General features: G+C 38.2%; 1 protein-coding gene across 2 annotated transcripts; it reads left to right on the forward strand.

Annotated features, from left to right (window-relative positions):
* Window positions 1-12,327: 12,327 nt before the first annotated feature.
* Window positions 12,328-37,135, forward strand: OPRK1 (opioid receptor kappa 1). Of its 2 annotated transcripts, none has more exons than XM_066372467.1 (3): window positions 12,328-12,584; window positions 32,718-33,070; window positions 36,603-37,135. In XM_066372467.1, the coding sequence occupies exons 1-3, from the start codon at window positions 12,328-12,330 to the stop codon at window positions 37,133-37,135; spliced, it is 1,143 nt and encodes a 380-aa protein (XP_066228564.1). The 2 variants fall into 2 exon arrangements, with proteins under 2 accessions (XP_066228564.1, XP_066228565.1); XM_066372468.1 differs by lacking the exon at window positions 12,328-12,584 and adding an exon at window positions 31,223-31,244 and having other exon boundaries at window positions 32,720-33,070.
* Window positions 37,136-72,089: the final 34,954 nt, after the last annotated feature.

Here is a 72,089-nt window from a genome sequence, read left to right on the forward strand (position 1 = left end):
CAGGAATTGTCTGACTCCATCAGAAAGAATAACATAAGAATAATAGGTATATCAGAGGGAGAAGAGAAAGAAAATGGAATGGAGAATATACTCAAACAAATAATAGACGAGAACTTCCCAAGCCTGTGGAAAGAACTAAAGCCTCAAATTCAAGAAGCAAACAGAACACCGAGTTTTCTTAACCCCAACAAACCCACTTCAAGGTACATCATAATAAAGATTACACAAACCACAATGACAAAGAAAAAATTCTCAAGGCAACCAGGGAAAAGAAGAGTACAACATATAAAGGAAGGCCTATTAGATTATCATCAGATTTCTCAGCAGAAACTCTACAAGCTAGAAGAGAGTGGACCCCAATATTTAAAGCCCTGAAAGAGAGGAACTTTCAGCCAAGAATACTATACCCATCAAAGCTATCCTTCAAGTAAGAAGGAGATATAAAAACATTCACAAATACAGAAAAGATGAGAGAATTTATCAGCAGAAAGCCCCCACTCCAGGAAATACTAAAGGGGTATTCCAACCAGATTCAAAGAACAAAAGAAAACAACACCACAAGTAACAGCTCCACCAAGAACACAATAAAACCAAACTTAAACTGTGACAACAAAGGAAAAAAAGGGGGGAGAGGATGGAGATTAACAGTAGCAAAAGACGATGAAGTGCAGAAATACTCATAAGATAGGGTACTACAATGAATATGGTAGGTACCCTATTCATTACTTAATGGTAACCACCCTTGAAAAAACCACCACAAAAACACTTGACTTAAAAAAGGTAGCAACTGAGGAAAGAAGTATGGAACACAAACAAACAAAAACAAATGATAGAAAAACAAAAGAGAAGAATAAAACAAGATACAAAACTAACAGAAAGCAATTTATAAAATGGCAGTAGGGAACCCACAAGTGTCAATAACCACACTAAATGTAAATGGATTAAACTTACCAATAAAAAGACACAGAGTAGCAGAATGGATTAAAAAAGAAAATCCAACTATTTGCTGCCTACAAGAAACACATCTAAGCAACAAGGATAAAAACAAATTCAAAGTGAAAGGCTGGAAAACAATACTCCAAGCAAACAACACCCAAAAAAAAGCAGGTGTAGCAATACTCATATCTAATAATGCTGACTACAAGACAGAAAAAGTACTCAGAGACAAAAATGGTCATTTCATAATGATTAAGGGGAAGTTGAATCAAGAAGACATAACAATCCTTAATATATATGCACCAAACCAAGGAGCACCAAAATATATAAGACAGCTACTTATTGACCTTAAAACAAAAACTAACAAAAATACAATCATACTTGGAGACCTCAATACACCGCTGACGGCTCTAGATCGGTCATCCAAACAGAGAATCAATAAAGATATAGTGGCCTTAAACGAAATACTAGAACACCTGGATATGATAGACATCTACAGGATACTTCATCCCAAAGCGACAGAGTATACATTTTTCTCTAGTGTACATGGAACATTCTCAAGAATTGACCATATGTTGGGCCACAAAGACAATATCAGCAAATTTAGAAAAATTGAAATTGTACCAAGCATATTTTCTGATCATAAAGCCTTGAAACTAGAATTCAACTGCAAAAAAGAGGGGGAAAAACCCACAAAAATATGGAAACTAAACAACATACTTCTAAAAAATGAATGGGTCAAAGAAGAAATAAGCGCAGAGATCAAAAGATATATACAGACAAATGAAAATGAAAATACGACATATCAGAATCTCTGGGATGCAGCAAAAGCAGTAATAAGAGGAAAGTTCATATCACTTCAGGCCTATATGAACAAACAAGAGAGAGCCGAAGTAAACCACTTAACTTCACACCTTAAGGAACTAGAAAAATAAGAACAAAGACAACCCAAAACCAGCCGAAGAAAGGAGATAATAAAAATCAGAGCAGAAATAAATGAAATAGAGAACAGAAAAACTATAGAAAAAATCAATAAAACAAGGAGCTGGTTCTTTGAAAAGATCAACAAAATTGACAAACCCTTGGCAAGACTCACCAAGGAAAAAAGACACAGGACTCAAATAAATAAAATCCAAAATGAAAGAGGAGAGATCACCACAGACATCATAGATATACAAAGAATTATTGTAGAATACTATGAAAAATTATATGCCACCAAATACAACAATCTAGAAGAAATGGATATATTCCTAGAACAATACAACCTTCCTAGACTGAGTCATGAAGAAGCGAAAAGCCTAAACAGACCAATCAGCAGGGAGGAAATAGAAAAAACTATTAAAAACCTCCCCAAAAATAAAAGTCCAGGCCCAGACGGTTATACTAGTGAATTCTATCAAACATTCAAAGAAGACTTGGTTCCTATTCTACTCAAAGTCTTCCAAAAAATTGAAGAAGAAGCAATACTTCCAAACACATTTTATGAGGCCAACATAACCCTCATACCAAAACCTGGCAAAAATGGCACAAAGAAAGAAAACTACAGACCAATATCTCTAATGAATACAGATGCTAAAATACTAAACAAAATACTGGCAAACCGAATACAACAACATATTAAAAAAATAATACATCATGATCAAGTGGGATTCATCCCAGAATCTCAAGGATGGTTCAACATACGCAAAACGGTTAACGTAATACACCATATCAACAAAACAAAGAACAAAAACCACATGATCTTATCAATAGATGCAGAAAAGGCTTTTGATAAAATACAACACAATTTCATGTTTAAGACTCCCAACAAAATGGGTATAGAAGGAAAATATCTCAACATGATAAAGGCCATATATGATAAACCATCAGCCAACATCCTATTAAACGGCATAAAACTGAGGACTTTCTACCTTAAATCAGGAACAAGACAGGGTTGTCCACTCTCTCCACTCTTATTTAACGTGGTGCTAGAAGTTCTGGCCAGAGCAATCAGACAAGACAAAGAAATAAAAGGCATCCATATCGGAAAAGAAGAAGTAAAGGTATCACTTTTTGCTGATGATATGATCCTATACATAGAAAACCCGAAGGACTCCACAAAAAGATTATTAGAAACAATAAACCAATACAGTAAGGTCGCAGGATACAAAATTAACATACAGAAGTCCATAGCCTTTCTATATGCCAACAATGAAATATTAGAAAACGAACTCAAAAAAATAATCCCCTTCACGATTGCAACAAAAAAAAAATAAAATACCTAGGAATAAACATAACAAAGAATGTAAAGGACCTTTATAATGAAAATTACAAAGCATTGTTAAGGGAAATCGAAAAAGATACAATGAGATGGAAAAATATTCCTTGTTCTTGGATAGGAAGAATAAATATAATCAAAATGGCCATATTACCCAAAGCAATATACAAATTTAATGCAATTCCCATCAAAATCCCTATGAGATTTTTTAAAGAAATGGAACAAAAAATCATCAGATTTATATGGAACTATAAAAAACCCAGAATAGCCAAAACAATCCTAAGGAAAAAGAATGAAGCTGGGGGCATTACAATACCTGACTTTAAACTGTATTATAGGGCCACGATAATCAAAACAGCATGGTATTGGCAGAAAAATAGACACTCAGACCAATGGAACAGAATAGAAAGCCCAGAAATAAAACCACATATATATGGTCAAATAATCTTTGATAAAGGGGCTAACAACACACAATGGAGAAAAGAAAGCCTCTTCAACAAATGGTGTTGGGAAAACTGGAAAGCCACATGCAAAAGAATGAAACTCGACTACAACCTGTCCCCGTGTACTAAAATTAATTCAAAATGGATCAAAGACCTAAATATAAGACCTGAAACAATAAAGTACATAGAAGAAGACATAGGTACTAAACTCATGGGTTTTAAAGAACATTTTATGAACTTGACTCCAATGGCAAGAGAAGTGAAGGCAAAGATAAATGAATGGGACTACATCAGAATAAAAAGTTTTTGCTCAGCAAGAGAAACTGATATCAAAATAAACAGACAGCCAACTAAATGGGAAATGATATTTTCAAACAACAGCTCAGATAAGGGCCTAATATCCAAAATTTACAAAGAACTCATAAAACTCAACAACAAACAAACAAACAATCCAATAAAAAAATGGGAAGAGGACATGAACAGACACTTCTCCCAGGAAGAGATACAAATGTCCAACAGATATATGAAAAGATGCTCAGATTCATTAGTTATTAGAGAAATGCAAATCAAAACTACAATGAGATACCACCTCACCCCTGTTAGATGAGCTATTATCAACAAGACGGGTAATAGCAAATGTTGGAGAGGCTGTGGAGAAAAAGGAACCCTCATTCACTGTTGGTGGGACTGTAAAGTAGTACAACCATTATGGAGGAAAGTATGGTGGTTCCTCAAAAAACTGAAAATAGAACTACCTTATGACCCAGCAATCCCTCTACTGGGTATATACCCCAAAACCTCAGAAACATTGATACGTGAAGACACATGTAGCACCATGTTCATTGCAGCACTGTTCACAGTGGCCAAGACATGGAAACAACCAAAAAGCCCTTCAATAGAAGACTGGATAAAGAAGATGTGGCACATATACACTATGGAATACTACTCAGCCATAAGAAATGATGACATCAGATCATTTACAGCAAAATGGTGGGAACTTGATAACATTATACGGAGTGAAATAAGTAAATCAGAAAAAAACAAGAACTACATGATTCCATACATTGGTGGAACATAAAAACGAGACTAAGAGACATGGGCAAGAGTGTGGTGGTTACCAGGGGTGGGGGGAGGGTAGACATGGGAGGGAGGGAGGGAGAGAGTTAGGGGGAGGGGGAGGGGCACAGAGAACTAGGTAGAGGATGGCGGAGGACAATCTGACTTTGGGTGAGGGGTATGCAACATAATTTAATGACAAAATAACCTAGACATGTTTTCTTTGAATATATGTACCCTGATTTATTAATGTCATCCCATTACCATTAATAAAAATTTATTTAAAAAAAAAAAAAAACTTTTAAAAAGTTTCCAAGTTGGTACAATTCCAATAATTCAAACTCTTGATCTCCTTTTCTTACATATATACGGGGTCGACAAAAGTATATTAAATTATGGCCCTGGCTGGTTGGCTCAGCGGTAGAGCGTCAGCCTGGCATGCGGGCGACCCGGGTTCGATTCCCGGCCAGGGCACATAGGAGAAGCGCCCATTTGCTTCTCCACCACCCCCCTCCTTCCTCTCTGTCTCTCTCTTCCTCTCCCGCAGCCGAGGCTCCATTGGAGCAAAGATGACCCGGGCGCTGGGGATGGCTCCTTGGCCTCTGCCCCAGGTGCTAGAGTGGCTCTGGTCGCGGCAGAGCGACGCCCCGGAGGGGCAGAGCATCGCCCCCTGGTGGGTAGAGCATCGCCCCTGGTGGGCGTGCCGGGTGGATCCCGGTCGGGTGCATGCGGGAGTCTGTCTGACTGTCTTTCCCCATTTCCAGCTTCAGAAAAATACAAAAAAAAAAAAAAAGTATATTAAATTATTAGCCATCATCGCCTAAAAGGTAAGTCACAAGTAAGGATACAAAATAACAACAACATAATAAAAAGAAGATAAATAATGCAAATTAAAAGTAAAATAATTAATAAATAACACAAGAATAAATTTGTTTTGTGTACTTACAACTATGAACCTACTTTTGCCCACCCTGTATAATGTGTGGAGGAGTTTTGCTGGGAAAATACTTCTGTAATGAAAACAATATAAATCTCTGCCTGAGACTTTTAAAGTATACAGGTGATGTTCTAATTCTGATCATTGATAGCCGCCTCTGCTGCTGGTAACAATGGTGTTCTTTCATGGAGTCACACACAAAAAAAGCATTTTACAGAACTCACATATGGCAGATTGTAGTTTGGTAAGGTTTAATGGAATTGAAACAGAAGGCTGCTCCCAGGTCATATCTCCATCTGTCTTGTCATGGAAAATATCCAATCTAGTCTTCATCAGACTCAATACAAAGATTAGCATCCAGATATTCTGCACCATGGTTTAATCCATAACCCATAATCCACCATATGCTGCTGTACTTAGGCCACACTTAGAGATTTGGACTTAAGAGATTGCACATTTGTTAGACCGCAGGCAACTCCCAGCACTGGCTACTTGGAGAACCCACAGACAAACAAGTAGGAAGAGAGAAAGGAAAGGTTCTTTATTAAGTGTGAGCTTATATCATCTTGAGCTGGGAAGGACTAGCTTTTCTTTAAACCAACCAATCTACTTCTTAATTTTTTAAAGGCTTCTATTGGTCCCTCCCACTAACCAATTAGATAATTCTAGACTAAATTGATGGGTCTTTATGGCCGCCATCTTGGCTTTCATTGAAGCAAATTTTAGTGAAAGCACAGAGCTCCTCCCTGCATAGTCTGGGGGTGGACCAGTTTTAATCTGGGGAGATGGACAAACTGGTTCTTCCTCACCATATCAGGGAGAGGGTTATTAATTTCCCCTAGTAGGGTGATCCCCTGGGTGTCTGGAATTGTAAAACACTATAGCTTCCTAGTAAATCGAATGCTACAAATTCCTCCTGAAGCAGATTTTTCAAGTTTTATTAAACTTATTTGATTGCTTCTGCTTCCTTCCCTTATTAATAACTAGCTAACTACCTACACTAACACCTCTATTAGTTAGACAGTTTTTTGAAGACAAAAAATGTACTAATTTATGATAAAAGTAGTTTTGTTCCTTTTCAGTACTTTATTTTTTTTAACCAAGTTAATGGCCAAAATAAAGAGAAGTCAAAATGGGTAGAGCATTAATAGGCCTTCAGGCCACCCTGGTTGCCAGGGGAACCTGGCCTGTGTCTCTGAACACAGTGAGAAAAAACTGCTTATATGGAGAGAGTCAGGTTGTCAGAAGTATGATATTTTATCATAATATTGGAGAAAAATCTTATAAAATGCAAAGAAAAAATAAACTGCTAAAATGTACACTATTATACACTGATTTAAAGCACTACTAGTGAACATACTAGGATAATATCTGTCATTCTGCTCAATGTAAACATGCTTGTAACTACTAGTAAAGCACATTTAAAGTTGAAAAATGTGTTTTCAGTGATTTTTATTGGTAGTGCTACAAAGCATCTTGAGTGGGTGATGCTTTGGCATTTCTGTCATATTAACTAGAAATGCACTGGCAAATTGCAACCAACTCATTTTCTTGTGGATCTAACAACAGAGATCAACCTACAATGAGTTTATAGCTGAAAGGATCAGTTACATTTGTTTAAAACTCTAGGTGCAGCCAACACAACCTTGAGAAAGCCAAAATGCAGATCTCTTCACTTACCAGGTATTGTTAAATGTCCCCAAATTACAGATAAGAAGGTAAGACTTGGGGGTGCAACAATGAACAAGACAAAGGCAATCTCTTCCCAAAGAATATGTATAATTTGGTGTGAGAGACAGGATCTAATTTTTAAAAATGTGATGAATAATTAATTAACAAATATAATTGTCAGGGAAGTGTTATGCAAGAAAGGTGTTTTATAAAACAGAGTAGAAAAAAATGGCTCCCCTTTTTAAAGATACTTTATTAGTATCTGTTAGAAATTGGCATAATAAATATTCAAGAACCATTCATGTCTTTGGCATGAAAGCATCTGTAAGCTATTGCAGGTGAGCAATACCCAACTGAGGGGCCCTGTAGACTGGATGTCAGGGAATCTTACTTTGTCCAAAAGCATCAGGAAAGTCCTTGACAAATTGGCGTTGAAGCTGACATTTAAAGACTGTGTGGTAGTTCTCAAGGAGAAGAGATAGAAAGGGGCCATTCCAGGCAGGGAAGAGGATATCTGAAGGACATGGATAAACAGGAGTAGGGTGCATTTGTGGAACTGAAGGGAAGCAAAAGCATCTGAGTCTGATGGTCAATGAAAGTATGACACAAGATAAAATGGCAGTTAAGGCCCAGATCACTCTGGGCCCTAACAAATATGTTTAAGATTTTGAATTTCAGCCTAAGAGTAATTGAGAGCCATTGAAGAATCTCAAGCAAGAGAGTGGTAGGCTTAGAGCTGGGATTTTTGAAACATTACTTACCTTTAACTTGTATAATGTATTGAAGGGAAAGAACAGGTGTGACAAACTTAATTTTGAATCAATATCATGCTCTGTTAGAATAGTGGACACTTGGTTCTGTCCAAAACATTCAAGGAGACATTTGGTCTATACCAAAAGGTCCTTGAAATTTTTTCCTATCAAAACCTACATGAGCATATTAGGTCTACATCAAATGGTCCTTGATATTTGGCCCTATTCAAAGTGTCCATGCTTACAAAACATCCCTGAGTTAAAATAGTCCATAATGTTTATTTATACTTTGGGATTATTTATATTTACAGGATTAATACATAAAATTACAATTATGTTTTATTCATCCAATGTGTTACGATTATATTGGCCTTGGCAGGTTGGCTCAGTGGTAGAGTGTTGGCCTAGCATGTGGAGTCCCAAGTTTGATATCTGGTCATAACACACAAAGAAGTGACCATCTCCACTCTACCCTCTTCCCTCTCTCTTCTCTCTCTCTCTTTCCCTTTTGCAGCCATGGTTTGAACAATTTGAGCAAGTTGGCCCTGGGCACTGAGGATGGCTCCATGGCCTCACCTCAGGCTCTAAAAAGGCTGAGTTGCTGAGCAATGGAGCAGCAGCCCCAACTGTTCAGATCATCCCCCTATCGGTGGCATGCTGGGTAGATCCTGGTCAGGATGCATGTGGGAGTCTGTCTCTGACTCCCTGCCTCTCATTTAATAAGAAAAAAATAAACAATTATATTGACAATAATAACCCTCTTACCTTGGTAGTCTAGCTGGTAATGACACATGGGATTAGGTGACTAAATGTCTATGGACATTTTGGACAGAATCCAATATCAGAGACATTTTGGTTTGATTCAGATGTCTCAGTGGAACTTTTAGACAGGCCCAAATGTCCTGCAAGGGCACTTCTATAACATTACACATCTTAGTATGCCACACTGGTGAGCAAGAATTTATTAGGAAGAAAAGACATAAAAGCACACATGCAAAGACATGAAAGTTTGATTCATAGTTGTCTGTTTGCAGTGTTACTAGCACAATGGTACCTAGGTGAAACTCAGGTGAAAAAATGTAGGGAGATGGGAGAGTCACAAGATCAAGTGCTGCACATACTGAGAGGCAGTGCTGGGGTTGTGGGTGGATTACTATGTGGAAATGGTGCTTCACTGATTTGAGGAGAGCACATTTGGAGAGAGAACAGTAGTAAAAATATTGTAATAGTCTAGGTGAGAGATGATTCAAGGCAATTGCTGAGAAAATAGAGATGAGATGATAGCTTTGAGAACCATTTAGAAAATTAAATTGGCAAGAATTGTGCTTTAAATGTATATGGAAGTTAAGGAAAAGGAAGAGCCTAGAATTACTATCAGCTTATGCTTGGGTGACCAAGTAAATGATGGTGCCATTAACTGAAACAGGAAATATAGGAGAAATCACAGCAAGCTTGTATGTGTGTGTGTGTGGGGGGGGGCATAATGAGCTTAGTTTTTTTGAGGCTGTATTTGAGGCACCTGTGAGGCATTTGTTTGTGTCCATGGTGTAGGAGCATCTAATGCTGGGAAGATTCATTGTTGGAGAGACAAAGGGGAGTTAGAGCTATGCAAGGGAATAAGGCTGCCAAGGTGAAAATGGCAAGAAAATCAGCTGATGAGAAAATGCTGCAGAAACCTTACCATTTAATAAGGATCTCGCTAAATTACCCCCTCCTATATCTATTGTCTTTTGGCAAAGAGTAGTTCTACATTTCTTCTCTTATGTGAAATCATTCAGTTCAGTCATTATATGGCAAAGGCCAGAAAAACCTGTGTTTGAACCCAGCTTTAGTATTATCAGCTGTGTGAGCCACCTCAAAGCAGACAGAAAAAAAACCATCCCCAAACTTACGAATGTTGTATGGAAGTGCAAAAAGGGGATATTGTAAACACTATTTCAGAAGTGTATAGCACAGAACAGTTGTATCTTCAATGCATGAAATTATAAATAAATATACTATAATAATACAAACTATGCACAGATACCCATAAAGATATATATCACAGATATACAGAAAGATAAATGGATCATTCTGCCCTTCCCAGCCATTTTCTTTAACATATTATTTTTACTTCTTTTCTGACTTGGATACCTCTGAATCTTTGTGAATTTCAAACAAAACATCTTGCTGGGCTGGTGTGGTGGTAGCATGGGATCCTACTAGCAGGCAGTAAGCTCCCTGATGTCTGGAGAAAACTGTCTGCCAGCTTGCTTACAAAGAGGAGGCTCTCAGACATGTGCAGGTCTCAGAAGTTCCACTGTTCTGGGAAAGCAGATATCTTCTAATGAGAATTTGCAAACAGACTTAAAAATATGCATAATATTTTATAATACCTATTTTCAAAACTTCTAAGGTGTCCAGGGTTGAAGGGAGATTACTGGGGCAAAGGGGAGTTTTTCCATTCTTCATATAACACTGCCCAAGAGACCTGGACATTTTCAGGCTGTGGCAAGGCTCTAGTGATTAAAATCTCTCTTTTGGAGTAACAGTGTCTTGAAAGAGATAGGAGCCTTTTTCTGCTATCATCCAATGAATAGAATGACTACATCAGCTATTAGGGTGTCCTGGTTTGAGCATGGACGTAAGCTGTGGGAAGCAGTGGGGAACTGTATTTGTCTTAAGAAGTCAGTCTTAGACAGGAATCTGCTTGGTAAAAGCCAGGTGCCTTGGTCTCCTGGCATGCTGTCTGGAATACCCAATTAGGAAAGGGGAACATCCCCACTCTCCTTCAGAATCCTCATCTCAGTGGCTGAGTCCTGGCTCCTCTCCTGAAACCCACCTTTGCTAGTCGACTTTTTTGCCATTTTCCCAGTGGATCCCTTTGCCTGATGGCCTCTTTCACCCAGCACAATCTGACAGCTTTCCTTTGACTGGCAGAGTTATGCAAAGAAAAAATGATGTCTGAGTTTCTATATGGGGGTTCAGATTCTCAAAGGTACCAGAGAGAAAGCGCTACAGTCAGGGATAAGGGATGGCTGAAAGAATTAATGTAAAAGAAAGAGACATCATCACCTACTTGGACTAACACTGAGGCTTGAGTTAAGAGAGTGTTTTGTTCCTTTGCAGGTAATACCACACAGGACAGGAAACACCTGCAAGGTTCAGTAGGCCTAGTCTTAGTTAGAGGTTATGTATATTAAATCAATATTTTATGATCTGTCTTATTCTAATTGGATCATTTTGCTACTGTATTTGGATGGGGCATTCAAATAAATACAACTACGATTTTTCTCCTCACCTGAAAAGAGATGTGTGCTGAGAACTATGCCTACAATAAATTCCAAGTATATTAAGAATAATCTACACGGCATACTCGCACGAAATAGGCACATGCTGCCTTACTATTAAACCTACATGACGCAGCGAGGCTCACAGTATTAGGACGGTGAAAAGACTCCAGAGCCACCCAAAAGAGACTGTTGCATGGGTCTGAGAACTTCATACGAAGGATGAATCCGAGCCGCGAGTGTGGGGCGCGGAGCCGCACCCCCGAGCTGCTGGCTGGTTGTGAGTGAGCAGGGCGGGGCGAGCGCACCATCCGAGCTCGGCGCCCGCGCGCCCCTTGCACCCGCCACGTCCTCGTCGCGTCCTGCCTGGCTGAGCGCCTCCAATCCTGGGAGCCGCTGGCCGAGCCGCGGGTATCACGCTAGGCTGAAAAGGCGCCCTGGGGCAGAACGTCGAGCTGGGGTCTGAGAGCCCGAGCAAGGCTGCGGGTGCGCGGCGACCCTGAGAGCTAAGCAGGACCGGGGAACGCGCGGTTCAGCATCCGCAAAGGGCGACCTCTGGACCTCTCTGCGCGTCTGAGAGCCAGAGGTGAGCTTTGGCTTTTGGAGGCGAAGTCCTTGGGAGCTAGGACACTGTGCTCTAGGTCTCTTGTCCCTAGGGTCTCAGAGTTGTAGTAGCTCTAAGGACCTTTCCACCGGGGGACCCTGCATAGGAAAGGGAGCGGGCATCTCAGGAGTCAGGGAAAAGGAGCGAGAGCTCTCCGCCCCACCCGACGCCTCACCCAGCAGCGCGTCTGTTACCTAGGGTGGCAGCTAGACATCCTTTTCCTTGTTCCGCCCCGGGGACGTGCGGCCGGGGTGGGCATTAGCGGGTCCTGGGTCCCCAACATCACCGGCGCGCTAACCTGGGGGCGGGCAAAGTTTGCCTTTCCAGGTCCAGCCTATTCTCTCGCTCCCGCAGCCCCGCAGGTGCAGCTTTTCCTCACTCTCCACCTGCAGCCACCCAACCATGGAGTTCCCGATTCAGATCTTTCGCGGCGATCAGGGCCCCACCTGCGCTCCGAGCACCTGCCTGCTCCCCAACAGCAGCATTTGGGTCACGAACTGGGCCGAGCTGGACAGCAACAGTAGCGCGGGCTCTGAGGACGCGCCGCTGGATTCCGCGCACATCTCCCCCGTCATCCCGGTCATCATTACCGCGGTCTACTCGTTGGTGTTCGTCGTGGGCTTGGTGGGAAATTCCCTGGTCATGTTCGTGATTATCCGGTGAGCTCGGGGTCCTGGCGCCACAGTGGCGGGAGCCAGGTGGGCGGATCGGGGCCAGCCACCAAGACCAGCAGTGGGGAGCAGCCATGTGTTGGGGACTCTAGTCTGTCTGTGCAGGGCTCCAGAGATTCTCTAAGGGAGGTCTCTTAGACTTGAAAGATTTCCTAGGAGAGTTTTTGGTGAGGGGCTGCGAGATTCACACAGGGCGGCCAGAGGCTCTTGAAGAGGTAAAAGTTATCCCTTTCCCCCAATTCCTCCTGAAAATTGTGCACAGGGTAAGTACCACGGTGTGACACACGGGCAACGTCTTCTGGAAGAAAACTAGTCCATTCGTCTGGGTTTTGCTTGGTTGCCTGTGCCAGTTTGGACCATTTTGTTATTTTTTTTGAAAATATTTCTCTTTTTTTTCATTTATGATTTTAATTTATTGTGTTTACATAGATTCAAGTGTCCCACCGAGTACATCCCCCCACCCCCGTGTTCCCCTCAACTTCCCCCTCCCCCCCCCCATTCCTTCCCCCCTTCCCTGCAGGATTTGCTTTCCTGCTCTCTATAACACTGTGTTATGTATATATAATTTCACCAATCTCTTAAGATTAAATTCAGACCCACAAAATGCGCTGTAGATAATTCAGAATTTCCTGTGATTCATCAGATTAGTGTTATGCTTTATGAAGCAAAAACCAATATAGCATTTAGGGTTGTTGATATCCATACATAGCCTTTTTTTTTAAGTACTGAAATTCTAGTTGTTTAGAATATCAGTGACTTTGTAAATAAGCCATCTAATATTAATCTTCTAAATGTATATGGGTTGTGGAGGTTTTCAAAATTGCTTTGCCTTTTATTTTCCACTGTGAGAAATTGAAGGTTTAATTTTATTGTTCTTTGGTGGAATTAGGTTAAATTCAATAATAAATATCCACCTATCCACATAATGCTAATTATCTGGTAATTGAAGTGATTCTTATTTTGGCCTCTCTCAACAAAGAAAAAGAAAAGAAAAGAAATCCCAACTTTGTCGTGGCTGCCCATTACAAAATATGTGTATTGAGCTTTCTGGGAGACAAAGCTCTGGAGATGCACCTTTGAGAGTAATAAGAAATTTATAATCCTCTGAGAAGTTCCTGTGTAATAAAGTATGCAAGTCACTCTATTTAGGGGCATTGAGAGGATGAGGAACTAATTTTTTAAAATCTTGACTTTAGTTCAAAAATAGGCTTTTTATTTATATGAATTTTAAGAATAATATCTACAGTAGCAGGAGTCTAATTCTCTTGGAAAACCACTGTCACACAAATGTCTTTTATTTTATTTTATTTTTTGGCTTGGGAATGTTATGTAGTTTATCCTTATTCATGCTCTGGAACTAAAAACTATGATTTAAACCTCCAAATATATTTCAAAGCCAGTTTTTTACTTACAGTTAATGTCTGTACCTTGGTACCCTTGGTTTCCATAATTGCTTCTTGCATTTTACAGGAATTCTATCGGTGATGAATAAAGGTTACAGAAGGGGGGGAATATTTTAAAAACAAATTGTTTTTCCAAGTCATTAGTAATTTCAGGCTGCTCTCATTAGAGAGAATATTATAGTAACTAAAAGAAAAGATAGCTGTATTCTGTATTGTAGTTAAAAATTTTTAAAGATTTTTGGTACAGAGGCTGTTTTGTAAAAAGACAAGTGGATACCAAGAAAAAACCCAACTCTGTTTCTACTCATGTTACATCTAAATGCTTGAGTAAAACAAATATAGTTTATTGTCATTTGAAAGAGCACCTGAAGTTTTTGCTTGAGAAGAATTTCTTAGCTTCCCTACAATTTTTTATATGGCCCTGCAGACTAGGATTAAAAAGAATAACAAATCCTAAAATTCTATATATATGTGCAAAGGCAATGAGGAATATTAGACATGTCAAAAAAGAAAAAAAGAATTACTATAGATTTACTAAGATTTGATATATAGAATATATATACTAATCCAGGACTAAATTTGTTAGAAGGGGATAAATTCAGCTAAAAATACAAAAGAACTTAGATAGTTCACATATAACATCACCATTCTTCCACCTCTTTCTAAATTACTTGGATATTAAATTTACTAATAAGTGAAAAATGAGGAGTTATACTGTATTGTCATCCTGGAATGCTAACCTATTGAAATGATAGTTCTCTTAAATCTAGACCTAAGAGGACTATGGAGTATTTAGAATTTGTTTAGACTGATATATAGCCAAAGAATTGAAAAATAAAACCTCAGAAGAAAAGTTAGTGGACTTGGGTTTAATTGGCTCAGATGAATAAAGGACAGAAGATTGGAGAGGGTGGCATCAAGAGGGTCCTGGAATTTTGTCAGAACTGAAAGCAGAATCTAAGTGTGGATTAAAATGCACTGTTTACAACTGATGTTGTAATGAGGGCTGAGCAACATTGCTGGAAAATATGGAGGCTCACTTTTGAGAAGAACGCTATCTTAGTAAACATGAAGAAGGGTCCTGGTATAGTTCAGTTATCTAAGAACTCATTCTGGAGATGGAATTTGGATGCTCACATGTGGCATTGACTGTTTTTTTACCTGCCTTACAAATTAAAGTTTCAACTGTTTACATCATGTAATGTGTGTGATCTGCCACAATTCCCGATTATTAGAGCACATTAACCTTTCACTGAAAAAAACCTTAAAATTTGTTGTTCCAACCTTCCCTCCCTCCAGGTTTTGTGGTTTGTGGCCTTGGGGTGGGAAGTTCTTCCTCAGCCTTTGGTCCATGTCCTTATGTCTTACCAATACTACGTGCCCGTGGGTGTGACACTGAGGATCCAACCTTGTGTCCTCTTCACCTGTACTCCTGCCCACATCCCAGACCTTGCCAGGCAGCCCCATCTCTAACATCTTAAACATCCGTTCTCCTACCCTTATTACAAATTCCCACACAGACAGCTGTCTTTTCCTTAGCAAAAATAATTAAAATTTAATGAGCACTTAAGATATGCTAAGCTGGTGAAGCTACCTCCTTTGTGTGAATTATTTTATTTAATCTTCACAGCCATAAGTATATTAACATGACTACTTAACATATAATGAAACTAAAACAATGAAAGATTAAATAAACTAAGGTCACACCTTGCTAACTTCTGGGGTTAGAATGATCCCAGAAGCCTGACCCCATATCCTGTGCTTTGAGTTATTCCGTTTTTCATTTTCCACTATGCCACTTCTACTAACATTGGGATACCTTCTTACAGGGCAGTTATTCATCTTCTCCCAGACTATTTCTTCTTTCTTACCTAGCCTAGACCCCAGGAGCCTTAACTTCATCCTCTATCAATAATATACTCAATCACCTTGCCTTTTTTATCTTTTGCTACTGTCTTCCACCAAATCATAATCCTATATCAAGCCCATAACCTTTCTTTTTCCTATACCCAGCTAACTGAATGCTGCTGAATAAAATCAACTTTATCTTTGTCAGGGCAGCAGTTTTTCTTTGTCTCTCTCCTATTTTCCAGAAGAAATCAATTCCTTTTACCATTTCCCGTTTAAAAAATCCCTAACTTAGTTGGTACTAATTCCCAAGCATTCTTATCTGACCATATTCTCCTCATGGTAAGCAAATGATCTTCACTGCAATACTAGCGTCCAGATGCTAGGACCACTCCTTCTCTTACTTACATGCATTAGCAGCTATCCTTCCCTCATTCCCTTTCAGCTGAGTTGAAGAGTTCCCATTCTTTCATTCCAGGCAAATCCTGCTCCTTTGTTTTGAACTTCCATTTCCCACTCTTTCCTGGCCTCTTTACCATATCGGTGGTTACCTATTTTCTACACTATCTGTAGTCTCTCTTTCCACTGCTTTTGTCTTTAAGCACCTAGACATACTTAAATATCTCTCATTTTAGAAATAATCAATGCCCATGAACCTTCCATTTTTCTGAGTTCCCTTAGCTAATATCTTTTATCCTCTTGTCTGTCATAGGTCAACTTCTTGGAGGAATAATTCCTACTCTTTTTTTTTTTTTTATATAATTTTATTTCTTTAATGGGGTGACATCAATAAATCAGGATACATATATTCAAAGATAACAAGTCCAGGTTATCTTGTCGTTCAATTATGTTGCATACCCACCACCCAAAGTCAGATTGTCCTCTGTCACCTTCTATCTTGTTTTCTTTGTGCCCCTCCCCACCCCCTATCCCTCTCCCATTCCCCCCTCCCCCCCCCCCCGTAACCACCACACTCTTATAAATGTCTCTTAGTTTCACTATTATGTCCCACCTACGTATGGAATAATACAGTTCCTGTTTTTTTCTGATTTACTTATTTCGCTTCGTATCATGTTATCAAGATCCCACCATTTTGCTGTAAACGTTCCGATGTCATCATTTCTTATGGCTGAGTAGTATTCCATAGTGTATATGTGCCACATCTTCTTTATCCAGTCGTCTATTGATGGGCTTTTTGGTTGTTTCCATGTCCTGGCCACCTGTTCATTGTAGCGAACTATTTTGTGAGTACTTTTGCACTCCATCGTCCTTTGCTACTGTTAATCTCCATCTTCTCCCCCTCTTTCTTTTTGTTGTTGTCACAGTTTAAATTTGGTTTTATTGTGTTCTTCTTGGAGCTTTCACTTGTGGCTCTGTTTTTTTTTGTTCTTTGTATCTGATTGGAGAACCCCCTTTAGTAATTCCTGGAGTGGGGGTTTTCTGATGATAAATTCCCTCATCTTTTCTGTATCTGTGAATGTTTTTATTTCTCCTTCATATTTGAAGGATAGCTTTGATGGGTATAGTATTCGTGGCTGAAAGTTCCTCTCTTTCAGGACTTTAAATATTGGGGTCCATTCTCTTCTAGCTTGTAGAGTTTCTGCTGAGAAATCTGATGATAATCTAATGGGCCTTCCTTTATATGTTGTATTCTTCTTTTCCCTGGCTGCCTTGAGAATTTTTTCTTTGCTGTTGGTTTGTGTCAATTTCATTATGATATGCCTTGGAGTAGGTTTGTTGGGGTTAAGAAAACTTGGAGTTCTGTTTGCTTCTTGAACTTGAGGCTTTAGTTCTTTCCACAGGCTTGGGAAGTTCTCATCTATTATTTGTTTGAGTATGTTCTCCATTCCATTTTCTCTCTCTTCTCCCTCTGATATACCTATTATTCTTATGTTATTCTTTTTGATGGAGTCAGATAATTCTTGTAGGGCTATCTCATTTTTTTTAATTTTTGAGTCTCTTTCTTCTTCTCTCTGTTGTGCCTCAAGTTGCTTGTCTTCTATTTCACTAATCCTCTCTTCTATCTGACCTGTTCTATTAGCTAAGCTTGTTACTTCGTTTTTCAGCTCGTGAATTGAGTTTTTCATCTCTGTTTGATTTGTTTTTATAGTTTCAATTTCCTTGGACATATATTCTTTGTGTTCATTGAGTTGTTTTCTGAGCTCCCTAAATTGCCTTTCTGTGTTTTCTTGTATATCTCGGAGGATTTTTAGGATTTCTATCTTGAATTCTCTGTCATTTAGCTCCAAGGTTTCCAATATATTAAATTTTTTCTCCATAGATTTTTCCTCATCTAGCTGTGTTACCTCTCTTTCTTTTGTATCCATGATATTCGATTTTCTCTTCCTTAATGGCATCTGAGGGTGGTTTTGTTGATAGTATTAATGAGATTTAATAAAGAATAAAAAGTTTAAAAAAATAATAAAAAAAATCGAAAAAAGTTGTGTTTTTTAAAAAAAAAATTAATAATGAAATAAAGAAAAAAAAATAAAATAAAAATTAAAAAAAAAAAAAAAAAAAAAAAAAAAAAAAAAAGGAAATTATTCCACCCCTCCTTTTTTTCTCTCCTCTCCTCTCCCCTCTTTCTTGATAAAATCTTGTGGTGGACTGTGAATTATAACAAACAATGCCTGCGATGGAGGGCCTGAATTGGGGAAAAGTAATAAAGGGGCAAACAAAAAAAAAAAAAAAAGAAAAAAGAAGAGAGAAAAAAAAAAAAAAGAGCGTATGGACCCACAAAAAGCAAATAAGGAAAAATTTTGGGTCAAGAATAAAATGATTTGCTTTTAGGTGTTGGTTGTCTAAGAGTTATGATGAGAGGATTAAGAGGAAAACGGAAAAATGGGGGGACAAATAAAAAAATTACTATTGTATTTAGTGGAACAAGAACTAGATAATATGGAGAGCCAGGGATGGGAGCACTGCTAGTGAGTTAAAAAGGTGAAGTAAAAACCCCCCAGAATGCCACAAACATAAGTTTGAGTCCCAGATAAGATAATTTGTTTGTTATTGAGGTTTGAGTGAGAGGAGATGTAAAGGAGAAAGGAAGAAACTAATATAGAGGGAGAAAAGAAAGAGAGAGAGAGAGAAAAAAAGAGGGAACCACTAAAAGAAGAAAAAAGAAAGGAGAGAGAGAGAGAGAGAGAGTTAAGGGTTTTGGAGTGCAACCCTCATAGAGAGAAAGGAAGAGAAGAGAAAAGATAATGGGAGATGTAACACTTATGGGTAGTGTAGTTCAAGGAGAGGAGAGAGTAAGACTGGTAGAGAGTTAATCGGCCAAATTGGAGGAGGAAAAAAAAAGTATCAAGAATGAAGATAAGAGAAACAAACGAACAAATATAATAAAATGGGATAGGTTATAAAGTCTGCAGATTATTCTTGATTTTGAGAGGTTATCTTCTTGCTTTTTCTTTTCTCTCCCTCTTCCTGGTCGGTGACTCTGTACTCCGGGTTTTGCCCCTTTGCCACGCTCAGGTGGAGGTTTGCAGTTGATAAGTCTCTATGGCAATGTCATGTATAGTGCTTTAGTCTCGTTGGCAGTCTAGGCTATTAGCATTTATAGGCTCCAACAGTGAGAGAGTCCGTGTTCCTAGAGCCTTTCTCCTAGTCTTTCCTTCCTCAATTAGTAGCCTGATAATCCAGCTATGGGGTTGCTGCTGCCTCTGCCTGGATAGTAAGAGGCTCAAAGAGCTGGCAACTCCCCACTCTATTTCCACTCAGCACAGGGCTCTGGGTAAGGCTCAGTCAGTCAGAGCTGGTAGCATAATCAGGCGGGCTTTCCGGCCATTCAAAGACCTCTGGCTCTGCCACTCTGTCCAGTAACACAAGCGGACGCCCACTTCCGGGGCGCTTGGAGGAAACTCTCACTCACTGGCTGCGTGCGCAGACCAGGATATCCGGCCAGCAGTCTCACGCTCTGAGTGAAACCCCCAACCGCAGGGTAAAGTTGCAGCGTTGGAATTGAGTCTCGCTCCGTCCCCGTGCGCGGCTTTTGCAAGGCGCTGGGGCGGCCCGAGATTCCGCTTTGGCCCACACAAAGGCCCCTGACTCTGCCCCTCTGTGCGATAACACGGGCGCGTACAGCCAAGGCACTCGGAGGAATCGCTCACTTCTTATCTGCGCGCGCAAACCAGGATATGAGGCCGGCCGCTTTCCCTCTGAGTGAAACACCCTCCGGCAAGGAAAATCTCCACCATTGGAATTAGTTCTCACTCCCTCCCGTGCGTGGCTTTCCCAGGGCGCTGGGGCTGCCCAGAGACTCTGCCCTCGGCCCACAGAAAGGCCTCTGACCCTGCCTCTCCGTGAGGCAACACGGGCACTGACTCCCGGGGCCTAGGAAGAAATCTCTCGCCCACTAACTGCGCACCAGTCAGGAGACCGGGTAAAATGGCCGTGCCGCTTGTCTTTCTTTGTTTGGGTTTGGCGCGAGTGTTAGCTTGTATTGCCCGGGTTGCCACAGGATCAGATTTTCCTCGGCTTGGATCTCCGTGCCACAGCCTGGTTCGGCCGTTTGTTTCGCGGCCTGGATGTATTCACCCCCTTTGCCCGCCTCAGTTTCTATATTCACAGTTACCAGAGAAAGCCGCCCTGTTTAGGTTAGTGAGGAAGGCGGAGCATTTCTTACTCCCTATTTCCTTCGGGGTTTGGTTATATATTTAGCCAATTTTTCACGCAATCATACCTTTGGGTGTATTGCGAAGCATCTGGAAGCTCCAAGTATAGGTTTTTCTGTTTCTGGTTGAAGATCTTGTTGAGTTTTGGGGGAGATTTATCGGTATCGCTTCCTACCCCGCCATTACTCTGACGTCACCCAATTCCTACTCTTAATTTTCCTGTCTAATGCAGGTTCCTCAGCTCAGTGCACTTATATTCTCTCCATGACATAGCACTCACATTTTTTTAAAATGAATACTCTTTTATTATTTTATTTTATTCATTCATTTTAGAGAGGAGAGGGAGAGAGAGAGAGAGAGAGAGAAGGAGGGAAGGAGCAGGAAGCATCAACTCCCATATGTGCCTTGACCAGGTGAGCTCAGGGTTTCAAACCAGCGACCTCAGTGTTTCCAGGTCAACGCTTTATCCACTGCGCCACCGCAGGTCAGACATCACTCCATTTCAGATGCTCACATTAGGCTGTTTATCACTTGATTTCTATGGAGATTTGGAATGCTTAACCAATCTTACATTTCTCACTTCCTCCAACAGCATCTTGTCCTTGACTTCCTTATAGATTCTTTAGGTTTCTCTTCAGTCTCCATTACAGATTCCTCTTCCTCTGGTGTTTCTTAGTCATATTTTCCAGAGCCTTCTTAGTTCTCTTCAGTTCTTACTTGGCTTACTCTCTGCATTAGGCAGTTTTCCACTAGAGAAGCAGATCTAGTAGAGGATGTACATGTTAAGAGTAACATGTACAAGGAATTGGCTTACATGCAAGGAATTGGCTTACATGATTGTAGAGCTGGCTAGGCAAGTCTAGAACCCATAAAGCAGATACCAAGAAAGGCAGGATGTCATCCCCAGGGGGAATTTTGTCTATCTCAGGGAAGCCTTAGCTGTACTCTTAAAGCCTTTCAACAGTTTTGATCTGGCCCACCAGATTGGGATAACATCTCTTGTTTAAAGTCAACTGATTATGGACTTTGACCGCATCTACAAAACACCTTTACAGCAATACCTAGGTGAATATTTGACTGAATATTATGGGGGCATAGTCTGGAGAAGATGGTACATCAAACTGACCATCAGACTCTTTCTTTATTTTTTTTTTTTTGTATTTTTCTGAAGTGAGAAGCAGTGAGGCAGAGAGACAGACTCAGGCATGCACCCAACCAGGATCCACCTGGCAAGCCCTCCAGGGGATGATGCTCTCCTATCTGGGGCATTGCTCTGTTGCAACTGGAGCCATTCTAGCACCTGAAGCAGAGGACATTGAGCCATCCTCAGTACCTGAGCCAACTCTGCTCCAATGGAGCCTTGGCTGTGAGACGGGAAGAGAGAGATAGAGAAGAAGGAGAGAGAGGGAAGGGTGGAAAAGTAGATGGGTGCATCTCCTGTGTGCCCTGGCCAAGAATCAACCCCAGGACTTCCACATGCCGGATTGATGCTCTACCACTGAGCCAGCTGGTCAGGGCTCACCATCAGACTCCTAATGGTATCATCCATTCCTCTAGCTAGCCATACATTCAGGTAAATTCTGACCAATACTAAATCCATGAATCTCTCTCCTAGGTATTCTTATCTAACTGCAGACTCAGTTGGCTGACTTCCTTCTAGATGGCTCTATATGATTATCTTGCAGGTACCTCGGGTTTCTAGAGAATCTGCATGTATTAACTTGTAAGGGCTGCTATAACAAAGTACCACAGACCAGGTGGCTTAAATAACACATTTATTTTTTCATACTGCTGGAGACTAGAAGTCTATGATCAAGACATTAGCAGGGTTGGTTTCTTCTGAGGCATCTCACCTTGGCTTGCAGGTGGCTGTTTTCTCTTTGTGTCTTCCTATTGTCTTCCCTCTGGGTGTGTCAGTGTCCTAAATTTCTCTTCACATAAGGACACCAGTAAAACTGGATGAAAGGATATCTTAAGAGCCCGTTTTACCTTAATTTTATCTCATTTTACCACTTTAAATGCTCTTCCTTCCCATACAGTCACATTCTGAGGAGCAGGGCTTAGAACTTGAACACATGAATTTGGGGGCTACATAATTCATCTCTAAACACTGCCTATTCTCTTCCTGTTGTACTTAAGAGAACACTGTCCTCAAGCTTCAGTATTCATGATAATATATATTTTCTTTTAATTTATAGAAAATCTTTACCTGACTCAGTCTGGGCCTCATGGTTGAACCTGTGCCAGTCTGACCAAAACCATGTGGCTGTAACCAAATTGAAGAAGTATGGGAGAAATGGGGTGGCCCAATCAGAGTGTCTGCTATAGTGCCTGCCCTTTTTTCCTTCCCAGCTATTTTATTCCTTCTCTCTTAAGTATTATTGCAGTTTATGTGCACACATATTCCATAGTCTCTCAAATGTCAAGATAGTGTATCTTAGATAATATCATCAAGCTACACCTAGAGGAGAATTAGAGAAAAGTCAGAGATATGTTGTATAATTAGACATATGTTGTTCCCTATTATTTAACATCAGTCTTACCTTAGGCTTTGGTTTAAAAAATGTGTTTGGTTTATCCTGAATTCTCTTTCTTGGGATCAACATTAAACATTTCCTTTAAGGCAAGAATAGCAAAGATAACTTAAGAAGTTATTTACAAAAGAGCCTGTCTTACATTTCTCAAAGTAATTTTATCATTTGACAAGCTCCAAAAAGAGAAAATTGATTTTATTGCAAGTGTTTATGTGGATTAGCTATTTTCTTCTCTGTGGGACATGTGATTGCAGATGAAGTACAAATCCTTGTGGAACTGTTTCAGATATGAGAGACTAAATAGCACCCCCCTACACACACACAAATAAAAGAAAAAAAGAAAACAAATTTTGTGATTAGTATAGAGCTCCTAAACCCTAACAAACTCCAGAAAAAGTTGTAGGCTCCATGATTACTTCTTGATTATCTTGACTTTACAAGATGACAGGTTTTCCTGGTGCCTGTCTTAAAATTACTTCCAGGGGGAACTTATTTCTTGCTGGGAGATGATAGAGCTTCTCCATTTTCATTCAGCTTCATCTCCTGAGCAACAGGATCTTTATGTGAATTGTGCAGTTGGCACCTCTTTTTCTCCCCATTAATTTATGAATACACTTGATTGTAACCCTGGGAAGCTCTGTGCTCAGCTAAAAATCTGAAATTATATGGCTGCAAGACAGGCCAAGCCTGTTTGAACAAAAGATCATTTCAGAATAACATTTATTTATTCCTCAACAGAAAACCAATCAATAGATTTTGTTTGTTTCTTTCTTTCTTTGGAAGGGGTGCTGGCTTATGACTTAGATTAGGAAAATTTATATAGGAAGAATATAGATTTTAAGAGTGGACAAAATATTGCAAAAGGCTTGCTGACCAAGCAAGTTAGAATTTACATAAAAGATAAGAAAATATAAAACATAGTGAATTGAGATTTTTCAAAGGAATTGGTCTACAGATAGGCAAGGAAGCCATTAGATTAAAATGGCCAGAGGTGAGCATTTAAAAGTCAGCTATACAATAGAAACAATTTTCTGAGTTCCTGTTGAGCTCATTAACTTACTATTAACTCATTTAACAAAACTCGATGTTGCTTTCCACCTAGTGAAGAGCTCACTTCCTCTGACAGAGGACAGAGCAGACGGGAACTTGTGTTACCTCTCTGCCAGGACCTTTTGGTCTACCTTAGCTAGGTCAGTTTTTAGTATAAAAGTGGAAAAATAATTTAAGATATCTACGTACATATCCAGGCGGCTGTACACTAGGAAACAACCCTTCAGTCATTTGAGATTTGTAGTTTTCCAGTAGTGTTATTGGCCTCTCTAAGCACACTACATACAAAGTTGAATTTACTTAAACATTGTTCTGAAAATCAGGTCCCTGACTACAGGCAGAATGAGCAGTTCCTGGGGTACTGGCTATTTCAGTAAAATTACTACTTTGACATTCCCCTTCTTCCCCTGTCCCCACCACTGACCTGTTTAAGGTGTGATGTTATGCATATTCACTACTCTGGCTATGTGTCACTACTTGCCCAGTGACTGCAGTCTCCACAGTTGTACTCAGGGACATACTTTACTTCTTAATTCTCTTTCTAGTTTTTGCTCTTTGTATGGGAGATTAATTCTGGGGAAACGAAGGGGCTTGATGTCTTTGGGAATATGACTCCTTTAAAATACTATAAATTGAAGCAATTTTAAAGTCAGATCACTGGAGATACAATAACTAAATTTCCCTTCTTTTTGTAAAATTAATAAGCTACTTCCCTTTAGGAAAGAACCATTATTTCAATAGTAAATAGTTCAAAATGACAGAGAACAAATTAATTTCAAGATAAACTGAAGGTATCTGCAGGACGTAACGAAGCACACTTGTTATGTTTTCAAATTAATTCTTCTGAGAATTCACATCAGTACAGCCATCATTATTTTTCACCATTTTAAACATAAAATCTAGAAAGTCATATGTCTGCAAAACATGCCCAGGAAAGAGAGTAAATTATGCTTGTTGTTGACAATGAAGAGAAAAGAGTGCTGAAACTTGTCTTTCACTATGCTAGTCTTCCACTGTTGGTTAAAAGGATTGCATTTTTTCAGGGACTGCAGACTTTTCCTCCTGCTGAATCTGGTGTTTGGGGATCTTCAGATTCCTAGTGCAGCTCTAACATTGTAAATTAAAGTCTGGCTTGTAGGTATTTATTGTTTTTATTATATTGGAACTATAGTTTGATGGCTACTCAGAAGGCTCAGATTTTAGTTCCCCTGTCTCATGAATTGGTGGTTTCAGGCAAGTAACTTTCTCTTTACTCAGTTTCCTCACCTGAAAAATGTGTACTGCCTTTAGAAAAATTCAAACACCATAATGTACATGAGCATTTGTCCATTGAGGGGCAGTATGCTAATGTTTTACATCAGTATTACCTTCTGAACCATGCCCTGTTTCTTCATGTCAAATGTTATGTGCCCTCATGACACAGATGTGACCACACTAATCAGAATGTTTTCAATTTTTAGCTAATGGATGTGGCAGAATTCTAAGAATCACATTATTTCTCTGATAAAACTTCTGACTCCTTAAGAAGCTTTGGAATGACAGTTATGAATTCCTTTATTTATTAGAAATGACTCTCAGAAAACCCGAGAATCATATTCAGAAAAAAATGGGGGAATTTTTATCTTCTGGGATTGTGATATGGATGATCAGAACTGTAGCAGATAATTAATAATAATAGTAACAACAATAACAACAACAGCAGTAACATCAATAATAACAACAGCAATAGTAGCAATGATGACAATGACAGCTGGCATTCACTGAGCAATTATCAAGTACCAAGTACTGTGCTAAGTAATTGGTACTTAGCCATCAAGATCATAGATTTCTCATACTGTTATAAAGTTAAAAAGGAGCTTCTGATTAATTAATCATTATTTAAATTGGAAAAAAACACACTTGGACAATACACTTTAATAGCAAGGCAAGATAATAATCCAAGAATGATCTCCCTGTATGTCATCTGAGCACACAGCTGGCACATGGAAAGGGCCCTGAGACCACTGTGTCACAAGCTCAACATTCTTACCACTGGTACCTATTTCTTGGGTGACAAGTGTAACACTTTCCCAGAAACCTTGTCTGGAGACATTGATTCCTCATAGCTCATAAGATAACTTTGTCCCCTTTGCCATCACACAAGGGTATATGGTTACCAAATTAAAAGCTCTAGAACTCTGTAAAAAAAACTTACTCAAAACAAGGTCTTGAGTAAGGGAGCATTTTTAACTCCTAGAGACACCCTCTGCCATATTGACTGATGGCTCCCACTCTCAGTTCCCTAGTTGACCCCTCTTTTTGGCCTGCTCCACCATCTCTCCTTATACACCAGACTGTCATTTTCAGGTTTGTAACACTGTCAAGTTTAGTGAGGGTAGCCCACAGACTTTGCTCTTTTAGTGCCATATGTTCCTGTGGTGTGTGTGCTAAAAAGTGCAACCACTTGCTTCCAGCCCACTTCCAACTTCTCCACATAAGTCCCAACTCCCCCCAGCCCCCAGATGGTGCCATTTCACTTGAAATACTTGTGAATTTTTGTAAAGCAGTGTGGATGAAGTGGAAAATATTTTCATATCCTATCATAGTAAGAAAGCTTACTTGTGTTTTTTTCAACTGTGGATATACAGTGACTGGAAGGACTACTGTTTCATTTTGGATTATATACAAACAATACCCAACAGCATAACCAGACTATGGTTTAGGGTGAGGGCATTGTCTTATAATCATTACTTATGGGATCCAGTCCAGTGTAGTCCAGAAAAGACTGTCAATAAATATTTGTTGAAATCATGTTTATTTATTATTTTAAATTATGCCTGTTATTTCTCCATTTTCTGGTGTTGTAGGGTTATAAACATGTGTCTTTCAGAAATGTGTAAGAGGGGCCTGCCTTCCTGCCCCTTTCAGATCCTCCCACTGAATTCCTGCCTCTGCTAACACTAGACAGATTACTTACCTGAGTCTGTCTTAAGCTATATTTGAGAAAAGACGTAAATCTTTAGTTAACCTGAAAGAGAGTTGTGAGAATCAAATAAGATACATGGAAGTAAAAATATTGAGTTTCATAAAATACAGTGCTGGGAAGAGTAAGAATGGGGAAGCTGGGATTAGACCTCTGGGTTTGAATTCCTGCCATGCTCTTCATAACTATATAACTTTGGGAAATTTACAGAATAGGGAATCCTACAGAATTTATAGAATAGGAATACTGATATTTACCACACAGAGTGACGGTGAGGACTAAATGGAATACAGCATGTGGAATGCAGAGCAGACTGCCTGACACAGGGAGTGTTTTAAAATAAATGGTGATTATTATTGTTGTCATTATTATGAACCTTCTCAAAATAGGAAGGTGATGCTATGACATTGGGATGTTATCAGATCCAAGGCTCTCCACAGCAGGAGAGCACAGGGACCTCTCTAAGTCCTTTGTAGCTCACATGAGTGATTGGCTGAGCTTGTTAAAATTAGTGTAATTTGTAGACATTTTTGTTGTGGGTGCATCTGTATTCTGAGATCTGATGACAGAATTTAAATTCTTTATAACTTGTTAAGAAATTTCATGCATCCATTTGTTATAAATATTTTTTGAAAAGCCAAGAGCAAGTTACCATTCAACATTTTATAATTACTTAAAAATGTACATTATATTCTTTTTTTTTTTTTTTTTTTTTTTCATTTTTCTGAAGCTGGAAACGGGGAGAGACAGTCAGACAGACTCCCGCATGCGCCCGACCGGGATCCACCCAGCACGCCCACCAGGGGCTACGCTCTGCCCACCAGGGGGCGATAATCTGACCATCCTGGGCGTCGCCATGTTGCGACCAGAGCCACTCTAGCGCCTGAGGCAAGAGGCCACAGAGCCATCCCCAGTGCCCGGGCCATCTTTGCTCCAGTGGAGCCTTGGCTGCGGGAGGGGAAGAGAGAGACAGAGAGGAAAGCACGGCGGAGGGGTGGAGAAGCAAATGGGCGCTTCTCCTGTGTGCCCTGGCCGGGAATCGAACCCGGGTCCTCCGCACGCTAGGCCGACGCTCTACCGCTGAGCCAACCGGCCAGGGCCATTATATTCTTATATTATATTATATTCTGCTCACAAAAATTAGGGACTATTTTATTGCTTCATATTTATTTTGAAATATCCCCTAATTTTTGTGAGCATTAGATGATATTATATTAACCATATCATACCATAACATTCTATTCTTCTTCTTCAAATGTGTAAGATTCTGGGCTTCATTTTTACTCTTATCCTTTATATTCAAACTAAGTTAGGAAATACAACCATGGGCCTTAAGAATAACCTATGTTCCTCTCTGCTTCCAGTAGTAACAGGTGGCTTTCACCCACATAAGAGAGAAAAGAGGAGTTGGGGAACATGAAATAAATTATACATATTCTCCAGATTATGTGCATGCTTCTAATTATTTCAGGAATTTTATAAAATAGGCATTCTATTTCTCATTTTATAATTGGGAAACTGTAGTTCAGAGTTTTTAGTGACTTCTCCAAAGTTTATCATATGGAAGGAAAAAATGACTAGAACTCACATCTGCCTAAGCTTGTAAGGCAGAGATCAGTCTAATTTTATAAAGAAAAAAAGAGAATGCCAGAAAAACTATATGAAAATAAAAAAAGTCAAAGATATTGCCTGCTAAAATCTTTGCTAATATTTGGGCTCTGGGGGAAAAAGTTGAAGAAGTAAAAGGTGAGTTGGTAAGATGCAGTATTTAAACATAAAACCATATTTTTAAGAAGAAACTATTTGAATAGATAGCGTTTCAGTCTTGTGAGTTAGAAATATTTGACTCTGTTTCAGTAAATATACCATATTTTCCCATTATAAGATATACTCTTTTTCGAAAAATTTGGGGTCTAAAAACTGGGTGTGTCTTATAGTTGTAGAGGTTTATACTTGCATTTTCTGCTTTTTTTGCGCTTGTTTTTTTTTTGTTTTGTTTTGTTTTGTTTTTGTTTTTTGTTTTTTGTATTTTTCTGAAGCTGGAAACAGGGAGGTAGTCAGACAGACTCCGGCATGTGCCCGACTGGGATCCACCCGGCACACCCACCAGGGGGTGATGCTCTGCCCATCTGGGGCGTCGCTCTGTTACAACCAGAGCCATTCTGGCACTTGAGGCAGAGGCCACAGAGCCATCCTCAGAGCCAGAGCCAACTTTGCTCCAATGGAGCCTTGGCTGTGGGAGGGGAAGAGAGAGACAGAGAGGAAGGAGAGGGGGAGGGGTGGAGAAGCAGATGGGCGCCTCTCCTGTGTGCCCTGGCCGGGAATTGAACCCGGGACTTCCACATGCCAGGCCGACGCTCTACCACTGAGCCAACCGGCCAGGGCCTTGTTTGTTTTGTTTTTTTTTTAATTTTTTTAAATTTTTTTTATTATTTTTTATTTTTGACAGAGACAGAGAGTTAGAGAGAGGGACAGATGGAGATAGACAGGAAAGGAGAGAGATGAGAAGCATCAGTTCTTTGTTATGGTACCTTAGTAGTTCATTGATTGCTTTCTCATATGTGCCTTGACCAGGGGACTCCAGCAGAGCGAGTGACCCCTTGCTCAAGGCAGCAACCCTGCACTCAAGCCAGTGACCTCGGGGTTTCGAACATGGGTCCTCAGCATCCCAATCCAATGCTCTGTCCACTGCACCACCTCCTGGTCAGGCTTTTGCACTTGTTTTTGCAATCACTGTTGTAGATTATTTTACTTTCATTTCCTGCTTTTTTGTGCTTGTTGTCTTTGCACTCATTGTTTTGCACTTGTTACCGGTATATTGTTAGGTTATGTTTTGCCACATTCTGCATAGAAATGGTTTAGAAAAGATTTTTGTACAGTGCTGAATTGAAGTTAAAAGTGATCCAGTTTACAAAAGTAAATGGAAATCATGCTGCTAAATGTAAGTTTGGTCCAACGCCAACTGAGAAATCAATCCAAGACTGGCTACAGGAAGAAGAAACCCTACTGAAAATGCCAGAGCAGAAGAAGATCACAAGAGGCAAGTCAGAAAAATGGCCTGATTTAGAGAGGGATTAAAGATATGGGTTGAAGAGCAAAGAGCAATTGGAATTCCTTTCTCCACAAAGATGGTTCAGCATGAGGCAAGAAGAATTGCTGAGGAAAAAGAATGTTCTGATTTCAAAGGTGGACACAATTGATAAATCAGGTTCATGAAATGGAATGGACTAAGCATGCGTACACACACCAGACTCGCCCAAAAGATGCGTGAAAGCTATGAGCAGAATGGCATTCCTTGTTAGAAGACACATCAGTTTGAGTTGGGACAGATTGCAAATATGAATGAAGTCCCCCTTCAATTTGATGTCCCAATTTACAGAACTGTTGATAAGGGGGTAAAAACTGTAACTGTGAAGACAAGTGGACATGAAAAGAGTCATGATATAGTTGTTCTAGCTTGTGCCAAGAGAACAAAACTGCCTCCTATGCTGATTTTTAAACGCAAAACAATGCCAAAGAAGACATTCCTCAAGGAGTGATTGTCCACGTTCATGACAAGGGTTGGATGGATCAAGATGGGATGAAGATCTGGTTTGAGAAAGTTTGGAAAAGGAAACCAGGTGGGCTCTTACACAAACCTGCCCTATTGGTGCTTGATCAGTTCAGGGCACACATAACAAAAAACACAAAGAAGATTGCTGCAGAGCAAAAAACAAAACTTGCCATCATACCTGGAGGCTTGACATCCTAGTTCCAACCACTTGATGTCAGCATTAACAAACCCTTCAAAGCTACCATGAGAGATGAATGGAGCCAATGGATGAAGTTTTCTGGAGACAATTTTATACCAACCAAAAGAGTGATGAAACCAACTGTAGGAGAAGTTTGTACCTGAGTGAAAATATCCTGGGATAATATCAAGATTGAGATCATTGTCATGTCATTTAAGAAGTGTGTTATTTCAAATGCCATAGATGGAACTGAGGATGAGGCAATATATGAATGCAGTGATTCATCATCAGACACAAATGAGGACAAGCTAATGGATGGAAGTTTTGACAGTGATGAGGACTTGTATTAATTTTATGATGACTAAAAAACTTGAGTTCAATAATTTTATATAATACATTTTTTTTTTCAAATTTTGGGCCCCAAAATTAAGGTGCATCTTATACATGGGAGCATCTAATACAGGGGGAAATATGGTACTTGTTTAGTTATCTATGCATTTATAAAACCTATGCTCTGAGCATTGACTTTGCACATTTACTCACTTCTAAAGCCTGTGGGCCATTTAAAAATATTTGAGTAAAAACTATAAAGCAAAGCATATTTTTAAATCAACTTCTCCACTTTCCAGATTAAAGTGCTGGTTAGTCAATAGAGTATCAAAATGGAAACCAAAAATTATTGAAGTCTAGTACCAGTTCTTATAATGCCTCATCCAAGCACAAATACATTTCCTAACAAGAAGAGAAATGAGGAATAAAATATTGAGGATTGGATGGGGGACCTTGAGAAACTGAGACTGAAGTGTGATTCTGTGTGTCAGATATTTTAAATCAGGCCATCTACTACCTTTATCTTATGTATTGCCAGTTCAGTTTTATTAACCTTTTTTAACAGAAGCTGAAACCCAGAAAAATCTTATACTGAGTTCAGATTCAGGATTATCTTACTTCATATTAGAACATACTATTTTTAATGGGAACCAAGGTTGTTCTATAATTTTATGGTAAAAGAGGTTTCTCATGTGGAAATTTATGTTTTGAATGACACCAACACAGTGATCAATGATGTAGAGCCAAAACAGAAGTGGTTTTCCATAAAAAAGCTCCTTTGAAATGACCTTTAATAAAAATCATCACCATAACATTGAGGAAGACTGGCTCTTTGAAGGTTCACGGGGCATGGCTGAATTAATTGTGATAAAGTCTGCAAATCAGAAATGTGTAGAACGTAATTAACATACAGAGTTTTTCCAACATATGTTAGCTTGTTGCCTCTGAAAATCTGCTGATAGTTTGGAACATTTCATGCCCTATAAATCCCTGAGGAAACATCCTAAGTAAAAGAATTTTCTTAATTTGGTTTTAGCTGAAAATGGAATTGTTCTAAATTTCATGTTGTAATGAAAAGAATAATTTGGGCTTAAAGGCAATCTTTCTGACCTACTTTGAAAATTACTCTTCCCTCAGTTGGAAGATGAAACAAATTATGTGCTTGAAAACTAACCTAAAATGGAAGTAAAGAAAAACAATTCTTATCTATTTACATTACATTTAGTTATATGACGTTTAAGGGGAGAACTCAGACTGCTCTGTTTACATAATGCATTGAAAATGAAAAACCAGTGCACAGTGACAAACAAAAATCAACAGTTAGTTGTATTTTAGCCAGTCTGTTGAAAAGAGCTACACTATGTATATTCACCTATTTATCTCTGCTGTTTTCTTAACCTGTTAATTTTTAATTTAAATGTATTTTTTTTGCACAAAGCACTAGAATAAAAGCTAAATTCAGAACTTTTTGCCCATTTTTATACTAACCCTAAAGTCTAGAATAGTTCTTTTTCTAATAGACACTCAATAATACATAAAGAATAAGTGAATGAAAAACAAATTTAATAACCCAAAAGTTTTTTGCAAGCACATTTACCTCATGGATTTGACATAAAATGAAGGGAAATTATCTTGTTTCTGGTTTTTTAGATACACTAAAATGAAGACAGCGACTAACATTTATATATTTAATCTGGCTCTGGCGGATGCTTTAGTTACTACAACCATGCCCTTCCAAAGCACAGTTTATCTGATGAATTCCTGGCCATTTGGGGATGTGCTGTGCAAGATAGTCATTTCCATCGACTACTACAACATGTTTACCAGTATATTCACCTTGACCATGATGAGTGTAGATCGATACATTGCTGTGTGCCACCCTGTCAAGGCATTGGACTTTCGCACACCCTTGAAGGCGAAGATCATCAATATCTGTATTTGGCTCCTGTCTTCATCTGTTGGCATATCTGCAATTGTTCTTGGAGGAACCAAAGTCAGAGAAGGTAAGGAGGCATTTTTATTTCATTTTTTAAAACATAACTTCTAATGAAACGAACTTAATTTGGGAGTGATTAGGACACACATCTAGGAGAAAAGTCAAAAGACAATAGAAATAGAATGCCTAAATCCATGGAAGATAAGAAATAAAACAAATTTGTGTTTATTTTCACATTTAAACACAAGATGAGATAATGACATTACCTGAACACAGAACCCCTCCTACCTCCTATACTGCTCACAAACATTAGGGGATATTTCAAAATGAATATGAAGCTATAAATATATAATTTTTGTGAGCAGTATGTTTTGGAAGTGCTATGAGAATCTGGAGGGATAAAGCTAAAAGTAAAAAAACCACAGGCCTATGGATTTTTGAGATACAATTCCATTGTATTCTGTCAATTCTGAGATACAACTCCTAGCTCCTCCTCTTTCTCCTACAAAGGGCCAGGTTATTATTAAAGACATACTGCTCTTTTCCTTCTTCTTAGTAGTTTATCACTCGAGCTCTAGCTTAACAGCTACATATTGCTGTAGGCCATTCAAAATCAGGTTCACTGATGGATGGTAGAGCAGATGACCAGACCATTAAATTTTGTATGTATTAGTTCTTACCTCATGCCAACAAGATACTTGATGTTTTTCCTTTACTTCTAGGACAGTGGTTCTCACCTTGGGCTGCACATTGAAACTACTTGCATACTTTAGAAAATAATACTGCCTGGATACCACCCTGCAGTGTTTGGTTCAACTGACCTGAGGCATAGTCTCTGTGCCAAGACTGTTAAAATCTTCCCAGACTGATCCTGACCTGCAACTATGTTGAGAACTACTGTTTTAGGAGTTTTGCTTTACTAGTAAAAAATAAAAGAGTGAAAATATATTTGGTCTTAATAGAAACTCCTGGAGAAAGGGGAGTAAACAACCATTTTGGACTTTGTTATTAACTGCCTTAGCAGTTGTCTAAATGTGACAATGTGTTAAGAATGTTTATGGTACCTATGAGTACAGATAATTGAATATGACTTTCTAGGTCATAGTGAAAGAGCAGATGCTAAAATCATAGCTTATCTTGCATGGTACACATTTTTTTTAATGGAGCATAATTTTTTTTTATTCTGACGCTATGAAATGAATTTCCAGCATAGCCACTGCAAATGTTAAGAAAGGCAAAATTTAAGAAATGCAAACTTTGTCAAAGAAGAGTATTTATATAAGATTATTTACATACAGGATTTTGTTTCTACAGATGTAGAACAAATAGAAATAAAATTGAAAGAAACTAAGCTTTAGGTGTTTAAACATAATTACTTTGATATAAGAGGAGATGCTGCATATATACTATTATGAACTTGAAAGAATAGGCTAAATAATAAAAGAAGATGGATGATTTTTCCCAGAGAAAAGTAAAGAGTTTATTTTTATATTTCATGTTATTCTTGTAAACTTAACCACTACCCTCCTCTAATCTTTGTCAGAAAATGACATCCTAGAAGAAATGGATTTCAATTAAGTTTTTGAAAGAGAAAATGAAGATAGTTATGAGTTTTCCAGGAAGGACTTTCTGTAGATGAATGTGTGCTGATGCAATGGAAGAAAAGATCCACCAGTGTAGACAGAAGATTCATTTATTCAGCAAATAGAGGAAAAAATGGGAGAAAACTGAAGTGGTCTTGTCAAAGGGCTCTATGCTTTCTTTGTGTCTTTATTTTCTGAAGCTGATTTTGTTCACATGATAAGAAATCGTCTCTAGAACATTTTGGTGTTTTCCATCACACATATGTCAAGAGTCCTGGATGACCAAGAGAAGTGTGTTTTGTGTTTAGATAATTTCTGTAGACCAATCAGAGCTGAGTGGTGTTAGTAGTTCATAGTGTTGTTTGTGGAGAATGCTTACTGAAAGGAATCGGCCATTAATTGCACTAAAGTTCAGAAAACATTACTAATAAAACTTGTTTCACTATTTAAACCCACTCTTGGTACTTTTCAAGCATATTTTTCCAATGTCAGAAGAAAATATTTTCATTATTAAAATAGCACTCAATATTGCTCACAATTACTTTACCCATAAGGAAGTATCAGTACAAAAAGAGTTTTGCCTGCCCTGGCCGGTTGGCTCAGTGGTAGAGCATTGGCCTGGCGTGCAGGAGTCCCAGGTTTGATTCCCGGCCAGGGCACACAGGAGAAGCGCCCATCTGCTTCTCCGCCCCTCCCCCTCTCCTTCTTCTCTGTCTCTCTCTTCCCCTCCCGCAGCCAAGGTTCCATTGGAGCAAAGTTGGCCCAGGCCCTGAAGATGGCTCCATAGCCTCTGCCTCAGGCGCTGGAATGGCTCTGGTCGCAACAGAGCAATGCCCCAGATGGGCAGAGCATCGCCCCCTGGTGGGCATGCTGGTTGGATCCTGGTCGGGTGCGTGCGGGTATCTGTCTGACTGCCTCCCCATTTCCAACTTCAGAAAAATACACACACACACACACACACACACAAAAAGAGTTTGCCTGCTTTGTGCTATATGGCTTCTCAGAGACAAGAGGAAAAAATGTGGGCTGGCTGATGCTTGGGGAAGAGGAGAGCTCTGGAGGGGTGAGCAGATCCACAATGAAAGCATTAAAAAGGTACTTATCTTGCTTGGGTCTCTGCTCTTTCTGATCTCCGTCCTTTGTAATATTATGGTCACTCCCCCCAAAAAATACTCTCCATTAAAAAAAAGCAGGGCAAATATAGCAGTTTTCTTAAGTTACCACATAACAATATTTGTTTTATGTTACATAGTCAATGTTGGTAAAAATGAAAAATGTGTCTGATTTATGAATTTCCTTGATGATGATGATGATTCTCTTCCTCCCCTTTCCTTCTTTTAAATTTTTCTCCTTCTCCACCTTCTTTTTTTCTTTCTCCAAAACTTTATTTATGTTTCAACAATATCCTTAATCACTAGGGTCACCATTGGTTCCATTAAATCATAATACCTGGATCATATAAGACAGATTTCATTTTTACTGACCTATTTAATGATTCTTATAAACCAGTTAGTGTTTTTAGGACAAGTCGCCTGTTGTTAAATTAAATGACTGGTTTGCAATATTTAGTCATTTATTACAAATAAATACTAGCTTTTATTACCAGAACCTTGGGTCTGGGAGAAACTTAAATAAATGGAAATGCAAATATGAGCTCATATTTGAATGAACAGTTTAACTGTTGTGAAAGTAATCAATGTCAAACCAGTCTCCACAACTAGATAATTCATACTGATGGCTAATTTAATTTATTCTGTAGTTTAGTGTATGTTAGTAATAAATGGTGATTTACTGGTTCCATGTTCCATAATAGGATGGTTAATATACATGGCATTTACTCTTTTATTTTTTTATATTTATTCTTAATTAAATAATCTGCTTCAGGTAATGTCATCTCAGTATAAATTAGACCTTTGCAACCAAAATTATTAACATTTACATTTAAAACACTTTGCAGCCATGGTAATTATAATTTTCTTTTTGTGGTTTTGTTTGTTTTGTTCACATGTCTCGCAGACATGGACACCATTGAGTGCTCCTTGCAGTTCCCGGATGACGATTACTCCTGGTGGGATCTCTTCATGAAGATCTGCGTCTTTGTATTTGCTTTTGTGATCCCTGTCATCATTATCATTATCTGCTACACCCTGATGATCCTGCGCTTAAAGAGCGTCCGACTCCTTTCTGGCTCTCGAGAGAAAGATCGCAACCTCCGTCGAATAACCAGGCTTGTCCTGGTGGTGGTTGCAGTCTTTATCATCTGCTGGACTCCCATTCACATTTTCATCCTTGTGGAGGCTCTGGGGAGCACTTCTCACAGCACAGCTGCCCTCTCCAGCTATTACTTCTGTATCGCCTTAGGGTATACCAACAGCAGCCTGAACCCCATTCTCTATGCCTTTCTTGATGAAAATTTTAAGCGGTGTTTCAGGGACTTCTGCTTTCCAATTAAGATGAGGATGGAAGGGCAGAGCACTACTAGAGTCAGAAATATGGTTCAGGATCCTGCTTACATGAGGGATGCTGATGGGATAAATAAACCAGTATGACTAGTCGTGGAAATGTCTTCTTATAGTTCTCCAGGAAGAGAAGAGTTAAATGATCTAGGTTTAACTCAGATTACTACTGCAGTCTGAGATGAAAAAGTGGGATTTCTAACAAAATTTTAGGAATCTCATGGTTTAAAGTCATAAATAAAGCTGCATTAGTGATCCAGGTCAGTGGAATTATCAAGACTTATGGGATTGAGTACCAAAGGTTCGAATAAGCAGATACAGCCCCTCGGTAGTACAGGGAAGCAAGGATGGCTCCCAGGTCCTTTGATGAACAAGAAACAAGCATTTTTCTTCTGGTTACCTATATTTTATTCAGGACATAACTGCTGTGGCTTTCCTATGCAATATGTTTTCAGAAGTTCCATTTAGAAAACAAAAACAAACAAACAAAAAACCACATTGGTTTTAGAGTTTAGTGGGCATCCAATCCAGGTGCTTAACACTGACAGTAACAACCTCAGTAAGAATGATAACCATTTCCATGGTTTCTGCCCAGCTTACTTTATGCTTCATGGACATACAGTTCATGTAGTTGTGTTGTAAGGATTCTACCTTAAGTTTGACTTGGACCCACACCTGAAGTGTCTGATGTTTATATATAGTAGAAAATTATCTTGATATTTAAACATGCACAATGTGGTTTCCAACATAGTTGAATTCCTTGAAAAACTATCTAGATAAATAATCTCATAATAAAGCATGTTATGATGTTAAGAAGCGTAAAATGATTTAATTATCACCAAAAGTATATATATGTATAGTTTCATCTGTAAGTAATAGTATATGTGTAAACAAGAATTGAGTTTGCCTTCTATTCAGCCAGTTTTTTAAAAACATGTTGATAATATCACTGAGTTATTTAGAGTTGATGCAGAGACATTTTCCTGCAACATAAACTTTTCTCTGGGAATCAGTCAATGATGCCATCTCTTTCCGACTCTCTGAGCACCAATTAGTCTTCTATAGTGCTCATAACCCCTGTGTTAATGAATCTCACAATATTTAACCCCAAGGTTGTAGCTTTTGCAGAATCTATTCTATATACAACATCTCTTTATGAATATATAGCTATTAGCATATTCTCTATATTCAGAAAGGGAAGGCATTTTGCTCATGTAAATCTCAAGATATTATTTTGTGTCTTTTAGTAAAAAGTAGAATTGCTACTAACCGTGAGCTGAATGAGGACACTACGTTACTCTCGGTGATTGGACTTACCTTGCACTGTGTTCTGAGACTAGCATAACTGAGAGAATAATGTCATGAGCATCACATTTAGGGTAATTTTGCTAAAGCTTTCAGATGATATATAACTTCCCCCTTTCTTTCTCTGAAACATACTGTTTCAGAAGTAATGGCTTTTTCTGTAATTTGCCTGGGCAGAAGAAAGGGATAATTTAAAAATAACACCCATCTTTTCTTTAGCTTATATATTATGTTATTAAGATAGCACCCTCCAAAATTTAATTGGAAAATCAAAGTTATAGACTTATGTAACTATAGATATCATTACTATAAGTTCTGTTCAAGGTGTGCTTTCTCTGATGTATTTACTCTCACCTTTTGTATTGAATTTTTTACATGTGGCTTCAGAATTTTAGTAGGATGATATTTGTAAATCCCAGATTTTAATGATACCTGCTATTGTGAACAATGCTGCCATAAACATTGGAGTGCATTTCTTTTTTTGAGTCAGTGATATGGTGTTCTTGGGATATATTCCTAAGAGTGGGATGGCTGCGTCAAAAGGCAGTTCCATTTTTAATTTTTTGAGGAATCTCCATACTGTTTTCCACAGTGGCTGCACCAGTCAGCATTCCCACCAGCAGTACAGGAGGGTGCCCTTTTCTCCACATCCTTGCCAGCACCTATCATGTGTTGTTTTGTTAATGAGCACCATTGTGACTGGTGTGAAGTGGTATCTCATTGTGGTTTTAATTTGCATTTTTCTAATGATTAGTGATGTTGAACATTTTTTCATGTCTATTGGCCATCTGTATGTGTTCTTTGGAGAAGTGTCTATTCATTTCTTTTGCCCATTTTTTGATTGGATTGTTTGTCTTCCTGGTGTTGAGTTTTACAAGATCATTATAAATTTTGGTTATTAACCCCTTATCAGATGTATTGTCAAATATGTTTTCCCATTGTGTGGTTTGTCTTTTTATTCTGTTCTTATTGTCTTTAGCTTTTTAGCATAAGCTTTTTAGTTTGATAAAGTCCCATTTGTTTATCCTGTCTTTTATTTCACTTGCCCATGGAGATAAATCAACAAATATATTGCTGTGAGAGATGTAGGTGAGCTTACTGCCTATGTTTTCTTCTAAGATGCTTATGGTTTTATGGCTTACATTTAAGTCTTTTATCCATTTTGAGTTTATTTTTGTGAATGGTGTAAGTTGGTGGTCTAGTTTCATTTTTTGGCATGTATTTGTCCAATTTTCCCAACACCATTTGTTAAAGAGACTGTCTTTACTCCATTGTATGCTCTTACCTGCTTTGTCAAATATCAATTGTCCATAAAGGTGTGGGTTTGTTTCTGGGTTCTCTGTTCTGTTCCATTGATCTATATGCCTGTTCTTATGCCAGTACCAAGCTGTTTTGAGTACAATGGCCTTGTAAGATACCTTGATATCAGGAAGTGTGATACCTTCCACTTTTTCTTCTTTTTCAAGATTCCTGAGGCACCCAGGAGATTTTCTTGAAGGGTTCTTACATAGTACATAGAGATAAAATAATGGAATCAACTTATAGTAACATGTTCTCATTAAATTAGTACCTCACATGTCTTCATAGCATCAGTTGCCATTATTGGAGCCTGAGCTTTGCTGATTATCTTCATCTCTCATATCTAAGTTTGCAGCCCAAGAATAGGGAAGTAGCTTTAACTGCCTATGAGGAGTGTTATAAACTTCTCCATTATTGTTAACACCAATTTCCCCAAACTGTAAGAGGAGAAAGGATAGCTATGTCATTTTAGGATACTACATTAAAGAAAGATCAGAGAGCCATGTATGTTAGGAAAAATACCACTTAAACAAATTTGTTTCTTTGTTAAAAATGTGTATGTGCACAAGACTGTGCATGCATGTGTGTGAGAATGTGTGTATGATAGTATGTGCATGCATGAATGAATATGTGAGAATTTATGTGCATGTGTGTGTATGTGTGTGTGTGTAGTGTCCTGAATCAGTGGTCATATTTTGATTCCTTTATCATTCCATACAATATATTTGTCTAAGCCTGTCTCTCAGGTACTGTCTCATCCATGATGTTCCTATCCTCCCCTCACAACAAAGAGGGCACTCTTCACTGTCTCTTTGAGAACAGAACTAAATGTATGAGATTAACTCTCTACATAAGCTTTATTTTCTAACCTGAGTAACAACTTCTGGAAGATAGAATATAATAAAGAGTCAGAAAAAAAAATCAGAGAGATGAAATAGACATGCAAGAGGCATGTGGGTAAAAAAACCACAATTCTAACTGGGAGGAGAATATTAGTGTTCCAAACCACTCTTAGAAACCTAGGAACACCCCCTATGTGAAGAGTTTAATAAAACTCCAGGCTTTATACTAAAAAAGGAAGCATAGTTTAGAAAGATTGTTTTGAAAAAAAACAAGAAATAGTCACATAAATATTAAGAAAGTGGCTCCATTCTATGATGTATTACTGAGAAATAAAGTTCCTAAATTTGTATAATCATTATCAGACAATTTATAGGTATTTTAATCTAGTGTTGGAACAAAGTAAGATGAATTACTGAAATAAAAGAAATACATTGGCTGGCTTTAAATTAGAGCTTTTTTTTTTGGAGAAACTGACAAGTTTATATGTCTACTTGATGAGATTTATTTCTAAACAAGAACTGTTTGAAAGATTCAGCATAAATATGAAATCTTGTCCTAAAGGCAATTTCATTCTCTGAAACAAATGTATATTCATATATGCTTTACTATAATGTTTATTATCTTGTACTTTTAGAAGTTGGTAAGTATACATTGTATATATGATTGTGTGCCTTGCAATAAAATAAAAATTATAACTGCTAAAAATCACAGCAGAGGATTACTGTGGTAAATGATTTATTCTTGAATGCCTGAAATGATGCTGTGCTTGAGCAAAAGTAATGTTAATTGTTTCTTAAAACTATTCACAATTTTTCAGACCTTGTATTAATGACAATGCTGTGGATGATTAATGGAAGGACCAAAACATGTAGAAATCTAAACTATTATTTTAAATTTTCAAACCTATAAGTTGCTTACCTGTTTTCACAACAATGCTGCCAAGATCCCAGAAACAAAATTACATATTTCTCTTCCTATGAAAATCCATGTATTCACAATGAAAATATGCAAAATTCAAAATCAACCTGTCCCACCAATAGCAACATAAACTCAACCTAGAAACAAAACCAGTCTTCTGCTCTGATCCCAATGCAATATAGCCACCTCACTGCCATGAATTATCTGTTTCTAAACCTCATGGTGTTTGTATACACAAAGAGCAATTTAAAAACCAGCATCATGGTTGAATGAAAAGACATGAATGGATTTAATGTCCAAATGATAATGTCAGGACTTTGCTTTTTTCCTGATTTTTTCGTTCTAGTGCCTTCAACGTTCCCTTTGTTCTCAGGAAGTCTCCAAGTGTAATACTGGCAGCTCCAAGCTTATGTGGTTCAACAGCTCATGATATCTGAGAAACAGAGAGACACTCTTTTCTTTCCAGCACCCATCCATCCAAGGAAGATGTTCTGTCTTATCCCTGCATCAGTCATTTTTACTTGGGGTGGGTGGTAATGTAGTATTGCAATGAGCCAGGCTTCAGTTGTGTGTTCTCTCCAGCACCACTTGTCTGTTAGCTGAGAGGAGTCAGGAAGGGTTAGTTTCCTCAAACCTCACAGAATAAATATCCATCAGAAAAAGAGACTATTACTGGAAAGAGAAATACGACATCTATTTACCACAGTGTCCATCTAGTCAAACTTTATCCTTTTCTCAATGGTTTTACAGAAAGAAGGAAAAGATTTTGTGGGAATTGGAAAATAAGGATAGTAACTCTGAAAGAAATGTACATGTAAAAGGTATTTGCAGGTAGACGTGAAGGGTGAGCTAAGATGTTGAATGATAGGAGCACCAGAGCAGCAGTATCATCAACATAGGCTGTCACAGGATTGAGAGACATGGCATTCCTGAAACCCACTTACTTGTCTCCTTTTCTGGGAACTGGGCTCCAGATTTACATATTGTCAAGAAGAAAACCCACACTAAAATATTTATAGTCCTGAGTATTAATTCTAAATAGCAATTAGAATTCAAATTTATAAATTTTATCTTATTAAAAAATAATAAAATATTCCTTAAATAAGTAAGCAAAATTTAACACATAAACCATAAAATAAGTAATACTTTTGAAGAGTATTAACACCAGCACTATTTTATAAATAATACAAGGTGACATCTGTTAGAAAAAAGTAGAGGGGGAGAGAGGAGAGCGAGGGAGAAGGGGTAGGGGAGGGGCACAAAGAAAGCCAGATAGAAGGTGACAGAGGACAATTTGACTTTGGGTGACGGGTATGCAACATAATTGAATGACAAGATAACCTGGAGATGTTTTCTTTGAACTATGTACCCTGATTTATTAATGTCACCCCATTAAGATTAATAAAGAAAAGAAAAAATAGATTTCTGCAGACGTTAGAAATAACATTAAAATGGCACTTCTAATAAAAAAAAATGTACAAATGTTTACCCTGCTGATTAAATTAATGCTTTTCTTATTCCCCCTATATCTTCTGTATCTTACACCTTTTAACATTTTCTATAAAAATGAGACTTTGTCATGGTGGCTATTTGTACTTAAGTTTATCCTGCAACTATTAGTAACTATCAGCTCTAACTTAGACCCCATTTTAAGGTGGATAGATCTAGGGGTTTTACTGGCATGAAGAAGAGGTTATGAAGCAGGGACAGTGAGGGGAAAAGACATAAAATAATGTGTCTCCAATCTATACAGAGGATAGGGTCTACCATTCTTCCTTGTGAGCCAACACAAAACTGTGACATATAACAGTTGAAAGCTTGTTTCCATTTGAGTGAAAATTGAGTGTTTTCATGCAGAAATAATTTGAGGAATGGTGCACTAATGAACGCTAAATGGATTTTTTTCCCACAGGTTCTTTTTATTTTGGAATTCTGCTTAGATGAACACACTATAATAAGATGACTCTCTAAAGGTACTTTGTCAGTTATGCTTTCTTTATTCTATGATATTTTCTCCCTCATCTTTACTTTCAGATTAAAAAATAGATCTTTGTAAAACCAGTTGCCGCAGCCACCATCACAGCTGTCTGGCCCATGCAGGTTCTCATTTGATTTGGACAGATGATAATGAAACAATGGAGCCAAGAACTGATGGGCCATTACCTTTAATCCTAGCTTGCACCCAGCGGGCGAGAAATACACACAGTGAGAAGACACTTCCCTTTCCATTCAGGGCTCCCAAAGCCACTGACTTATCCGAGTTTCCTAGAATCAAAGGTTTCTACCTCACCAGCCTTATTCACCTCTATTCCCCATCTCCTTCTCTCTGCACAAACTCTGCACAAACTGGCTTCTCCTTCAGCACTCAACCATTTGGCTGCTTCTCCTCTCCTTCACATGGCCTTTTTCTGCTCTCCTCCAGCATGGGTTCCTCTGCCCCATTTTATTGTATAGAAATTATAACATTTAATTCAATATACAAACAAGGAAGTCTCTGATACAAAGTCACTTATCTGAGGCATAATGGGATTCCTCATGAGACTTCACCACCCCACATCATGCAACAGTCAAGGGTGTGAGGAAAAGCTTAGTTTTGAAACTAAGAGTTAGGCTATAACAACCTTGCCTGCTTACAGCCTGTCCCCCACACCCAATGCAAACTATAAGTGAGCAAACATATTATTATATTTACAAACTTACTTGACCAACAATCTTAATATTCCTTTAGGTTGTATTTAGAAATATTTCCTCTGTGTATAAACATTTGTTTCTAAAGACTACTTTTTTAAGGAATACATGATATTTTCACTTTGATTAGTACTCAGGCAAAAATGCATTTGACTTGTAAAAAATTTCTTTATTATATCACTCAAATATTAATTCAAATGTTATTAAAATCTGGAATAATATGCCATACCAAAAAATAATTGGTCAGTAAATAAAAATGTTTGTGGGCCAATATTGTCTTTAATACTACATTGTTTTGGCATGGTTCTCAGGTATTTTTAGGCTTTCATTTTTAGTGATTCAGGTGCATATTATATTGAGTTTTCCTGGCCACATTTACTTTACCAAGCTTTGCTGGTGTCTTTCTTCAACTAATATAAAACTGATCCTAATAATAGGCAATAAATGGGTAACATTCATTGTCTTACATCACACTTTCTTTTTTATAGTAATACAGAAGGAGCAGAGATCCAGTCATAAAGAATTGATATACAATACAACAAGTTTTGTTGTCTTTGGGGAGAGGCCCATGCATGGTATAAATAATTTGACTGGTAAATAGTCTCAGACTATTGAATCTTTTCATACTTCTGCTGTTGGTAAACCACATGGTTTGTACGATATTGGAAGTATGTTTTCAAGATCTGACTCATTGTGGCAGACTGTATTTTCCAAATTGGCATGACAATATTTTCCATTCCATATGATTTTCAGTGTGATCTTGGCATTCTTCTCATATAGCACTGAGTTTCTCTCTCTCTCTCTCTCTCTCTCTCTCTCTCTTTCTCTCTCTTTGAATCTAGTTTAACAACCGTTACATCCATACACTTTTGCTTTTCTTTCCTAAAATACTGGCTCTTGGAACCAGCCGCCAACTTGTGAGGAAGCCCAAACCAGCCCTTGCAGAGAGGTCTCATGGAAAGTTTATAGATAAATATAAGAACCAGCTGAGGCCCCAGTCAATGGATGGCATCAACTGTCCAACAAGTAAGAAAAGACACCTCCCTGTGGTTCCACACCCTAGCTGAAAAGTCACTTCCAGCTAAGAACCCAGACATTATAAATCAGAGCCAGTTATCTTTGTCTCCAAATATCAGTGAGCATAAAAAGTGGTTTGTTTTACACTAGTATGTTCTACGGCACTTTATGTAACAAAAATAATAAAATGCATACAGACAGTAGTTAAGTTTCACCACCTTCCTCCACTTAAACCTTCACTGTTCATGTCTTCATAGTACAATTAGGGAAAACTACTCCTTAGTGAAAATAATCATCATGAGAAGATTTAGCCTTTCTTCCCAACATTGTTAGTATACCAATTCACATTCTTTCTAAGGAACAGGAATAAATAAATGCTAAGACTTCTAAGAAACTCACATTAAATTTCCTTCTTTCCTACCAGCACTGGATTGTAAACGTTAGTTAATGGACATAACTAAAAGACAGCTGAGTAGTGAAAAATAATACTAAAAATAATTTATTCACAACAGAGGAAAACAGTGAATATAGACATCTGATTGTTTCCTCATTATAATAGTTTGTAGTAAAAAATAAGGTCATCATTGCATATAATCTCTGACTTTTAAGTATTATTGTTTCAAATTATATAAATGTTATTCCCAATAACATCATGGGAAAGTTAAGAGTATATACAGTGTGTCCGTAAAGTGATGGTGCACTTTTGACCGGTCACAGGAAAGCAACAAAAGACAATAGAAATATGAAATCTGCACCAAATAAAAGGAGGACTCTCCCAGTTTCATACCTATTTAGTGCAGTTCGATGTGGGCTCACCCACAGATTTTTTAGGGCTCCTTAGGTAGCTATCCTGTATAACCTGTACAGACTTGTCACTGACTGATGGCCCTCCAGAACGGGCTTTCTCCACCAAACTGCTGGTTTCCTTCAACTGCTTATCCCACCGAGTAATGTTATTCCTATGTGGTGGCACTTTGTTATAAATGCGCCGATATTCACGTTGCACTTTGGTCACAGATTCGAATTTAGCAAGCCACAGAACACACTGAACTTTCCTCTGTACCGTCCACATCTCGACTGGCATGGCCGTGGGCTGCTCCACTGTATACACAGTGTTATCTCATCATCTGCGCATGTGCACATGCTGCCACATCATCCTACAGAAACTGGGAGGGTTTTCCTTTTATTTGGTGCAGATTTCCCATTTCTATCGTCTTTTGTTGCTTTCCTGTGACTGGTCAAAAGTGCACCATGACTTTATGAACACACTGTATAGTATGGCGAGTCAGAGAAATTTAGATTTGCAATCCCTTCCAATTACTGGCTTTATGACTTTGAACATGTCATGTAACTTTTTTTTGTCTTAGTTTCTTTTTATTTAAATTAAATTGTATTTAGTAAATTAACTTTAACAGGGTGACATTGATCAATAAGAGTACATAGGTTTCAGGTGAACATTTCTATAGTATTTGAACTTTTGATTATGTTGTATACCCATCACCCAAAGTCAAATCATTTTCTGTCACTTTATATTTGTCCCTCTTTACACCCTTTCATCCACCCCCTTGCCCCTCCACATTCCCCCACATCCTCTTTCCCCTTCTCCATGTTCCCTTCCACCTAGTAACAACTTCACTTTTACCTATGTCTGCAAGTCCCAGTTTTATATCCCACCTTTGTGTAAAATCAACAGTTCTTAGCTTTTTCTAATTTATTTATTTCATTCAGTATAATGTTCTCAAGGTCCATCCATGTTGTTGTAAATGATACTATGTCATCATTTCTTATGGCTGAGTAGTATTCCACTGTATATATCTTCTTTATCTAATCCTCTATCAAGGAACTCTTTGGTTATTTCAATGTCTTGGCCATCGTGAATAATGATGTGATGAATGTGGGAGTACATTGCCATTGCATACCATATGTTTTTCGAGTTTCTGGGGTAGATAACCAGTAGAGGGATTGCTAAATCCTAAGGTAGTTCTACTCTTAATTTTTTCAAGAATCAGCATTATTTATTCCATAATGGCTGTAACAGTTTACATTTCCACCAGCAGTGAATGGGGGTTTCTTTTCTTCCACAGCCTCTCCAATACTTGTTATTACCAGTCTTGTTGATAATAGCTAATCTAACAGGTGTGAGGTGGTATCTCAGTGTAGCTTTGACTTGCATTTCTCTAATAGCTCGTGAAAATGAGCATCTTTTCATATATCTGTTGGAATTTTGTATATGTTCTTGAGAGAAGTATCTGTTCAGGTCTCTACTCCATTTTTTAATTGGATTGTTTGCATGTTTCTTGCTGAGCTTTTTGCATTCTTTATATGTTTTGTGTATCAACCCCTTGTCAGAGCTGGAGTTTCTAAATATCATCTTCCATTTGGTTGGCAGACTTTTTATTTTGTTGTTGTTTTCTTTTGCTGTGCAGAAGCTTTTTAGTTTGATATAGTCTCACTCATTTATTTTTGCCTTTACTTACCTTGCCTTTGAGGTGAAATTCATAAATTGTTCTCTATGGCCAACGTCCATAAGTTTAATACCTATATTTTCTTCTATGTAATCTATTGTTTCAGACCTTATATTTAGGTCTTTGATCCAGTTCAAATTCATTTTTGTGCAGGGAGACAAACTGTAGTCAACTTTCATTCTTTTGCAGGTGGCTTTCCAATTCTGTCAGCATCATTTATTAAAGAGGCTTTATTTTCTCTATTGTGTGTTTTTGGCTCCTTTTCAGAAATCATTTGTCCATATATACGTGATTTTATTTCTGGGCTCTCAATTCTGCTTCATTGATATATATGTCAGCATGAAAAGGAAAAGAGAGTAACTTTACAGTGGAGAAACATGACAAACACTGCCTCAGCCAGGTGACCAAGGTCAACACCAGCCGTATGTCATGTTGATAGTACGTACTCTTGATGGCATGATGACAATAGCATTTTACATTGGTCTTCCTCCCAAAACACCATAACTCAAGGGCAGGTCATGATAAAAAGTACCAGAGGAGATGACATCAGAGTAATGTCGCGGTAGGAAGCAATACCGATAAATCTCCCCCAAAACTCAACAAGATCTTCAACCAGAAACAGAAAAACCTATCCTTGGAGCCTCCAGATGTTTTGCAATATACCCGAAGGTATGGTCGAGTGAAAAATTGGCTAAATATATAATCAAGCCCCGAAGGAAATAGGGAGTAAGAAATGCTCCGCCTTCCTCACTAACCTAAATAGGGCTGCTTTCACTGGGAACTGAGAGTATAGAAACTAAGGTGGGCAAAGGGGGTGAATAGATCCAGGCCACGGTACAAACGGCCAAACCAGGCTGTGGCATGGAGATCCAAGCCAAGAAAAACCTGTTCCTGTGGCAACCCAGGCAATACAAGCTAACACTCGTGCCAAACCCAGACAAAGAAAGACAAGTGGGGCAGCCATTTTACCCGATCTCCTGGTCCACGTGCACAGATAGTGGGTGAGAGATTCCTTCGAAAGCCCCGGGAGTGGGCGCCTGTGTTATCCAACAGAGAGGCAGAGTCAGAGGTCTTTGTGTGGGCTGAAAGTGGAATCTCCTGGCTGCTCCAGCGCCCTGAAAAAGCTGCGCATGGGGAGGGAGTGAGAGCCAATTCCAACGCTGGAACTTTTCTGTGCGGGCGGGGGTTTCACTCAAAGTGTGAGGCGGCTGGCCTGATATCCTGGTCAGCACGCATGGAGAGTGGGCAAGGGACTCCTCCGAGCACCTCAGGAGTGGGCGCCCGTGTTATCCCACAGAGGGGCAGAGTCAGAGGCCTCTGTGTGGACCAAAAGCAGAATCTCCAGGCCACCCCAGCGCCCTGAAAAAGCCACGCACGGAGAGGGAGCGAGAGCCAATTCCAACGCTGGAACTTTTCCATGCAGGCAGGGGTTTCACTCAGAGAGTAAGGCGGCCGGCCTGATATCCTGGTCTATGCGCACAGATAGAGAGCGAGAGATTCCTCTGAGTGCCTCGGCAGTGGGCACCCATGTTATCCCACAGAGGGGCAGAGTCAGGGGCCTTTGTGTGGGCCAAAAGCGAAATCTCCAGGCTGCCCCAGTGCCCTGGAAAAGCCATGCATGGGGAGGGAGTGAGAGCCAATTCCAACGCTAGAACTTTTCCATGCGGGCGGAGGTTTCACTCAGAGTGTGAGTCTGAGGGCCTGATATCCTGGTCTGCGTATAGATAGTGAACGAGAAGTTCCTCCATGTGCCCTGGGGGTATCAAACATTCAAAGAAGACTTGGTTCCTATTCTACTCAAAGTCTTCCAAAAATTGAAGAAGAAGCAATACTTCCAAACACATTTTATGAGGCCAACATAAACCTCATGCCAAAACCAGGCAAGGATGGCACAGAAAAAGAAAACTAAAGACCAATATCTCTAATGAATACAGATGCTAAAATACTAAAAAAATACTAGCAAATTGAATACATTAACATATTAAAAAAATAATACATCATGATCAAGTGGGATTCATCCCAGAATCTCAAGGATGGTTCAACATACATAAAACAGTTAACGTAATACACGATATCAACAAAACAAAGAACAAAAACCACATGATCTTATCAATAGACACAGAAAAGGCTTTTGATAAAATACAACACAATTTTATGTTTAAGACTCTCAACAAAATGGGTATAGAAGGAAAATATCTCAACATGATAAAGGCCATATATGATAAACCATCAGCTAACATCATATTAAATGGCACAAAACTGAAGGCTCTCCCCCTTAAATCAGGAACAAGACAGGGTTGTCCACTCTCTCCACTCTTATTTAATGTGGTACTAGAAGTTCTAGCCAGAGCAATCAGACAAGACAAAGAAATAAAAGCATCCATATCGGAAAAGAAGAAGTAAAGGTATCACTTTTTGCAGATGATATGATCCTATACATCGAAAACCCCAAGGAATCCACAAAAAGACTACTAGAAACAATAAGCCAATACAGTAAGGTCGCAGGATACAAAATTAACATACAGAAGTCAATAGCCTTTCTATATGCCAACAATGAAACAACTGAGAACGAACTCAAAAGAATAATCCCCTTCACGATTGCAACAAAAAAAATAAAATACCTAGGAATAAACATAACAAAGAATGTAAAAGACTTTTATAATGAAAACTACAAACCATTGTTAAGGGAAATCGAAAAAGATATAATGAGATGGAAGAATATTCCTTGTTCTTGGTTAGGAAGAATAAATATAATCAAGATGGCCATATTACCCAAAGCAATATACAAATTTAATGCAATTCCCATCAAAATTCCAATGTCATTTTTTAAAGAAATGGAGCAAAAATGATCAGATTTATATGAAACTATAAAAAACCCCGAATAGCCAAAGCAATCCTAAAGAAAAAGAATGAAGCTGGGGGCATTTCAATACCTGACTTCAAACTATATTTTAGGGCCACGACAATCGAAACAGCATGGTCTTGGCAAAAAAATAGACACTCAGACCAATGGAACAGAATAGAAAACCCAGAAATAAAACCACATATAGGCCCTGGCCGGTTGGCTCAGTGGTAGAGCGTCGGCCTAGCGTGCGGAGGACCCGGGTTCGATTCCCGGCCAGGGCACACAGGAGAAGCGCCCATTTGCTTCTCCACCCCTCCGCCGCGCTTTCCTCTCTGTCTCTCTCTTCCCCTCCCGCAGCCAAGGCTCCATTGGAGCAAAGATGGCCCGGGCGCTGGGGATGGCTCCTTGGCCTCTGCCCCAGGCGCTAGAGTGGCTCTGGTCGCAATATGGCGACGCCCAGGATGGGCAGAGCATCGCCCCCTGGTGGGCAGAGCGCCGGCCCATGGTGGGCGTGCCGGGTGGATCCCGGTCGGGCGCATGCGGGAGTCTGTCTGACTGTCTCTCCCTGTTTCCAGCTTCAGAAAAATGAAAAAAAAAAAAAAAAAAAAAAAACCACATATATTAGTCAAATAATTTTTGATAAAGAGGTCAACAACACACAATGGAGAAAAGAAAGCCTCTTCAATAAATGGTGCTGGGAAAACTGGAGAGCCACATGCAAAAGAATGAAACTGGACTACAGTTTGTCCCCCTGTACTAAAATTAACTCAAAATGGATCAAAGATCTAAACATAAGACCTGAAACAATAAAGTACATAGAAAAAGACATAGGTACTAAACTCATGGACCTTGGTTTTAAAGAGCATTTTATGAATTTGACTCCAAAGGCAAGAGAAGTGAAAACAAAAATTAATTAATGGGACTACATCAGACTAAGAAGTTTTTGCTCAGCAAGAGAAACTGAAAACAAAATAAACAGACAGCCAACTAAATGGGAAATGATATTTTCAAACAACAGCTCAGATAAGGGCCTAATATCCAAAATATACAAAGAACTCATAAAACTCAACAACAAACAAACAAACAATCCAATAAAAAAATGGGAAGAGGACATGAACAGACACTTCTCCCAGGAAGAAATACAAATGGCCAAGAGATATATGAAATGGTGCTCATCTTCTTTAGTTACTAGAGATATGCAAATCAAAACTGCAATGAGATACCACCTCACACCTGTTAGATTAGCTATTATTAACAAGACAGGTAATAGCCAATGTTGGAGAGGCTGTGGAGAAAAAGGAACCCTCATGCACTGTTGGTGGGAATGTAAAGTAGTACAACCATTATGGAAGAAAGTATGGTGGTTCCTCAAAAAACTGAAAATAGAACTACCTTATGACCCAGCAATCCCTCTACTGGGTATATACCTCCAAAACTCAGAAACATTGATATGTAAAGACACATGCAGCCCCATGTTCATTGCAGCATTGTTCATAGTGGCCAGGACATGGAAACAACGAAAAAGCCCGTCAATAGATGACTGGATAAAGAAGATGTGGCACATATACACTATGGATTACTACTCAGCCATAAGAAATGATGACAGCGGATCATTTACAGCAAAATGGTGGGGTCTTGATAACATGATACGAAGTGAAATAAGTAAATCAGAAAAAACCAGGAACTGCATTATTCCATACGTAGGTGGGACATAAAAGTGACACTAAGAGACATTGATAAGAGTGTGGTGGTTACGGGGGTGGGGGGAGAGGGAGAGGGAAAGGGGGAGGGGGAGGGGCACAAAGAAAACTAGATAGAAGGTGACAGAGGACAATCTGACTTTGGGTGATGGGTATGCAACCTAATTGAACGACAAGATAACCTGGACATGTTATCTTTGAATATATGTATCCTAATTTATTGATGTCACCCCGTTAAAAAAATGAAATTATTAAAAGGAAAAAAAAAATGTACCAGAAAATTTTTCCAAAATAGTTCTTAAAACTGTCAGGATCATCAAATTAATGAAAGTCTGAGCAATTGCAATAGTCAGGAGGTGTTTAAGGAGACATTACAACTAAATGTAATGGTTACTGAAACAAAAAAGCACATGAGGAAAAAACTAAAAAAAATTAAGAAAAGTGTGGACTTTGCCTGACCAGGTGGTAGCACAGTGGATAGAGCATCAGACTGGGATGTGGAGGACCCAGTTTTGAAACCCCAACGTCACCAGCTTGAGTATGAGCTCATCTGGTTTGAGTAAGGCTCACCAGCTTGAGCCCAAGGTCGCTGGCTTGAGCAAGGGGTCACTCGGTCTGCTGTAGCCCCCCCCCCCCATCAAGGCACATATGAGAAATCAATCAATGAACAACTAAGGAACCGCAATGAAGAATTGATGTTTCTCATCTCTCTCCCTTCCTGTCTTTCTGTCCCTATCTGTCCCTCTCTCTGACTCTCTCTGTCTCCCACAAGAAAAAAAAAAAAAGTAAAGTGTGGACTTCAGTGAATAATGATGTGTCAGTGTTTGTTTGCTAATTGCAAACACATGTACCATACTAATGTAAGATAATAATAGGGGAATCTGGGTGCAAAGTATTATATGAAAAATTTTTATAATATTATGCCAATTTTACTGTAAATCTAAATCTGTTCTACAAAGTAATCTATTTAAAAATATTAATCCTCCCACTATTTTTTCATATTTAGTTGGGTTTTCCATATTTTTTTAAATCTTGCTTTTCAGTTTGGGAGGTTTATGTTGACATATCTTAAAGTTCACTGATTCTTTCCTTAGCTGTATCCAGTCTACTGATAAGACTATCAAAGGCATTCTTCATTTATATTATAGTGTATTTGATTTCTAGCATTTCCTTTTGACATTTTTCTTAAAGTTCCCATCTCTCTGCTTACCCTAGCCATTTGTTCTTACATGTTGTCCATTTTTCTGTCCATTTTAAATCCTTTAGCATATTATTGAAAGATATTTTAAATTCTGGTCTGATGATTTCTAAATCTCTGCCACATTTGAGTTTGGTTATGATGCTTGAGTTGCCTCTTCAGTTCATGCTTTCACTTTTTATCAGGCCTTTGTTGTTGTGCTCAAAGCTAGATATGATGTGTATAGGAAAAACAGCTGTGGTTAGGTTTGCTTTCTTGCTTGTTTTCTGGTTGCAAGCACTTTGTCTGATTAGTGAGTGAGCACATGGCAGAAAACCACATGTGTGTATAGCCTATATAAGGCTAAGGTACTTTCCCTCTCTGCAGATTGCTTGCCTGCCACTGCAAAGGGCGGTTTGCCTGTTTGCTCATCTGCTGCTGCTAGAAGCAGTTTTCCCCTGTCCCTTCACTCACCCGCCCTTGTGAGAATCCAATAAATGGGAATTCCTTTTGGCTGCACAGTTCTTCTGCGGTCTGCCCGATTCCAATGTGACCTGCCTGGCCACAACCACGGGCATTACAATGTAGTTAGTAAGAAGAACTAAGGTAAATACGCCTTTGGTGTAAGGTTTCATATTACCCAGCTGGGAGCTGGGCTGTGTTTATTTTTGCTGTAACAGTAGGTGTCAAAGGCTATCATTTACTCTAGTTTTCTTGCTTTTGTTTTCTCTGATGTCTTTAGGCTTTCTCACAGACTCCTAAAACAAAGTCTGAGCTGCGCTTTGCAGGGGTTTTTTTATTTGTTTATTTTTTAGCTGTATCCTCTGTTATTATAAAGGAATTTTTTGCTATAGTATAAGGTTTGGGGGATGGAGATGCATCTATATTTCTATGATTAGGTGTCAGCCCATGCCCCTGGGCTGTGACTTTCACAAGTGTTTCTCAGCTGTTTTCACCCTTTTAGGTGGGATAAGAAGGCTAGAAGAGTCTGTAGTTGGGTGCTTCGCTTCTCCTGTTGGTTAGTGGTTTTCAACCTTTGGTCTGTAGAGGGGTGCTGTAGGGCCAGTAGTCATGGCCGTCATGGCCATTCACATGCAGGTTCCTATTAGATTCGGACAGATGAAAAAGAAACAGTGGAACAAAAAAAATGATGGGCTATCCTTTATTAAAGTCTCGCACTAGCCAATGAGCAACATGCACAGGGAAAACATTTCCCTTTCATTCAGGGCTCCCAAAGCCTCTGACACATTCTCCAGTTCTACAACCAGGAGAATCTTCTCCAGTTTCTCCTAGAATCAAAGGCCTCACCAGTCTTAGCAGAGCTCACCAAAGCCCCCCACCTCTGGTACTCCATCTGCATATCTTCTCCCTTCTCTCTACACAAACTTTGCAAAAACATGGCTTCCTCCCTTCTCTTTTCAATACTTTCTGGCTCAAAAACCTCTCCTCCAGCAAACATTAGCAAGATAATGGCCCTTCCCAAGCAGGAAGGTAATTTGCAGTTTCACAGATCACATACCTGGTGCTGCCCAGTGCCATTTTTTAACACTAAAAGTGAGAAAACTCAAAAAATACAAATTTTACAAACTCATTTGCCCAACAGGTGCCATCCCACCAGAAATTTTACACTGGTCAGTGAACAAGTTAACCACCCTGATGTTGTAGTAAACTCTTTCAAAGACCAGCATCCATCCAGAGACCAGCAGTTAAAAACCACTGGGTCAGACTCTGGTAAAATCCAACCAAGCTCCTTACACTCTGGTAAAATATCATGGCAGTTCTGAAGACACTGCCTCAAGGAGTGTATGGTAATGATAGCTAATGTCTCCATATCTGCTCCAGAGAGCATGATGGCATCCACCCCCTATGTCCCACAACTATAGCAACCAACCTGCCAGGGGCTCAGTGGATTTCTGCCTGAATTTCACCCCTAATTTCATCAACTGTGTAGGGCTGGACCACAGAATTTTCAAGTACCCACGGTGGGGGTTGTGCCTGTCCTGAGGCACTCTTGGCTGCTGGGATTTTACCTTCTGGATGACCAATAGCTGTGCTCTGAGTCTGCAGATGGCAGTTTCAGCCCTAAACTCCTCCTCAGAAGAGGAGATTTTGGAAACGCCTGCTACCGCCCTCTCAGAACAACTCCACTGGCACAAATGCAGCTCTTCTTCAGTGTCTTCTTTGGCTCTTGCAGCTGCTGGTTCTCAGCTGGAAGCTAAAGCTCGAGCTCTTGAACCCGTAGTTCTTTAACAATTGCTGGTGCCAGAGTTCAGCTTCTAGGGTAAACTAAAGCTCTCAAAAGTGGTCAGTCTCCTTTTCCAGCAATTGTTGCAGTACAAGCCACTGTCGGTGCTCAGTCTGCAGCTCATCCTGGAGCTGTTGACCTCATACAGCCTTTCACACAGAGCTTTCAGTTTCTTCTTCCAGGACTGTAAAAAACACCTAGCCCTGGCCCCCAAAAGGATAGCCACAGGGAACAGCTACTCTTCTATCTTACCCTTCAAAGGTGTTGGCAGCTCCATACCAATCTGATCCAAATCCTGCCCACTACACCAGATATAATACTGGTGGCCAAGGATAGGCAGGTTCACATTGGATTTGGGCTGATGGTAGAGAAACTGCAAAGCCAGAAAGCATTGGGCCATTCTGTTTATAATAGAGTCTCACAATGGCAGATGAGCAAACAGGCAAGGGAAAAATGCTTCTCATGGCAGCAGGCAAATGACCAACAAAATGACCCCTCACAATGGCAGGCAGGCAGGCAATCACCAATCTGCCCTGAGGGCACGCACCCAAAGCCTTACATAGACTATGCACACATGGGGCTGCCATGTGCTCATGCACTAATCAGGCAATATACAAATGAGCAAACCTAACACAGCTGTTTTCCCAATAACCTGTCAGACTAGGAACTGGAAATCTCCAGATATAAGTAGAGTAATGCTACACTGCTCATTTGGTGCATGTATTCAGGGACCTGTCATTGCTGGAAAATAGAAAATGGCTCTTAGTTCTCTTGAAGACAGTTTGACCAGATACTGTAGAGGGGAACAAATAAGCTATATTACTGATTTACTGATATTAGTCCAACTGGCCATAAAAAAGAGCTAAATAAGAATGTACTAACAAAGTAAGCTTATAAAAGGATTTCTGTAAAATGTTAAATTCACTTTGTTGCTTTTATAACCAAATTCAATATTGAATTTGGTTATAAATGATTCAATATTATCAGTTTAGTGATTAAAGTTATATATTCTGCAACAAATCAGTAATATATAATCAGTCCTGTGCTTTTACCTCGGGCCAAGTTCTTGTTACAGTTAAAAGGCCTTCTCCCTTTCAGCTAACATCGAGAGTAAACATGGAGGCTGGAAGAATAACTGCTTCTTTTTACTCCCTCCATGATGGGATTTGCAATGCGGATTCTCACACAAGGCTGAGAAGACAGCTTGACTGCAGAATCTGTAAACACTTATTACAGGAAATAAAAGCCTTAGTTTATAAGCTGCTTGCTAGCTTCAATTCCTGTATCAACCAGAGGAGAGCACAGACTCCACTTTCAGATATTCTAGCTCTGGAAGATATGTGGTCTTCAATATGGTATCTGAATACTCTGAGCTAGCTTGCACTAGCCACACACACCCACCACCTTCAGTAAAGAATTCTGAATCCTTTCCTTTGGATTACTTTGTTCTGAATTGTTTATTCCTCTTCTTCTCCTTCCATATATATATATAAATAATCCTGCATGCACCAAAAGAAGATGGGTTTCTAAGGACAGTAGTATCCCCATCTTTTTAGGTGGCCAACACTTGTATAAATCTCTTTTCTTTGCACTACACTTGTATCATGTAATTGGTTTTTATGGTGACAGGCAACCATATCTGTGGGTCATTTTCAGTTTCAAGACAATGTAAAATTTGAATGTAAGCTCAATACAATACTATGTTAATACCTATCCAACCTTTGACATTTCACTCTGTTACTATGTGTTTTGACCAAATGACTCAAAACAGAGGTCAAAGAAACTAAGCAGCCTAAATTGCCAACTTCATGTTGAAGTGTTTATAGAAACACTATAAACAGATTTTACACTTTTTTATAAGTGTAATCAATTTTCTCTCTAGGAAATAAATGTATTATAAGATTAGGGACTGTCAAATTAAGGAAGCCAGAATATTTATGACAAATCAAATTTTCAGTTAAGATACATGTGTTTTCTTAGAAATAGAAATACCCTGTCAGCCTTACAAGGGGCTGATTCAGATGGCAATAAAATCAGAATCCTTTGTGTTGTAGAAGAAAAACCTGATGCCAACTCAAAACTTGATGCATCATTCAAAACTAATGCTAAGCTTTGGCTAAAGGTCAAGATGCTCTGTCTATATGCAGTAAAGTGAAATAAAAGGTTTTCTTATGATTACATAATATATCTTTATGACTGTTAGAAGAAAGATATGAAGTTGTTTGTGCCAAGATACCCAAAGTAACTACTTTCTCTGACATGATTTTGCTTTGGTGCGTAAAATACATAAGCAATGTGTTCATATTTGTCTCAGTTTTAATCCAGTCTAAAGTATAAAGTATATTGGCCCTGGCTGGTTGGCTCAGTGGTAGAGCATTGGCCTAGCGTGCAGGAGTCCCAGGTTCAATTCCCGGCCAGGGCACACAGGAGAAGCGCCCATCTGCTTCTCCACCCCTCCCCCTCTCCTTCCTCTCTGTCTCTCTCTTCCCCTCCCGCAGCGAGGCTCCACTGGAGCAAAGTTGGCCTGGGCGCTGAGGATGGCTCTGTGGCCTCTGCCTCAGGTACTAGAATGGCTCTGGTCGCAACAGAGTGATGCCCCAGATGGGCAGAGCATCGCCCCCTCGTGGGCATGCCAGGTGGATCCCAATCGGGCACATGCAGGAGTCTGTCTGACTGCCTCCCCGTTTCCAACTTCAGAAAAATACAAAAAACAAAAAAATAAAAAATAAAGTATAAAGTATATTCCAGGCTACAGTATAAAGCTGTTGCCTTTTGGAAATAGAAATCAAATAAAATGTCTACTAGGCTTTAATAGACTTTATAATGAACATTTTCTTTGTAAAGTGTTTTTTTTTTATTGGTATGCCATATATAAGGAATAAAAAATACAGTATTTAGTGAGTTTTATTTTGTATATGATATATCTTTTGGGCTGGGAGGTAATGCTATATAAGTGTGACATTTTAATAGATTAAATCTAAATGCCAAAATCATTAATGTAATCACTATAGCAAGAACTGCCATTCAGTATTAAATTCTCCATCTGGATTTTGAGGCTTTCATAGAACATAACAGAAACCATTGATTTAGTGCATTTGCATGCCAGCTATAGTATAAGCACTTTTCATGTATTAATTTACTTAACTCTGTAAATAACGCAATGATATAGGTAGTACTATTGTTCCCATTTTATAGGTGATAAAATTAAGACTTTGGAAGGTTAGATAACCTGTACAAACTCATGAATGTGATAAATGTCATGCTCGCTCACGCTTTGGAGCCAGGTGATAAACATTTTTGCAAAGAGATGAGTCTATCCTTGGACTTTAATTCATGAGGGTAATCTCAGATTCAGAGTTTCACAGGCATCATTTTAGAAAACACTGCTGGTACCTGAGAGAAGAACCCCTGGCACTCTGATCATACTCTTTGGCTACTCTTTGCCATAGAAATGCAATAAAATGTAATAACGGAGAGTGACAAATAGCCTACTATCAACTTAGTGATGTCTGTAGCTAAGGCCTCAGAGAAAATACTTGTATGTTATTTGCTTTTGGAGGATGTCTTGAGAGCAGGGAGAAAACATCATATATTTCACATTAATTTGGTTTCAAAGATTTAGTAATCTTCAAAAACATTATCGCTCTACCAGAGTTCTTCTGTTTTAGACATTATAATTGCCATACCAAGAAGCAGAAACTGAGTAGCTTAAAACAACAGAAATTTTGTCTCACAGTTTTGGAGACCTGAAGTCTGAAACCAAGTGTCAGCAGAACCATGATCTCTCTGAAAGTTCCTTCCTTACCTCTTCCTAGCTTCTGGGGGTTGCCGGCGATATTTGATGTTTTTTGAACTGAAGGCACAGCACTCCAGTCTCTGCTTTGTCATCACATGACCTTCTTCCCATGGATCCTTCTTATCTTTGTTTTCTCCCATTTTATGGACACCAGGCATACTGAATTTAAAGCCCTCACTAATTCAATATCATCTCATCCTCATTTGATTACATCTATAAAGTGCATATTTCTAAATAAGGTTATATTCTGGGGTTATGAATGAACCTGAATTTTGGGCGGGGGACACTATTTGAAAGTTAGGTAGTTAAATAGATATTTGCCCATCAGAAATTCTGTGGTAGAAAAGAACCAAAGTCTGGATTCCAATTCTTCCTTGTCACAATGACCAAAAGAGCAGCGCCTAAGGCCCTCATATCAACATGGTGATCTCTGGTGACTGACCTGATAAATGACTGCAAAACAAACCCAACATCTGACATAAATCAAAATAACAAAGTAGTGTCAGCATCATTACAAAATGCCATTAGTTTACTAAGTCTCAGGTTGTAAAAGTTTGTTAAAGTTTAAGTCTAAGGAGTAAGGTTGGTTAATGTCTACTGTATTGCTACTCACCTTGTGAAAGCTAAAGATTTTTTTTTAAATCTAATATATTTCAGATCATCTTGATGCTCAGAGATTTTTAATCATTAGTATTCAGAATAATTACCAATAGTTCCATTACCATTTGTTTGCTGGCTTGCACACATAAAAAAGTAAAGAATCTGTATGGATTTATTTTCATATTCATTGACCAGATAAAGCATCACAAGCATAAAAACAGACAGGCCAAGGCTGAATCTTACTGAATTCTATATTTAATTTACAAGCTTATTTTATCCTATTGTGTACTTTGTTATCCCTTTAACTATGAATTTGGCAACTTCAGTCATTTCCTAAATGTAACTCAAAGCTTCATGGCATCTGGCAATTAGGAGCTTGATGGTTAGCACAAGTTCCAGAGACACCACAATAACAAGTCTATATATAAATTTTTCTGCTTCCTTTGTCTGTATATTGGGTGATCATATGCTGTGTTTTAGTCATTAACTTAATTTTTTGGATACAGAATACCTATCAAAACTCAATTCAACAAAACATCAGAGGTTATTTTCTGGCCACTCCCTTTTATATTTGGGTCCTGAAAGCACCTGTTTCATTACTAATTCAATAAACCATTACATATGGTTTAAGTATTGGTCTGGAGCAAATAAGTTCCCTTTTCTGCTATTGTCACTACTAATGAGACATGGCGAGGTAGGGGGTAAAGGAAGAAAGCTCAATCCTCCCTATTTTGATATGAATTCTTACAGGCCACAAGAAACATATGCCAAAAATGTAAGCTGTATAAAATGGAAACGGATTTCTCCCCTTTTAAAATTTAGATTAACAGTGGCAGTAGCATATCTTCAAAGGTCCATGATATTGATGTTGATGTCATCTTCTTCCTTCCTGTCACCCCTACTTTTCCCAGACACTACAGACCTGGTAGCTTCCAGTTGGCTAAAATGTTCTGAATTACATGGGAGAGAATTGGCTGACATGTATGCTAGGTCATTATTAAGAAAAATGTTCTTGAGAATGCAAATTTGTATTTTGAAAGGCAACCCAGAGTCACTGAGTTGTATCATTTGCTTGAAGAAGAAATAAACAAATAATTATTTATCTTATATCTGTATTGAAATGGAAGAAAGAGACACAAAAGTGTAATACAGTCTAGGCCAGCAGTCTGTAGTTATACTGCCTGGCTGTGAAACCAGGGCTGCCCTTGAGCTCTCTGGCTTCTAGATTGTGTGCTTATATGTTAAATAAAAATACTAATAGTTCACATTATATAGAATTATATGTAAAATGAGTGGCGCTAGCTACTGTACAAATTTCTATGGTTTAACCAGGAGAAGTATATTCTTAGCTCAAAGAAATTGTGAAACAGGTATTTCTGATAGGCAAGTATTGCTCCTTCCATGAGCTGGGGCCTCTTTGTGTTGTAGTTCCACTGCCTTCAACATAAGGCACCAAGGTTATGATGTTTCCATCCAATCTCAGATGGAAAAGGTTTTCATGGGCCAGGCCTGATCAGTGCACATCATTTCCTCTCTAATTCCATTAATCAGAACTCAATCATGTGACCACATTTAAACATATGATTGGTTAGAAGTTATCTGTATGACTGGGAGAACAGAAAGTAGGTTTGGTGGACCTGTCTGTCATAGATTTATATAAAATAAATGGCTAACATATATAAAGCACTTGGAATAATACTAGGCACCGTAAACATTATAGACGTTTTTACATTTTTATGGGTAACATTTAATTATGTAAATTTTTAAATTTACAAAAAAGTTGGACCAATTTTATAGTGAATACTAATATACCCAATAGGTAGATTCTACAATAATATTTTATTCTATTTGCTTTATTACACTCATATCTATCTGTCATCCTGCTCTTCATCCATCAGTGTACCTCATTTTTACATCGATCAGTATAAGCTGCTTCAGTACATTTCCTTCTAAATACTTCAACATACATATCATCAATTAGAGTTCAATATTTATTTGTATTTTTTTTTCTTTTAAGGTAAATGTTATATAAAGCCTAAAACATAAATCTTAAGTGTAGCATGTTATGAATTTTGATAAATGTGTGCTCCAGTGTAACCAAATATCTATTAATAAATAAAATATTGCTATTACCTTAGGAAATATCCACTTGGTCTTTCCCAACTGCCATCTCCTTAAAGGCAATTGCTGTTCTGATTATTTTCCCCCAGAGATTACTTTTGCTTGTTCTAGAACTTAAGATAAATTGGATAATCTAGTATAAAGTCTTTGTGCATGTAAAATCCTTTTTTGTTTAACATAATGTTGTTGAGATTTATTCATGTTGCTGTGTGTATGAGTAGTTTGTTGCTTTTAATTCCATTGCATGAATATATTATAGGTCTTTCTTTCCATTTTCTTTTTATTGGCATGAGATACTATTAATAAATTCTCAGTTCCAGTCAAGATGGCAAAGTAGGTAGACTCTGCACTCATCTTATCACATGACCACATCAAAATCACAACTAAATTGTAGAACAGTCAACCTAAATAACCATCACAAGACTACTCGAACAGAAGTCCTATAATTAAAGTTATATAGATGAAGCCACATTAAGACTGGTAGAAGGGGCAGAGATTTGAAATGGGCTGACCTCACACTCATATATGGCAGCTGAGAATCGGGAGGCATATCTCAGCTGCAGAGGTTACCCTGGAAGAGTGAGGGGTTTTAATCCATACCAGGCTCCCCAACCCAGAACACCAGTGCAAGCTAGAACCCATGTAACATCTGGCAGTGAAAAGCAGTATGAATCACATTCACTTGGGTAGGACAAAAGGGTACTAGAAAGCTAACTTGCCTCTTAAAGGGACAGTGCACAAACTCTTGATTTGAGGCCCTCACCCTGGGCTCCAGCAGAAGGATGGTAGTTCAGAGCCATATAGGGAAAGATTGAGTTGTGTGGCTTTGGAGTGGGATCTGAGATACAGCCACCAATGTCTGCATCCCTGTGCTGAGTCCTCCTCCCACATAGCCCACGAGCACCAATTTTCTTAGGGTGGGCTCTCCCACCCCACACATTAACCTGGTGAACTTTATCACCTTCAACCTGATGACTCTCTGAGGCCCCAAGTATGACCTGAATTTCCATCAGCAGTAACCAGCTTGAGCCTTCATTGCAGTATTTTTTTAAAAACTCTCAGGGAATTTTGGTCAAGCTTGGTGGGTGCCAGAAACACACAGGCAGAAACTGAGTCACGTGGCTTTAGGATAAAGGTAGTCTTTCACACAGCTGACAGATGCCACCTTTCTTGTATGGTACGCCCTCACCACCCCGCAGCATTAGCCTGGTGAACTCTATTATTTCCACCATGAAAGCTCCCTGAGACCTACCTTTCCAAACTCAAGCACAGCTCTAGGCTATGTTGGCAGAAATCAGTTTGGGCCTGCATTGCAGTCTGTCTTAAAAAAAAATATCAAGAAATTCTGGTCAAGTCTGGTAGTGGGGATGGCATGGAGAGGGTACCAGAGACACACAGGGAAAAAACATCTTGTGTGGCTTCAGGGAAAGGGTTGTCTTCATGCATGGACTCTAGTTGCCACCCTTTCAGGGTTCAGCCTTTTCTACACACTGCCAAATCTTAATTTGTATTAACTTGGTGAACTTTGCTATCTCTACCTTGTCTATTCCCTGATAAACCCCCATACCACAAAAGTCTGTAGGCCTCAGGTAGGTAACAGCTGTCCTAAGTGTGCCCTAAGATTTCTGCGTAGTAGCCACAGACCTAGCAATGATACTGAGTTTGAAACTGTATTAATGAGGTGAACACACTCTTCCGACCCTGATAACTCCCTTAGACCCTCTTTCATGCAATTTGCAGACTGCCCAAGACTTTTTCAGTTCCTGAGCTTTGTTGGCATTTGACAAGTGGCAGTGGGTCTTAGGGTTCCTTGGCCTTCTGTTGACCTCTTGCAAGCCCAGTACTGATGGCAGCCATTTTTGGTTTGCCGTGTGGCACTTCCCACACACACTCAGGCCCAGCACAAGCAGCTACCAACTGTGGATCACTTTATAGCACCTAACAAGAAGCATTGGGCCAGTCGTAGGTAATGTCTGATAGTGACCTACACTGTAGTCCTCCTAAGAGACCCCCCGAATAATACACTTGGTGGTTAGCTTCACAGCACATCAGAGTACCATATAATTATCTCCACAAGCAGTACATCCAAAGAAAGGTCTCTTCAGGTTTCCAAACCCTGCTGGGGTAAACGTTGTGTTATGTGGTCAGTTCCTGCATAATAGATTGTACACTGTGGTAGGGGTCAATCCTCACAGCCAGCCAGCCTAGGCATCAACACAACTCATGGATGTGCCGTCAGTAGTCAAGACTCCTCACAGAAAGAGGACATACATAATCCACACAAGGGACACTGGGGCACCTAACTTTGATTATATGGATGACGGAATCTTTGGGCCTCACAGGACATCTACTACATAAGGCTACCTTACCAAGTCTGGGAGATATAGCAGATGTACGTAACACTTAAAAACAAATACAAAGAGGCAGCCAAAATGGGGAGACAAAAAACATGTCTCAAATGAAAGAATAAGAGAAATCTCCAGGAAAAAACACAATTAAATAAAATGAAGGTAAGAATATACTCAATACAGAATTCAAAAACACTGGTTATGGGGATGCTCAAAGAACTTAGAATTTCAACAGCATTAAAAAAAGACATAAAACCATTAAAAAATCAGTCATAAATGAGAAATATAATGAAATAAATTAAGAACATGCTAGAAAAAATCAAGAGCAAATTAAATAAAAGCACAGAATCAAACCAGTGATTTGCAAAAAAAAAAAAAAAAAAAAAAGTAGCATAAAACACCCATCAAAGCAGCAAAAAGAGAAAAGAATTTTAAAAATAAGTATAGTTTAAGGGACCTATGGGACAACATAATAACTGATGTGTAACAATATCTACATCATAAGTGTAGAGGAAGAGAGAGAGTAAAGGATTGAGGATCCTTTTGAGAAAATAATGACTGAAAACTTCCCTAAATTGGTAAAGAAAAAAGACACACAATCTAAGAAGTACAGAAAGTCCCAAGAAAGATGAACCCAAAGAGGTCCAAACCAAGACAAATTATAATTAAAATTCAAATGTTAAAAACAAAAGCAGAATCTTAAATCCAGCAAGAGAAAGACAGTTACCTACAAGGGAGCTTCCATAAGCCTGTCAGCAGATTTCTCAACAGAAAATCTTTAGACCGGAAGGGATTGATTCAAAATATTCAAAGTGATTAAAAGCAAGAACTTATGGCCCAGACTACTCAATGCAGTAAAACTATCATTTAAAATTGAAGAAGATGTAAATACTTTCCTAGACAACTGAAAAGTAAACAAGTTCATGAATACTAAATCAGTATTACAAGAAATATCAGAGACTTTTTCTAAGAAAGAAAGGGAAAAATAAAGAACATAAATATGTATAATAAAATTTTAATACCTATGTACCTATCAATAATCACTTTAAACACACCAATCAAAAAACATATGCTTGCTCTCTATGAATCTGTCTCTATTTTCTGTTAGGTTTTTTTGTTCATTAGATTCCACATATGAATGAAATCATATAATACTTGTCTTTCTCTGACTGATTTACTTTACTTAGCATAATATTCTCCAGGTCCTTCCATTCTGTTGCAAAAGGTAAGATTTCCTTCTTTTATTATGACTGAGTAGTATTCCATTGTGTAAATGTACCACAGCTTTTTTACTCATTTATCTACTAATTTCCACTTGGGCTGCTTCCAACTCTTGGCTATTGTAAATAACGCTGCAGTGAACAAAACTGTACATAAATTCTTTGAATCAGTGTTTCAGGATTATTTGGATAAATTTCCAGATCTGGAATCACTGAATCATAAGGCAGTTCAATTTTAAATTTTTTAAAGTAACTCTATACTGTTTCACAATGGCTGCATCAATCTGCATCCCCATCAACAGTGCATGAGGTTTCCCCTTTCTCCACATACTCACCAACATTTGTGTGTTGATTCATTAATGATAGCCATTCTGACAGTTGTGAGGTGGTAGCCCATTGAGGATTTAATTTGCATTTCTCTGATGATTAGTTACATGGAGCACCTTTTCATAAACCTATTGGCCATCCATATGTCATCTTTGGAGAAGTGTCTATTCAGCTTCTTTGCTCATTTTTTAAGTGGATTGTTTGATTTTTTTTTTTTAGATGTTAAGTTGATAAGTTCTTTATAAATTTTCAATATTAAACCCTTATAATATGTATCATTGGCAAATATGTTCAGTGCAGTTTTCTTTTTATTTGGTTGATCGTTTCTTTCATTGTGCAAAAACTTTTTTTGTTTCATGTGGTCCCATTTATTTATTTTTTCTTTTGCTTCTCTTGCCCAAAGAAATATGCCAGAAAAAATATTGCTAAGAATAATGTCTGTGATTATACTGCCTATGTTTCTTCTAGGACTTCTATTGTTTGAGGCCAATATATATGTTTAGTCTGTTTTGAGTTTATTCTTGTAAGATGGTCTAGTTTTATTTTTGTGCGTGTATATATTGGTCCAAATTTTCCCACACCATTTATTGTATAGACTATCTTTAACCCACTGTGTGTTTTTTCCATCTTTGTCAGGTATCCATTGACTATAGAGTTGTGGGATTATTTCTGGGCTCTTTATTCTGTTCCACAGATCTATATATGTGCTTTTCAGCCTCTAGTCTATGAACCAGTGCCAGTCTGCCAGAAATTTTGTGCTATTCTTCTAAAGAGTTAACAACCCTGATGTTTTATGAAAATTATAAAGTCTATAATTATTGAAAACCACTGATCTATATGTCTGTTTTTATGCCAGTATCATGCTGTTTTGATTACTATCATCTTGTAGTATAGTTTAATATCAGGTGTGTAATTCCTCTGTTCTTCTTAAGATTGCTATTGCTATTTTGGTGTTTTGTGGTACATATAAATGTTTGGAATATTTGTTTTAGTTCTGTGAAATATGACATTGGTATCTTGATAGAAATTGCATTGAATCTATAGATTGTTTTGGGTAGTAAGGACATTTTAATAATGCTAATTATTCCTATCCATGAATGTTGAGTGAAGGTAGTAGAGGGATTGAGCAAAGAATGACCAAAAAAGAAAAAAGAGAGAGAGAGACTGAGAGACAGAGAAAACTCGTGGACATAAACAGCAATGTGATTGATCATTGCCAGGAGCAGAAGTACAGAGGGGAGGAGATGGAAGTGGGTATAGGAGGATAAATAGTGACAAATGTAGACTTTAATGGGTGGGATGAACACACAACACAGTGTATAGATGTGTTGTGGATTTGTGTACCTGAAACCTGTTTAATTTTGCTAACTAGTGTCTCCTCAATAAATTCAATAAAAAATACATATGGTAGCTGAATGAATAAGAAAACAATACCCATATATATTCTGTTTACAAGAGATTGAAAGCCACACAAACTGAAGATAAAAAGATTTTGAAAATATTTCATGTATACAGAAATTTAAGAAAGCTGTAGTAGCAACACTTATATCAGATAAAATAGACTTTAAAATTGAACTATAGCCTGACCAGGCAGTGGCACAGTGGATAGAGCATCAGACGGAGATGTGGAGGACCCAGGTTTGAGACCCTGAGGTCACCAACTTGAGCGCGGGCTCATCTGGTTTGAGCAAAGCTCACCAGCTTGGACCCAAGGTTGCTGGCTTGAGCAAGGGGTTACTTGGTCTGCTGAAGGCCCATGGTTAAGGCACATATAATAAAGCAATCAATGAACAACTAAGGTGTCACAACAAAAAACTGATGATTGATGCTTCTCATCTCTCTCCATTCCTGTGTGTCTGTCCCTATCTATCCCTCTCTCACTGACTCTCTCTGTCTCTGAAAAAAAAAACAACCCAAAAACTGGACTATAATAAGAAACAAAGAAGAACTTTCAAATGATAAAGTGCATATAACCCTACATTGGGTTATGTACCTAAACTTATAAAACAAATATTGATTGATATTAAGGAATACATTGACAGAAATACAGTGATAGTAAAGAACTTTAAACCCCATTGATATCAATAAATAGAGCTTCAAAACTGAAAATCAATACAGAAAGAGAAGCTAAACAAGATGGATTTAATTTATAATTTTTTTAGTATTTCACCCCAAAGCAGCAGAATAGATAGCCTTTTCAAATGTACATAGAACATGTTCCAGGTTAGACAATATTTTAGGCCACAAAACAAGTCTCAATAAATTTAAGATAATTAAAATCATATCAGATATTTTCTTTGACCACAGTGTTATAAAACTAGAAATCAATTACAAGAAAAAAACACAACAGAAAAACACATACACATGGAGGCTAAATAACATGTTTCTAAACAATAAATGATTTAACAATGAGATCAAGGAAAAAATAAAAAGTTATCTTGAGACAAATGAAAATAAAAACACAAAACCCAAAATCTTTGGGATACACTGAAAATACTCCTAAAAGGAAAGTTCATAGCAATAAAGGCCTACCTCCTAAAACAAGAAAAATTTCACATAAACCATCTAAACTTACATCTAAAGGAATTAGAAAAAGAAAAACAATCCCAAAGTGAGGAGGAGGAAGGAAATAATAACGATCAGAGAAGGAAGAAAACAATGTAAAATATTTTTAAAAATCAATGGAGGCCCTGGCTGGTTGGTTTAGTGAATAAAGCATCAGCCTGGCACATGGATGTTCCAGATTTGATTCCCAGTCAAGGCACACAAGAAAAGCAGTCATCATTTTCTCTCCCTCTACTTCTCCCCCTTCACTCACTCTTTCTTTCCCGCAGCCAGTGGCTTGATTGGTTCACACATTAGTCCCAGGTCTGAGGATAGCTCAGTTGGTCAGAGTTTCAGCCTCAGGAGCTAAAAATAGCTTGGTTGATTTGAGCATCTTGGTCAGGGAATATGCAGGAGTTTATCTCACTACCTCCCCTCCACTCACTTAAAAAAAAATCAATGGAAATAAGAGCTGGTTCTTTGAAAAGATGAACAAAATTGACAAACTTTTAATCAGAAAATAAAGAGGACTCAAATTAAAAAAATTAGAAATAAAAATATTGAGAAGTGACACCATAGAAATATAAAGAATTTTAAGAAGATACTATGAATAATTATATGCCATCAAACTGGGCAATCTGGAAGAAGTAAATAAGTTACTAGAAACATACACAATTTAAGATTTAAGCAAGAAGAAAGAAAAAACCAGAACAAACTGATTATAACCAATTAAATCAAATTAGTAATAAAAAACCTCCCAACAAATAGACTTGGACTAGATAAATTCTTTGCATTATACCAAACATTCAAAATAATTAATACCTATTCTTCTTAAGCTACAGTGGTACCTTGAGATACAAATTTAATTCGTTCTGTAACCGAGCTCGTAAGTCAGTCAATTCGTATATCAAATTGCTGATACTGGACCCGTGCGCTAATGTGCCAACTAGTGGCAGCTTCCTGAATCACAACTCGTATCTCGGAATTTTGCTTGGATCTCAAACAAAAATACGGACGGAGTCGTAGCTGGTATCTTAAAAAATTCATATGTTTGTCTCTTCGTATCTCAAGGTACCACTGTATTTCAAAATTTTCAACAGGAGGGCTGACTCCTAAGCTAATATTTATGAGGCTGGCATTATCCTGATTTCAAAACCAGACAAAGACATTACAAAAAATATTGTAAACCAATATCCCTGATGAACGTAGATGAAAAAACCCTCAACATAATAATAGCAAACCAAATTCAGCAATACATTAAAGAGTACATATACTATGATGATGTGGCATTTATTCTAGGGTTGCAAAATTAATTCAACATCTTCAAATAAAATAACATAATATACAATATAAGCAAAATAAGGGCTAAAATTATATAATCATATCAATATATCATATTTCCCCATGTATAAGATGCACTTTTTTTTCAAAAATTTGGGGTCTATAAACTGTTTATGTCTTATACAGTGATTGTAGATTCTTTTACTTGCATTTCCCACTTTTTCATGCTTGTTTTTGTGCTCATTGTTGAAGACAGTGATTTGTCATCAGACACAGATGAGGACAAGATAATGGATGGAAGTTTTGACAGTGATAAAGAGTTGTATGAATTTTATGATGAATAAAACTTGAGTTCAATACTTTAGTTAATCCCTTTTTTTTTCAAATTTCGGGCCCCCAAATTAAGATTAGTCTTATACATGGAATCATCTTATACATGAAGAAATATGGTATCTGTTAAAATATTTGACAAAATGTAGCATCTACTTATGATAAAAAAAACAAAACTCTGAACAAAGTGTGGCTAGAAGGAACATACCTCAACATAATAAAGGCTATCTATGACAAGCACATAGGTAACATAAACTCAAATATAAAAAGCTGAAAACTTTTTTTAAAGCTAAGAAACAAGAATGTCCACTCTTATAACTTTTATGCAACATAGTGTTGTAAATCCTAGCCCCCGTAATCAGACTGGAAAAAATAAAAGAGGCATTCTATTAGAAAGGTAGAAGCAAAACTCATTATTTGCAACTAGCATGATATTGGTTATAAAGAACCCTAAAGATTTCACCAAAATACAACTAGAACTAATAAATGAATTCCATAAAGTAGCAGGATACAATATAAATATTCAGAATAGATTGAATTTTTATACTCCAACAATGTACTATCAAAAACAGAAATTAAGCAAACAATTCCATATACCATTGCATTAAAAAAATAGGAATAAATTTAACCAAGGATGTAAAAGAACTGTTCTCAAAAAATTATAAGACATGGTAGAAATTAATGTAAGATGATATAATTAAGTGGAAGCATATTACATGCTCATGGGAAGGTTAACATCATTAAAATGTTCATACTGCTCTGGTTAGGTTACTCAGTTAGTTAGAGCACTGTCATGATATGCCAAGGTTACAGGTCCAATCCCTCATCAGAACACATACAAGAATCAACCAATGAATACATCAATAAAGTGGAACAACAATTGATGTTTATCTCTCTCCCTTCCTCTCTAAAATTAAATATAAAAATTTTAATAAAAAATAAATGTCCATACTACCTAAAGCAATCTCTAGATGCAATGTAATTCCTATTAAAATACCAATGATATTTTTCACAGAAATAATAAAAATATCAAAATCTTTGCATGGAACCCCCCAAATCCTGAATAGCCACAGCAATCTTGAGAAAAAAGAAAAAGTTGTAGGTATCCTGCTACCTGATATGAAACTACACTTCAAGGTTATATTAATCAAGACAGCATGGCACTGGCATAAAAACAGGCACATAATCAATGGAACAGAATAAAGAGCTGACAAAACCCCACATTTATATAGTCAATTAATATGTGACAAAAGAGGCAAGGACATACAATGAGATAAAGATAATGTATTCAATAAAAGATGTTGGAAAAAATGGACATACAAGAAAAAAATGAAAATGAAACTAGACCATATTCTCACATCATATACAAGAAAAAACTCAAAATGGATTAAAGACTTAAATGTAAGACTCAAAACATAAAACATCAGAACACATAGGTGGTACATTCTCTGACATTTCTCTTAGCAATAATTTTTTTCTGATATGTCTCCTTGTGTAAGAAAAAAATAAACAAATAGGACCACATCAAACTAAAAATTTTTGCAAAGCAAAAGAAACCATCAACAAAATAAATAGACAGCTTATTAAATTGAGAAATATAGTCACCAATGATACATTTCATAAGAGTTTAACACCCCAAATTTATAAAGATCTTATAAATCAATACCTGCCTCCTCCCCAAAAGTAAAATAGGCCAATTTAAAAAATGGGCAAAACATCTGAATAGATAGTTCTCCAGACAGGAAATATAGATGGCCATTAAACTTTAGAAAGTTGTTCAAAGTCACTAATCATCAAAGAAATGCAAATTAAAGCCACAATGAGTTATCACCGCACACTGTCAGAAAGGCTCTCATTAATAAATCAAGAAACAATAAGTGTAGGTGAAGATGTGGAGAAAAGGGAAGCTTTGTGCACTGCTGATGGGGATATCGATTGATGCAGCCACTATGGAAAACAGTATGGAGGCCCCTCAAAA

Source organism: Saccopteryx leptura, chromosome 3 (genome assembly GCF_036850995.1).
Source record: "Saccopteryx leptura isolate mSacLep1 chromosome 3, mSacLep1_pri_phased_curated, whole genome shotgun sequence".
Lineage (NCBI taxonomy): Eukaryota > Metazoa > Chordata > Mammalia > Chiroptera > Emballonuridae > Saccopteryx > Saccopteryx leptura.

Coding starts and splice junctions, on each gene's coding strand:
- OPRK1 (XM_066372467.1), top strand. CDS start 12,328: ATGGAGTTCCCGATTCAGATCTTTCGCGGCGATCAGGGCCCCACCTGC. Junction 12,585..32,717: donor GTCATGTTCGTGATTATCCG/GTGAGCTCGGGG, acceptor CTGGTTTTTTAG/ATACACTAAAATGAAGACAG. Junction 33,071..36,602: donor AGGAACCAAAGTCAGAGAAG/GTAAGGAGGCAT, acceptor CATGTCTCGCAG/ACATGGACACCATTGAGTGC.